This window comes from Adiantum capillus-veneris, chromosome 16, assembly GCF_014529385.1.
Source record: "Adiantum capillus-veneris isolate H3 chromosome 16, ASM1452938v2, whole genome shotgun sequence".
NCBI lineage: Eukaryota > Viridiplantae > Streptophyta > Polypodiopsida > Polypodiales > Pteridaceae > Adiantum > Adiantum capillus-veneris.
The window spans coordinates 69476117-69548205 of record NC_140946.1 but is presented as its reverse complement, the minus strand read 5'-3'; the positions used below and the strand labels follow the sequence as shown (position 1 = coordinate 69548205).

Sequence of the window (72089 nt, the reverse complement as noted above, 5' to 3'; positions counted from 1 at the left end):
ATGTTCATTTTTTTGGCATAATTTTATAGCTATTTATTTAAGAGTTCATATTAAAATTCTATGTTGTGTGCAAAGTTATGGATTCTCTAAACTAATATATAACACATAGAATAATTTAATATTATGTATACCCATTCTATCCCACTGTTCTCTATAGGACACAATAAGGAAAACCTTTCTAGCTCACAATTTCCAACTTTGACACATGAACCCACAAGGAAAAACCAAGCTCTATAAAAGAGCCAAAGTTATCAACCATGCAAGAGTAGTGTTGTCAATAGACATTAATAAGTTTCATCCATTAGGCATGAGTGACTACATACTCTATATTTGGGGAGATGCTTTTCTATACCTTCACCTACTAAAACAAGATTCAAAATCTTTCTTTTTAAGCCCTTTCCAACATATCCTTCATATTACAATCCTATACATTTCATTTAGAAAGAAACCCTTGCTTTGTTACAAATTTACATCAAAAATTTGAGTGGTGCTGCACCAACAAAAAACAATCGACATTTTTTTGCTTTCTCCCTTGTTGGGTATATTTTGCCCTTTCACACTCCCAAAGATGTAATCCAAATAGGGCATTAGTCAATAACTTTTTTCCATCTTAGAAGGATACTAGACTTGACATTAAGTATTTAATAGTTATGTGATCATGTGAGATTTCTTGTGATCACAATGTTGATTATCACATTCACATAATCACAATTAATCTCATCACAAAAAAACCAATAAGTGGTGATGTGGCAACCCATAAACCCCATCGTTGTATGTGTTTTACCGATGGGCCCATCGAGAAACTATAAGAATGCTAAATTGGGCCCATTCTTCTTCACCTCCTTGTGTGTGTGTGTGTGTGTGTGTGTGTGTGTGTGTGTGTGTGTGTGTACATGAGAGAGAGAGAGAGAGAGAGAGAGAGAGACTGCGATCGAGTATTGCGACGACGGCACGACGGCGGTGACGAAGCGGTTGAGCGCGGTGCAACGGTAGCTCCTTCTTCTTCGCGGTGAGGAATCCTCCACGATAACAAGCGTAGAGCGGTGAGTGACACACCATCGCCATCTTTGAGCTTACTAGTTTAAGCTAGTTACGTGCTTGGAGCCATTTGTAGCTTACACACAGTGTATTGGCAAGTTCCTTGCATTAACACGTGCGACAGACGCGCACATTTTTGGCACCGCTGTCGGGGAAATGCCATACACTAAGCTTGAATGGCACTTTGTGCTTCTTTGTGGTGCATTTTGAATTGTAGAAAAGGTAGAGAAGGAAGGTGTGTGTGTTGAGAAGAAGGAGTTTGTTTTGCTGCTGTGTATTTCTTTGTTAATGAGGTTTTGAAAGCTACTGTGTTTTGTTTTCTCTATGATACGGTGTTAGTATTAAGGTTGTAGATCCATAATGTTAGTTCTGTGTAAAGTACAGTAAGTAGGAAGTAGATCTGTTAGAGCTAATGAAGTGTGTTAGTGTGTAACAGTAAGTGTATTAGTTGTAAGTAGGTAGGTAGAGTGTGTGTGCACTCACACGCAGGCCGCGGCGACCTTATCCCAAAAAATAAAAATAAAAAAATTTAAAGGTAGGACCGGGATCGAAAATATCTCCTAGACCCAATCCCAAGCTCACGCTCAAGCTCAAACCTCAGTCGCCCTTTAAAATTACATATTTTAGCTTCACAAGTAGTTAAAAATCTACTTTTTTGAGGACCAACAGAGCTTCAGGTGACCGAATGTTGTGCTGTAAAGCACACCGCGACCCTCTGAGTGATACGCTCATTTCGAGCTATCACACACTTTAATAAAAAACCAAACATTAAAAAAAACATAAAAAATGAGTGAAAACGAACGCGTAAAAAGTAAGCAGTTAACCTTCGAGGTTATTCGCCGACGCTTGTGGGGTGCCAACGGCACATGCATCTGCACTCTCGTCGTGTGCTAGAGACGGAGTAACTAGAGAGAATTTTTGACTTACGTGAGTTCTCATTATCCACCTACCTTAGGTTCCGGGCCCTCGGCGGGGACCCAAGGTAGTACAAACCAAGAGCCAAACATAGCGGCTAGTGACTCTTCCTCTGACTACGACGTCATGGAGGGTTGACCAATGCTTAATCCCGATAGCTCAAGCCACGACATGCATGTCATGGGCCCACAGTCCGGGCCGAGCGTGCTTAGCCGCTTGAAGGAAACCTTTAGTAGAGCCACTCGCTCCGAATATGGAGCTAATGATGGTAAATGAGGGGGGTGGGGAAGTAAATTCTCCATTCATGACCAACGTAGACCCTATGTCCTTAGAGAATGTGCACGTGAATACTCCATTCACTGCACCCCCTGACTCTTCAGAACTATTCCCCTCTGAGGTTAGATTACCTGATGGTAGAAGCCTTGCCGAAGTGCAAGAGGTTGACCGATATATCCTTGCAACAAGGGAAAAGGAAATCGAGAGCTTACGCAAGGCGGAGCAACCAAGAGAGTTAAAAGCGAAAGCCCCTATGTCAATATCCTTGCTACGAGAGCAATCAAGTGCTCCTGACTTAACAACAGCTAAAGGCCAACCCCTAGAAAGCAACATTGCATCTAGTTCAAAGGACACCCCTAGCACCTCAATCCTAGATGGAGCGTTCTTAAATGAGAACTGGGAGTACGAACTACAAACGAAAACTCTAACCGACCTATACACAGGTCACACCTATCAGTGGGTTGGTTAGATGTCCTACAATCCACAATGGGTGCTACTAGTGTGTAGGATCAACAACAAAGAGTTTGTGAGGTCAACCATAGGGTCATTGAGTTAGAGAGGCAGAACAAGGGGATCAACATGCCTTCAACGGGTCTCATGAGATTCTTGGATACAAAAAAAGCTAAACAACAGACCTTATTGCAAATGGAGACTCCCTCGGTAAGTCCGATGGATCCTTCATATGTTGTTTTGCCAGGGGTCTCAGTGCAATCTGAGCCCACAAGTGATAGCTTTACCTTTCCAAGTCTAGCTCATCTTTCTCTTGATGACACCACGGCTACCATGCCTACTCCAATGATGGGCATGCCAAGAAACACGCCATGGACCTCATTTGTTAGTAAAGCACCACTATATGGTAGCTCAATGCCGACAACAGTACCTACAAGTGTGTACCAATCGTATACACCCATGGGTCCTCTTACTCATGTAGCCCCTACCCCTCCCATTGTTTCAACTACCTATGCTCCACAACCACAACACCCAAGTTCTTATTTCCCTGTGACCATACCGACTAGCATTAGCATGTCACATTTGACGTTTGCTTATGCCTAGGGCCACACATATGAACTTTGGGCCGCCACATGCCACAACACTATACCAAACGTGGAACCCAAGGGCTTCCTATACGCCAAGCCCAATGCCAATACCTACTCCACATGTAGTCTCTGGAGCACCTTCACCCATGGTGCCTGCTCACTTAGGTGACTTGGCAATATTTGCTCAAGCTATCGGTCGATCTATTGCTGAGAATATGCGTAACACGCCTGATAGAGAGCCTAGAAGTAAGGCAGTACAAATAGCCAAGCTCACACAAAAATTTAGTGGAGACGGGGATGTGAGAAAGCATATTTAAGTGTTTGAACAAATATGCGATTCTCTAGGAGAACACAATGACCTGCCTAAGAGTAATGCTTTAAGCCTAACCTTAAGTGGGAAGGCAGGGGATTGGTATAGAACCCTAAGGGTGGAAGAAAAAAAGATTTACCATACTCTTAGGAGATTGTTCTTGAAAGAATACATACGAGAGGGAGTGCTTTGGGGTGTAGCCTCTCAGCTCCAGAAAGCCCAACGAGAGGAAGGAGAGTCGGTGAGAGACTTTATTAGTCGCTTGAAGGATTTGAATTCTCATTGTAATCCAAATGAGCGCTTCAATAATAATCAATTGCTTGATAGATTCATTAGGGGATTACGACATGAGGATATCTACAATGGCCTAGTCATTAGAGGTATCACCACTTGGGAAGCACTCACCACCAATGCGATCCAATTGGAGGATAATTTAATGATTCAAGGAGAAGAGTGTATGTTGAGACTAAATCTATTAGCTCGCAAGCATCATGGCATCAGCCGATGACCCTGAAGCCTATTGCTAAGGAGCCAAAGATATCTGAGATGACTTCAACAGATCTCACCAAGGCTATTCAAGAGAGTCTTAGAGACAATAGTGCTCCGCAAAACAATCATATGTATCCAAGAAGGGAGCAACAATGGTGCTCAGTATGCGATGGACCGCATAGTACCAATGAATGCCCTACTTTTAGAGTAAAATTCAATGGGAACTGCAATGCCTGTGGAAGGTATGGTCATCAAGCTAAGGATTGCATAGTATTTAAGCGCGCGATGGCCAATAGACCAACCTTAGCATGGACAGACACACCTCGAGTGCCTGCATTGATGCCGGCCCCACCTCTTGAACAAACGTCACAACACATGGTCCCTAGGGCCCAAAATGTTGTTCAAACAACACCCTTACCACCTCCAGTGCTAGGACCACAACCACCACATCCGAGAATCACTTATGTGAATCAAGTGGGTTGTGAGTCATCTATTGCTTGTTTGGAAGGCTGTGAGCAAGATATAGATCCTAATATTGCCTATGGGATGGATGTGCTTAAAGAAAGTCCACAATACTACATGGAGGACTATTGGGGACAAGTCAAACCTGTCTATCAAGTAGCTGCTCTTGCTGTAAGAGGCCAAAATATCAATTACACTGCTAAGAGACCACCTCTTCAATGCTATGAGTGTGGAGGTCCACATCGTGTAGCCAAGTGTCCTATTAGGCTACAAAAGAACGCCACACTAATGCAAACCAATCAAGCGAGCACGTCTACAATGCCAATACTCATATGTAATCGATGTGCCATAGATCATTTGATTGCCCAATGTCCAAATAATCCAAATGCACCGAAGATCACGCCATTAAACTTGATTGAGATTACAGAGGAGCCATCACAAAGTACACCTGTGGTACCAGTAAACGTACTCACACGATCGATGCTCCAAAAACAAAATTATATTCTTGAGGAAAGAGACACGACATCAATTGCCCAATCTCTGAAAAGAAGAAAACATGAAGGAAGAGATCACAAAAAGCAGCGAAGTCAGACCCCAGTTCAAAGACTAACATAGGGAATGGTGACGACCCCGTATATATGAACGACACTGAAGAGGATTCTGATTCAGGTGAAACCATGGAGACCAAAATGACCACTAAGATAGTCCAACAAGGAAGATCTTCATGAGCCACAATGGCCACGATCCAAGAAGAAGATAGGAACTTATCCAAACCCTACAGACGACATTGAGCGAGTCAAGCAATTAAGGAGTTTGGTAGAAGATACCCAAAGGGATCTAGAACCAGCACCTAGGCAGATCCAGATTACAGACACCGTGTTCCCTACGCAACAACAACCTCACCAAGTCCATAGACCCTTAGCCATACCTAGTGTCATCCAAGCAGAAAGTGACTTAAAGTCATGGGAAAGTGGGCGTACTCACTTCTTGATGGAAAGAATGTTTACAGAGGGACTACCTGATCCTATCGAAGAAATGGAGATCCCATCTTCCCCACGTCAAGGGACTGAAGTCCAAAAGGCGTTAATGTGCGCTCCTTGCCGCACTGTCGAAGCAAGGGACTTGCCGATACACCGTGTGCGAGCCACAAATGGCTCCAAGCACACAACAAGACTAATCTAGCAAGCTCAAAAGAGGGCAATGGTGTGTCACTCACCGCTCTATGCTCCTGCCGTGGACGATTCCTCGTCGCGATGAAGAAGAAGCTGCAGTCGTGCCACGCTGAACCGCACGCTGAACCGCTTCTCCGCCGTCGTGCCTTCGTAATGCTCGATCGCACACACACTCTCCCTCTCTCTCTCTCTCACATACACACGCACACGAGGAGGTGAAGAAGAAGAAGATGGAGATGGAGATGGAGATGGAGCAAGAGCACTCTTCTATTGCACAAATGAGAGAATGAGTGAATTTTAGGTTTAGTTGGCTTTTATATGAGCTCACCCCATTCACACTTGGGCGCCCATGCTTAGCCAACTAATCCCTTCAATGTCCCAGTTAGAGTGCGCCTCTCATCGGCGATCACTCTTACCCTTTTCCTATTGGTCCGACAAGCCCGGTACCTGACTCTACCAAATACATAATACACGTCTGTCGTAGGTGATGGGGTGTCCGTGAGCCGTGAGGGTTAACATGCCCCCCTTCCTGATGTAGATTCCGTCCTCGGAAGCTATTGAGTTGAAGCTCGTTCGTCGAGGTGGAAGAGCATTTGAGATGAATGTACTTGGACTTCTTCAGTCACTGCAAAATCAAACAACATTGGCACAGTAATTGCATTCTCATAAGTGATTAAAAAGCATATGCAATTTTAGGTAGACAAATTGATTGGTAAAAGACTTTCAAACAATTTGTCAGCAATGAACATTAAATTGCAATGTAATCAAATGCATAAACAGATGTAAAGGTAAAAAATTAAACAAGTCTGGGGTCGTTAATTTGACGGTCGAAAGGCACTAGAGATCGAATATTAATACCATGGGTAAGCTTCTTAATTATCTGTGGTCAATTAAGTTGTTTAATCGCGAGAGCCAAGTATTCATGTTCGAGGGCTGACTAGAGGCTATATCTAGAAGACCTTGTAGTTAAGCTACCATAAAAGTAATTTCTCATGAAATCATCGCCTGACTGATTACTTTTCCTTTGACCCCCCAAAGTCTTTTCACAGTGATTCAATTTTGATGTGTGTGCTTATTTTGTATGCCTTGGGTTTTTTGCTTTTCAAGTAAAAGCGCCCATACTGGGAACCTCTAGGGCTCTAGTACCATAGGCAATACATGTGAGTGAAGTACCAAATCAAGCTGAGATTTCTCTTCCAGCTTAAGATTTTACAGTGTGGCACTTTGATTTTTTGTTTGTTCATTTTCAGCATTTTAATTTTGTAACTTTGGGGGGTCATATAACACTGATACACCTCCCCAGGCTCATCACACAAGTAAACTCCCTTTATAATACTTAAGCTAAAGGTCAATAGGGTCAAGCCCACTAGAAAGCCCTAGTACATTTCACACAATGCTGCCTAAATCGGATTAAGAACCTAAGTAACCATTAATTATTAGGAAGGCATTCCCCATGGTATTAAGAGAAGATTTCTAACACCTAACTTGGTTAAACTAGTTTGTCGGACTGCTTGATTTTTAAACCTAGACAAGTGATTATGACAAAAAATTACATTGAATTAAATGTTTGATACTAAGCAAATGCGGTGAATATTAGGCTACCAATCACAATTAAAGCTGACAATCATAGATGCAGAAAAGATAAGGGGCAATGCTCATGGACAAGAAACACTTGTTTGTGTCGATGGTCGCGCTTGATTTGAAGAGTGAGTCGAGATAAAGATTCCACGAAGGTCCAAATCCTACCAATAGCAACACGCTCCTGTACACACTAGGAAACAAAAGGAATACCTCCAAGAGGCACATTAGTGGAAAAAGGTACCAACACTTATTGAACACAACAAAAAACATAAGGAACCCTAACCTAATTATTTTCACTCCCCCTAGAGAGTCAAGGGAATAGGATATTGTAGAGGTTGGGGGGAAACCCTAAGGCTAAACCCCTATCCTCGTCGTCAAGATAAACAAAGTCATCATCCATGAGACCATATGTGCCATCCGTGTAGTCGTGTAAATTTTCTTCTTCATCATAGGTGCCCATGTTTACTAAGAAGGTCACTAGACGCCTATAGTCATCTTGGTCAAAAGGGTAGGCTTGTGCAATGGGAGAAACGCTCTCTACTAAGTATGGATCAGACGTGGTCAAGAGACGTATCAGCCATTCTAACTCCTCAAAATTCCTCTCACATGCTAGCGTACCTATCAAATCCCATTCACATGCAAGCACTTGAAAGACCATGTGAAATATTTGTGAAAAGTAACGAGGGTACCTCTCACCCAAGGCAGGAGTGGATGACTCTAGCGTACTAGCCATATCTGTACACGCAAATAGATGATGGTTAGAGTGCAAATATTACAAGGGTCGTGTTCTTGTGCATAATTTGTTTTATGATTTGTGTCATGGCTCTTGCTCTTTTACTTTTTTATCTTGTTTTTGTAAGTATAAGGCTTTATATATACATTCCCTAAGATTGGAGATTAAGAGGTCAGGGAGAAAGGTTGAGAGGGAAGCAAGTGAATAATGGATGTCCACAAACACTCCCCCCTTCCTTGGGTAGATCATACCGTTTGAAATGATGTCGTCACCCTTTGAAACCAATTGTTCCAGTTGGTAATAGGTGAGGATTTTTGCCAGTAGTTTTCTATTACCCTAGGTGCCTCGTCAAGTTGCAAGGGTGGTAAGGTACTCTCCCAGGATCGAACTTGAAGTGGTTCATCAGGTGATTCTTGAACACTGGGAGGTGTGGATTCTTTTGTAACTTCATGGAGGTCCACTACTATAGATGGAGGCTATGTAGAAGCTTTTACCTCTATGGATGTATTACATGAGGAGCTAGAAGCTTCATGGAACTCCCCCCTTCCTGAGCTAGGTGGAATAAATTGGTTTTGCCTTGGAGCCCAAACTAGCTTGGACTAGGTGTGTAGCATTCTGTGATCTTTCCCTTCCCACGGTCTGCCATTGGCTTTAGCGTTACACTGTTTGACTCATATGGGTTTGTTGTCGATAGGGAAGGACACATTTTACGTTTAGGTACCCAAATTTGATCATTTCCATCATAGTAGCCTTGGGCTACTAATAGTTGTTTTGGAATCCATCGTGATTTGGTCTTGACTCTCCTAGGGCGTGCTCTTGGTTTTCTGGGGAAATTTTTTCTTGGAATGGATGGGAGGGTTGAGGTAGTTGGAAGTAAGGCCTTGGAGACCCATTGATATGTACTCTTAGGTCGTGCAGGTTGAGTACTTGCAATATTACTGCTTGCTGCAACTACAAGTGTTGAAGTGCTAGGTTCATGGGTAGCCGGCAAAGACGAGTTAACCACCTTGGCTTGTGAATGTTGGCTATCCTTCAACTTTGCTAGAGTTTGCAACGTAGGTGACTTTGCTTGAATGATAGGGGTAAGAGTCGGTGGTCGCGTCGTGACACTACCAATATCCCAATCAATAGTGCATTTGGTTGCCAACATCCACGTGCGTCCCAGGTTTACGTTGCCTTCCATAGCTCCCGCGGGCATGACTAGAAACCTCTGCACTATGCTTCCCTTGTCATAGACAACAGGGGTCTGAAGGACTCCAAGAATAGCAGTTTTCTTTTTATTAATGCCCTTGACTTGCATCGTACTCGGGGATAGGGTTGGTTTCCCTAATTGACACCAAACTCCATAGGATAACAAATTGTGTTTAGCTCCCGTATCTAATAAGGCATTGTATAGTACTTTCCCATAGGGGCTATTTAGCTCAATTGGGTATCGTAGGGGTGGCTCAGATTCTAATGAGTCGTCATCTGTGTCCTCGAAAAATGCTTGAGTGATTCCCAGATTAGCCTCTCGTTGGCGTCTAAGACGTTGTTGTCGTTCTCGAGCCTCAACTCTTGCTTGGATTTTTCTAAGCTCTGCTTGTTCCTTGGCAGCCTTCTTTTGATGGATGGCTTGTAACTCTTCTTGGCTTAGAGGATCATAATATCTTTTGAATTTACTCCCATTAAGGAATCCATGGTTTCAACTCCATCTAGAGTCTCCACACGAATGGTACCTTGCGGGGTAATTTCACACACTCGATATGGTCCCTTACCAGCGTATTTCAATTTCTTCTTTTCATTACGTACCCCGTACATAAGAACTTTATCACCAACCTTGATGTCTTTATCCTTTAAATGGCTATCAAACCACTTCTTTCTCCTATCCTTCTCCACTAGAGCATTTCGCACAGCTAATTGCCTCTCTTCATCTAGCCTTTCTAGGATATATAATCGCTCAACTAAGGGGTTACCATCCCAACCTTCTTGAGAAGCTACTCGAAGACTAGGAATGACAAACTCCCATGGCATAACTGCTTCTTGGCCATACATCATCTTAAACGGTGTGCAATTAATAGCAACTTTATACGCAGTACGATAAGCCCATAAAGATGATGTAAGCTTTAGGTCCCAATCAGTGCGATGAGCCTCAACTGTCTTTGTCAAAATGGAGATGAGAGTTTTGTTGGTACTCTCAGCTTGGCCATTTTCTTGGGGATAATAGGGTGCAGACTTGTGGTGAGATATCATGAAGTTTAATGTGAGTTCTTTTATTACTTCATTTATAAAATGAGTTCCATTGTCACTCACAAGCTCAAAGGGGCATCCAAAACGTGTAATAATGTTCTCAAAGAGGAACTTAGCTGTTGTTTTTGCACCCGCCTTTCGTGTTGCTTTTGCTTCAGCCCATTTGGTTACATAGTCGGTAGCCACAATGATATATCGTGATTGCGTGTTACGTGCAGCTGGACTAATCGGTCCTACAAAGTCTAAGCCCCACTTTTCAAATGGTTGGGTTACCTTGATGGGATGTAGAGGCATCCTATCCCTTCTTTGTGGCTTCTTGAAGCGTTGGCATTCATCACATCCCTTTGCAAAAAGTGATGCATCCTTAAACATGGTGGGCCACCAATAGCCTGACTCTAAGATCTTTCGGACAGTCAAGTTTCCTGAAAAGTGACCACTAGCTACGCCCATGTGTGCCTCTTGTAGAATATATAAATACTCATCCTCGCGGCCACAGCGTCTAAGAACATCATCTTTTCCTCTCTTATAGAGAGTTCCAGCCAGTAAGCAATAGGGTTTGCATTCCTTGATTAATTTTCGAGCTATATCTTTTCGCAGCTCTTTGGGTGGAAAACCATTAACTAAGAAGTTAACAATCTTTTCACTCCATTCAGGCATTGTCTCAACAATGAACAAAGGAGTATCAGGCAATTCATCATCAACTCCCGTAGGAGCTTCGCCATTAGGGATACGAGATAAATGATCCGCTATGACATGTTTCCTCCCAGGCCTCACAACAACGGTGAAGTCAAACTCAAGAAGAATTAACAACCATCGTGTAATTCGACCTGTGGAACACGGCTTGTTTACCAAATATAGCAATGCTTGATGATCAACATAAAACACAAACTTGGTAGCAAGAAGGTAATAGCAAAATTTCTTTACTGCGTAAATCATAGCTAGACCTTCGCGCTCTGTAGTAGTGAAGTTCATCTCGGCATCATTTAATTGGCGACTTTGAAAGCTAATAGGGTAGTCCAATTTATGTTCTCCTCGTTGAGTTAGAGCACACCCAATAGCAAAATTTGATGCATCAATATGCACATGAAAAGGTACATTCCAATCAGGTGTTCGCAGGATTGGAGTACTTGTTAGGGCCTTCTTTAATAACTCATAAGATTGATGACATTCTTCCGTCCAGTGAAACTCGATAAGAAGCTTGTACAATGGACGCGCTATCTCGACAAAGTTTAAAATAAACCTTCGATAATAACCAACATGGCCCATAAATCTTTGAACTCCTTTATAGTTAGTAGGTGGTGGCAAATCGGCAATGGCTTTAATCTTACTCTCATCTGTGGATATCCCGTTCTTGGACACTATATGCCCTAGAATGACTCCATGCTTAACCCAAAATTGGCATTTGAAAGGGTTCAATGAGATGCGATAAAATCTGCACCTTTCAAATATTTTTCGTAGATATAACAAATGCTTCTCCCAAGAAGAATAAACACAAAGGTCGTCTAGGAAAGCTTCACAAAACTCCCTTAGAAATTCTTTAAACGCAGTGTTTATTAATCGTTGGAATATAGCAGGGGCATTTGTTAAGCCAAAGGCCATAACACGAAATGCAAACACTCCAAACTTTGTGATAAAAGCAGTTTTAGCTTGGTCCTCTAATGCAATTGTGATTTGATTGTAACCAGAGTACCCATCTAAAAAGCTATAAGCTTCCTTGCCCGCAACTCTTTCAAGCACATGTTCTGAATATGGCAAGGGATAATGATCTCGCCCAGTAGCTGCATTAACTTTCTTGAGGTCCACGCACACTCTTAGATTCCCATTCTTTTTTGGCACAATGACTATTGGAGAAACCCATTCTGAGTGCTCAATAGGGTATATGAATCCACATTGGATAAGTTTTTCAATCTCCTCTTGTGCAATTTTGGCGTACTTAGGATTCATTGGATAGGGTCATTGCTGGACGGGTTTAGCAGTGCTGATCATGGGAATTGTATGTTGCACCACAGAAGGTGGAACGCCCTTCATGTCATGATATGTCCAAGCAAAGATATCCTTGTATTCATTGAGGAGCTCCTTAAGTACAGCCTCTTCAGTTTCGGTAAGGTCTTGAGCAATAAAGACTGGTTTAGACTCCTCACCTGGTTCTGCTAATTCTATCTCTTTAACTACCACTGGACCATCATAGACTTCACTGCTTTCATTGGTAGGTATTCGTTGGGCCTTGGCATACACAACATTTCACTCCCCCGTGGTATAAGATTTAAAATGTTCAGGAGTCGTATGTAAGTCAACAGGCTCTTGTCCTGGCGGGGACCTTTCTTTTAGTTATGCCTCCTTTTGTTGTTGTGCTAACTCTCGGTTTTGACGTCTTCTTATAGTTCGATTCAATTTCGGCTCTGTAACCTCCAATTGAGCGAGGTCAATGGGTCGTGGGCTGCACCACATGACACTCTGGAGATGTTCACCCCAATTGTCTACTAGCTTTCGATGAGCATCACATGCCCCTAGATAGCTAAGCCATTCTGCAGTAGATCTTTCCTTGTTTATCCTAGCTCTCACATTTGCTCAATATCGTCATCTCTTATATGACCTTTGTTTCTTGTTAAGGTTTTGATTTTGGTAAATGTTTGAACTCGACTCGCTTGATAGGTCTTCGCTTGTATCTTCTTCACTCTCATATAAATTACCATAGATGGTCGTACTAGACCTTGAGTGTTTAGTTTCTATACTTGGCTCACTCGATGTTTCCTCAGGTTCTGAATCCATTTCTCCGTGAGATTCCGTTTCTGATGTGTATTGGCCTGAAGCCTTTGAGGAATCATCGGTTTCACTCTCAGGTAGGTGCGCCTCTTTCTTATCATCGGATATATGCGCTACACCTAACATGTTTACTGGTGCAATGTGTGGTATCTCCTCCCCATCTGGTGTTACCCAGGTTGTTCCTCTAGCTCCCCATGTATCTATAGTTGCCGCTAGGTGTACCCAATTGACATTGTCTGACTCAGCCATTCTGGGTAGGATATCCATATAAGGAGAGTTCTCCCCAATATCCGTGTCTTCGTTACACGTGTAACAATACTGTAATGGAGCTGAGTGAATTGTTGTGTCTGATCGATTATCAATGATGAATTTATTTCCTAGAGGATGCGTTCGACCACTTAAAAGATCAACTTGAATGACAGAGTCTTGGAACTGTAAGTAGACGCGGTTTTTGGACCAGTCATGCACCATTTTTGCTTCCCTCATGAATGGATGCCCTAAGATCATCTCAAATGACATAGGATGCTTGGAAAAATCCATAACAATGAAAGTCTGCCTTGCCTTGTGTCCCAAGACCTTGATCCTGAGATCCTTAAGCATTTCAATAGGCGTAACAATAGATCCATTAGCCATTTTTACCACTACGCTTGTGGCTTCAAGGTGAGGTCGCCCCATAGACTCCCAACAACTCTTTGTCACCATGCTGACTCCCGCACCACCGTCAAGGACTCCCTTTACAGTTAATCCTTTAGTAGTGATTGGCAGAGTAGCATTAGATTCATCACCTTCAAAGTATTGCCCCAACTTGTTAACGAGTACTTCAATTACAGATTCATGTCCCGCTAGGTCAGATGGTGGTGCTAAATGTTCCTCATCATTCATTACCGAGTCAGGTTTGTTCATATGTGCAAACTGTGGTAATCCGGCCTGTAATTCTCCATTGAGGAAGGCTCGAAGAGCTGAGACTAGCTGGTTCTAACTTCCGAAGACATGAAATCCATCAATTTGGCAACATTTAATGGAATCTTGTGGGATGTAGGTCCCTGACAAGAGAATGGTGAAGATGGAATCTCCACTTCCTCAAGGGGGTCGGGCATTCCCTCACCAAACATTCTCTCTAGTAGGAAAGGTGTGTGTCCACTTTCAGATGTCCTACCCTCACTCTCTTCCCAAATGATACTGGGTATAGCTAACGGCCTGTAGTTCTTGTGAGGTTGAACTTGTGTGGGAAACACTATGTCCGACATTTGGATGTGTTTGGGTTCAGGTTCTAATGTTCGTTGAGTTTCTTCCACCAAACCCCTCAGTTGTTGGACTCGTTCAATTTCCACTGTTGGGTTTCGATAGGTTCCAATCTTTCTCTTGCAATCCTCATTTTTTGTCTCTCGTGGCTTATCTTGGGGGTTTGCAACTGGGTAGTTTAACTTTGAATACTCTTTTGGTGTTCGTCGTAATTCCCTCTCGTGATCCTCCTCATTGGCTTTTTCCTTTGTAGTAACAGTTTTGGTCTCCGTGGTCTCTATCGAATCTGATTCATCCTCAGGGTCATTCATATACACGGGATCCTCTCCTGTCCCTATGTTAGTCTTTGAACTAGGTTTTGAGCTAGAAGTAGTAAGGGATTTCTTTCTTCGTGTTTTCTTGTTTCTCGCTAGGCCAATGGATGCAGCATCTCTCTCTTCGAGGATGTAATTTTTCTTTTGGAGCATCGACCGTGTGAGTGCATTCACTGGTGCTATGTTTATAGTTGGTGGTGTCCCATCAACAATCTCTATTATGTTCAATGGTGTGATTTTCGGTGCGTTTGGATTGTTAGGACACTGTGCGATCAAATGATCTATGCCACAACGATTACAAGTGAGTATTGGCATTGCCAATGCACTGCCTTGACTTGTTTGCATTAGTGCGGCATTCTTTTGTATTCTAATGGGGCACTCAGCTACTCGATGTGGTCCACCACATTCGTAGCACTAAAGAGGTGGTCTCCTGGCAAAACTATTAATGTTTTGGCCTCTTGCTGCTAGCGTAGTAGCTTGATATACCGGTTTGATTTGTCCCCAATGGTCTTCCATATAGTACATGGACACTCCTCAAGCATGTCGACTCCATAGGTGATACTAGAGTCTATGTCCTCTTCGCAATCTACATAAGTACTAGATGACTCGCAACCTATTTGGTTCATAGGTGTAACTCTTGGATGAGGGGGTTGCGGTCCTAGCACTGGAGGTGGCAACGGTGTGGTTTGGACCACATTTTGGGTTCTAGGGACCATGTGCTGTAATGGCAACTGTTGCTCCATGGGTGGGGTAGGCATCAATGCAGGAACTCGAGGTGAGTCTGCCCAAGCTATAGGCGGTCTATTTTCCATGATGCGTTTAAGCATTAGGCAATCCTTCGCTTGATGGCCATACCTACCACACGCGTTACAAGTCCCGTTAAACTTTACTCTGAAAGTAGGGCATTCACTCGTAGTATGTGGGCCCAAGCAAATTGATCACCATTGTTGCTCCCTTCTTGGATACATGTGAGTGTTTTGTGGAGCACGATTACCCCTAAGGCTTTCTTGGATGGCCTTGGTGAGATCTGCCAAAGTCATCTCAAATATCGTTTGCTCTTTCACGATTGGCTTTATCTTCATTGGCTCATGCCCTGATGCTTGCGAGCTACTTGACTTCGGCTCGGCAGACACTCTTTCTCCTGCAATCATTAAATTATCCTCCAATTGGATTGCATTCATGGTGACTGCTTCCCAAGTAGTGATACCTCTAATGACTAGGCCATTATAGATACTTTCATGTCGTAGTCCCCTAATGAATCTATCGAGCAATTGGTTGTTGTTGAATCGCTCGTTTGGATTGCATCGAGAGTTCAAATTCTTTAGGCGACTAATGAAGTCTCTCACGGATTCGCCTTCTTCTCGTTGGGCTTTCTGGAGCTGAGAGGCTACACCCCAAAGTACTCCCTCTCGTATGTATTCTTTAAGAACAATCTCCTAAGAGTAGAGTAGATCGTTTTTTCTTCTACTCTTAAGGTTCTATACCAATCTCCAGCCTTTCCGCTTAGGGTCAAACTCAAAGCCTTACACTTATGTAGCTCATTGTGCTCTTCCAAGGAATCGCACACATGTTCAAAGACTTCCATATGCTTTCTAGCATCTCCGTCTCCATTGAATTTCTTTGTGAGCTTAGCTACTTGAACTGCCTTGCTCCTAGGCTCTCTATCAGGTGCACTACGCATGTTTTCCGCAATAGAGCGATCGATAGTTTGAGCAAATGCTGCCAAATCTCCTATTTGAGCAGGTATAATGGGTGTATGTGCTCCTGGAACCACATGTGAGATGGGATTTGGCCTTGGCCTTGGCATACGCACGGCTCTTGGGTCCCATATTTCGTATGGTGGTGTACCAGACGGTGGTCCAAAGTTTACAGGCGTGGCCCTAGGCATAGGGGGTGCCTGATATGGCATGTTATTATTAAATGGCATGGCTCCACTTGTATAAGAGCTTGGATAATTCCATTGTGGATTGTAAGCTCTTGGAATAATCGAAGGTGTAGGAGCTACATGAGGATGAGGTACGACAAGTGCACATGATTGATACATACATGTAGGTATAGTTGGGGGCACTGTGCTACTAGGCATCGGCGCAATGTTAACAAATGAACTCCATGGTGTACTTCTTGTCATGCTCACCACTGGGATATGCATGGTAGCCGTAGTGTCATTAAGAGAAAGATGAGCTAGATCCAGGAAGGTAAAGCTGCCACTTGTGGGCTCAGATTTTACTGAGGCTCCTGGCGAAACAACATATGGAGGATCAATGGGGCTCACTGAGGGAGTCTCCATTTGTGATAGGGTTGGTTGGTTGGCCTTTCCCGTATCCAAGAATCTCATTAGGCCTGTTGAAGGCATGTTGATCCCTGTGTTCTGTCTTTCTAACTCGACAATCCTATGGAGGACATCACAGACTTTCTGTTGTTGCTCATCTATGCTAGTAGCACCCGATGTGGATTGTAGAACATCTAACCAACCCACATGATAGGTGTGTCATGTGTACCGATCAGTTAAAGCTTCTACTTGTAGGTCATACTCCCAATTTTCGTTTAGGAATATCCCATCTAGGCCTGGTGTGCTGGAGGTTTCCCTTGAAGTGGAAGCATTATTGCTCCCCATAGCTTGCCCCTCCGTGACTGCTACCTTGGGAGCACTCGGTTGCTCGGCTGGCATGATTGTTGTCATAGGAGCCTTTGCTTTCAGGGCTCGACTTTGTTCTAGCCCTCGTAGGTTCTCAATTTCCCTCTCCCTTGTTGCTTGCATATAGCGTTCGATCTCTTGCACTTCGGCAAGACTCCTACCATCGGGTAGTAAAACCTCAGAGGGAGATAGTCCCAAAGGATCAGGAGGTGCAGTGGATGGAACATTCACATGCACACTCTCAAGAAGCATAGGGTCCATTTTAGGCATGAATGACGAATTTACTTCCCCACTCCCTTCATTTATTTCATTAACCGCATGTTCGGAGCGAGTAGCTCTACTAAAGGTCTCTTTTAAGCGGCTAAACACGCTGGACCCGGGCCGTGGGCCCATGGCATGCATGTCTTGACTTGAACTATCAGGGTTTGGTGTAGGATACCCCTCCATGACTTCGTAGTCAGAGGAAGAATCACTAGACGCGATATGAGGATCTTGGGTCGCGCTACCTTGAGTCCCGGCCGAAGGTCCAGAACCTAGGGTGGAGGAATAATGGGTGCCCGCGTAAATGGAGGCACTACCAATATGCTCGTGCTCTAACACTCGTCCAGAGCGTAGGTTCATATGACTTGGATCCCCTAGAAGTGTCAGTGAGGGCCCGTGAAGGCTGCTCGCCTAGTAATTTTGGGTGTTTTGCAACCCAAGTCTTTTCTTATTTTTTGATTTTTTGGTCCTTTTTTTCTGACCCAGCTATAGAATAGAACGTATGATAGCTCAAAACGAGCGTTTCGGTCAGAGGGACATGCCGTGCTTTACAGCCCTCCGTTTGGTCACTTTATGCCCTCAGAATCCCTAAAACCGTCAATTTCTAGTAGGGAACTAGGCCCGAATTAGAAAGTCTAAGGGTGCAAGTGGGAAGAGAAGGGAGGAGAGTGGAGGACTTGCCCCACATGCTCTCATTCCCTCTTGAGGGAGTAGGGTATATATATAAGAGTGAGTCTAGTATATATCATAAGACTGAGGACTGAGGCGTGGGCCTGGGCGTGGGCTTGGGCTTGGGGAAACGATCCCGATCAAAATTTTAGTGTAGCCCCTTAGTCACTCACGCTTAAATATTTTCGGTTTTTTTTTATAATTTTTTTTTTGGGCGACGACCGCGCGTGGATTTGGTGACCCTTTCTTGGCCACACACACTCTCACCTACCTCACCTCCCAGTCAACAGCTCACAGACAGCTCACTACCTTATCTACTTACTAACTGTGCTGCTAACCACTAACTAATTTGTTAACTACTTGCTGACAGTGAGCTAACTGTCCACCTACTTCCTCTCTCACTACCTGCTGTGCAAACACTGTGTGCAGCCAAACCTTGACAGAAAACTGTGTGCAGAACTGTGTGCAAACAGAAATTGCTAACTGCCTTCCTACTTATTCATTCACTGCAAACAAGCTAACGACTACTAATTGTGCAAAGACTGTGTGCAAACAGAAAACACAACATTATGCAGAAATCACAGAACTTCCGGACAACACAGAAATTAACAACTTGCAGAAAAACAACTCATTCCTCTTCCTTTTCCTCTTCTTTCCTACTACAAACAACTCATAGGAGAAGCACAAAGTGCCTCTTGGGCTTAGTGCAGGGCGATTCCCCGGCAGCGGCGCCAAAAATGTGCGCTCCTTGCCGCACTGTCGAAGCAAGGGACTTGCCGACACACCGTGTGCGAGCCACAAATGGCTCCAAGCACACAACAAGAATAATCTAGCAAGCTCAAAAGAGGGCAATGGTGTGTCACTCACCGCTCTATGCTCCTGCCGTGGAGGATTCCTCGCCACGATGAAGAAGAAGCTGCAGTCGTGCCGCGCTGAACCGCTTCTCCGCCGTCGTGCCTTCGTAATGCTCGATCGCACACACACTCTCCCTCTCTCTCTCTCTCACATACACACGCACACGAGGAGGTGAAGAAGAAGAAGATGGAGATGGAGATGGAGCAAGAGCACTCTTCTATTGCACAAATGAGAGAATGAGTGAATTTTAGGTTTAGTTGGCTTTTATATGAGCTCACCCCATTCACACTTGGGCGCCCATGCTTAGCCAACTAATCCCTTGAATGTCCCAGTTAGAGTGCGCCTCTCATCGGCGATCACTCTTACCCTTTTCCTATTGGTCCGACAAGCCCGGTACCTGACTCTACCAAATACATAATACACGTCCGTCGTAGGTGATGGGGTGTCCGTGAGCCGTGAGGGTTAACAGTTAAACATTGCCAAATTGATGGATTTCATGTCTTCGGAAGTTAGAACCACCATCATGTCCAAAATATATAAAGACCTTGAGCTAGTCTCAGCTCTTCGAGCCTTCCTCAATGGAGAACTAAAGTTTGGGCTACCACAATTTGCACAGATGCATGGAGTTGAGGAGATGCCAATAGAGGAGGAACACTCAGATCCACAACCCAACCTAGATGAGAACCTTGTTATAGAAATACTTGTTGACAAGTTGGGACAATACTTTGAGGGTGATGAATCCAATGCGACCATACCAATCACTACTAAGGGATTAATTGTGAAGGGAATCCTTGATGGTGGCGTTGCGGTTAGCATTGTGACTAAAAATTGCTGGGAAACTATGGGAAGACCTCACCTTGCGACCACAACCATAGTATTGAAGATGGCTAATGGGTCTATTGTTAAACCTATTGGGATGCTAGAAGATCTCAAGATCAAGGTCTTTGGACATAAAATAAGGATTACCTTCATTGTTATGGATTTCTCCAAACACACTATGGCATCGGAAATGATCTTAGGATGTCCTTTCATGAGGGAAGCAAAAATGGTGCATGACTGGTATAAAAACCATGTCTACTTGCAGTTCCAAGATTCTGTCGTTCGAGTGGATCTTGCGACTGGTCGAGCACATCCTCTAGGAAACAGGTTTATAATTGATCACAGCTCTGACACCACAGTTCACTCGGCCCCATTGCAGTATTGTTACACGTGTAAAGCGGACACTGATGTTGGGGAAGATTTTTCTTATATGGATGTACTACCTGGGATGATTGAGTCGGACAATGTGAGTTGGGTCCACCTAGCAACAACCATAGATACTTAGGGAAATAGGGGGACGACCTGGGTAACACCTGAGGGGGATGAAATTGTTAGGAAATAAGAGGTAGCTAAATAGATAATTGAGTAGATTACTTAATGGAGAGAGACAAATTTACATACACGAGATTATAGAGTAGAGAGAGAGAGAGAGAGTACACAAGATATACGTGGTTCACCCAATGTGGGCTACGTCCACGGGAAAGCAGCCACTCAATGGCTTTAGTACTTCAAAACAAGAAGTAGTTGGATTATACCCTTAATGGAGCTCCCGCCTTGCTTCACTCTCACCACCTCACACTCACCTTGTTGCATCAACTTCACACTATGAAATGTGCGTAGAAATGGCCTCCTTTTATAGGCCAAAAGGGCTGCCCTCTCTTATGAGAGGCAGCCATGTGTAGCCGCCCTTGTGTGAATAAGTCCAAATCGGACCCTTCAATCCGCCCATGTGTGGCCACCCTTGAGAAGACAAGTCCGCTTTTGAATTCAGCCACCGGCAATTGACTTCCAACCACTGGCCACCGACCATTGACTACCGGCCATCGGCCAACCGATTGGTTGTTTTCCGACCACTTTTCAGCCGCCGTCCGGCCGTAATATTCCGGCGAAAAGGAATATTCCAGCGAGGGAAAAAAAAGTATCGGGGGCTTCCGCCCCCGAGGCCCCTAAAGTTGCCCCTGATTTTTGGCCTTGAAAATTTCGGTTTCCGGCGAGTGATTTTCCTTCACGCACGATGGCTTTTCCTCATAATGGGGGCCTTACAAATGTGCGCTTTTACCACAGAAAATTACAAGGGGTAAATCAAGCTCCATACTTAACAGAAATGCCACCACTCGTACCCTTAAATATGCTAGAAGCAATGCATATAGCTTCTGATGACCTACAAGAATATTGGAACCAATAGCACCTCACAAGACTATAGCCCACACGATTTGGGCTCAGAATCATCAACTGAAATTGACTATGAGGACAAAGAATCTGAGTTAAATCTTAGTGCAAATGTGGGGACAAACCATTCAGGGCCCAATGGTACCCCAGATGACAATCTATCCAAGGGAGGAGAAGACACAAGAAGCGATTCATCTAGTGACTCTTCACTAGAGATCTACTGTAGTCGAAAATTAGACAAGAAGAGTAAGAGATATAAGAGGCGACGATATCGAGTAAATATGCATGCTAGAATAAATGAAAATAAATCTACCGTAGAATGGCTTAATTATATAGGGGCATGTGATGCTCATCAAAAGTTGGTAGATAACTGGGGTGAATACCTTCAAAGCGTTATGTGGTGTAGCCCACAACCCATTGACATCGCTAACTAGAGGCTACAGAGAAGCCAAAGTTGGGCCATACCGTAAGAGACGACAAAATCAAGAGTTAGCTCAACAACAAAAGGAATCAGAAGTGAAATCACAGTCCACAGAACAACAGGACCCCACAAACTTACACCCTGCACCTGAACATTCAAATCCTATACCACAGAGGAACGTAAGGTTGTGTATACAAAGGCTCAAAGAAAACCTATCGATGGGAGCAATGGAGTCTATGACGGTCCAGCGATAGTTAAGGAAATAGAGTTAGCAGACCCAGGAGGAGAGTCTAAACCTGTTTGCATTGCCCAAGATCTAATAGAGACTGAGGAGTGTGTACTTAAAGAACTTCTCAAGGAATTCAGGGATATATTTGCCTGGACATATCATGATATGAAAGGTGTTCCACCTTCCGTGGTGCAACATACAATCCCCATGAATAGCATGGCTAAACCTGTTCTTCAACGACCCTACCCAATGAATCCTAAATATGCAAAAATCGTTCAAGAAGATATTGAAAAGCTTGTGGAATGCATATTCATATACCCTATTGAGCACTCAGAATGGGTGTATCCAATAGTGATTGTGCCAAAAAAGAATGGGAAACTCAGAGTCTGCGTGGATCTCAAGAAGGTCAATGCCACCACTAGGAGGGACCATTACCCCTTGCCATATTCAGAACATGTGCTTGAAAGAGTTGCAGGGAAGGAAGCTTGTATCTTTTTAGGTGGGTACTCTTGCTACAATCAAATCACAGTTGCGCTGCAGGACCAAGCTAAAACAACCTTTATAACTGAATTTGGAGTGTTCGCATTTCGTATTATGGCTTTTGGCTTAACCAATGCCCTTGCTACCTTTCAAAGATTAATAAACACTGCTTTTAGAGAATATTTGAGGGAGTTTTGCGAAGATTTCTTAGATGACCTTTGTGTTTATTCCTCTTGGAAAGAACATCTATCATACTTACGAAAAGTGTTTGAGAAGTGCAGATTGTATCGCATCTCCTTAAACCCTTTCAAATGCCAATTTTGGGTTAAACATGGAGTCGTTTTAGGGTATATAGTGTCCAAAAATGGGATTTCCATAGATGAGAGCAAAATTAAAGCCATTGCTGAATTGCCACCACCTACAAACTATAAAGGAGTTCAAAGGTTCATGGGCCATGTTGGTTATTACCGACGGTTTATTTTAAACTTTGCCGAGATAGCTCGTCCTTTGTACAAGCTTCTTATTAAGTTCCAATGGACCGCGGAGTGTGACCATGCTTATGAGTCATTGAAAAAGACCTTGACTAGTGCTCCTATTCTACAAAAATATAGTGTCCAAAAATGGGATTTCCACAGATGAGAGCAAAATTAAAGCCATTGCTGAATTGCCACCACCTACAAACTATAAAGGAGTTCAAAGGTTCATGGGCCATGTTGGTTATTACCGACGGTTTATTTTAAACTTTGCTGAGATAGCTCGTCCTTTGTACAAGCTTCTTATTGAGTTCCAATGGACCGCGGAGTGTGACCATGCTTATGAGTCATTGAAAAAGACCTTGACTAGTGCTCCTATTCTACAAGTGCCCAATTGGAATGTAATTTTCCATGTGCATATTGATGCATCGAACTTTGTTATTGGGTGTGTTCTAGCTCAACCAGGATAACATAAACTAGACTACCCCATTAGCTTTGCAAGTCGTCAATTGAATGATGCCGAGAGAAACTACACCACTACAAAGCGAGAAGGTTTAGGTATGATTTATGCAGTGAAGAAATTTTGCTACTACCTTCTGGCGAACAAGTTTGTGTTCTATGTTGATCATCAAGCCTGGTTGTATCTAGTAAATAAACCTTGTTCCACGGGAAGAATTACACGATGGTTGTTAATTCTCCTTGAGTTTGATTTTATCGTTGTGGTCAGATCTGGTAAAAGACATGTCATGGCGGATCATTTGTCTCGCATACTCAATGGTGAAGCCCCTACTGGAGTCGATGATGAGTTGCCCGATACTTCTCTATTCCTAGTCGAAACCATACCTGAATGGAGTGAGAAGATTGTGAACTTTCTAGTTAATGGTTTTCCACTCAAAGAGCTTCGTAAGGACATAGCTCAAAAACTGTTAAAAGAATGTGAATCTTACTCTCTCATTGCAGGAACTCTCTACAGGCTAGGGAAGGATGATGTATGGTCTCACGGATGATGACTTTGTTTTTCTTGACGATGAGGATAGGGGTTTAGCCTTAGGGTTTCCCCCCAATCTCTACAATATCCTATTCTCTTGACTCTCTAGGGGGAGTGCAAATAATTAGGTTAGGGTTCCTAATTGTGTTCAATAAGTGTTGGTACCTTTTCCCACTGATGTGCCTCCTAGAGGTATTCTTTGCGTTTCCTAGTGTGTACAGAAACGTGTTGCTGTTGTTAGGATTTGGACCTTCATGGAATCTTTCTCTCGTTCACACTTCAAACCAAGCGTGACCATCAACACAAACAAGTGTTTCTTGTCCATTAGCATTGCCCCTTATCTTTTTGTATCCATGTTTGTCTGCTTTAATTGTGATTGGTAGCATAATATCCAGCACATTTGCTTAGTATCAAACATTAAATTTAATGTAAATTTTTGTCATAATCACTTGTCTAGGTTTAAAAATCAAGCTGTCTGACTAAGCTAGTTTGACCAAGCTAGGTGTTAGAGATCTTCTCTTAATACCATGGGGAATGCCTTCCTAATTATCAATGGTTACTTAGGTACTTAATCCGATTTAGGTAGCATTGTGTGAAATGTACTAGGGCTTTCTAGTGGGCTTAGTCCGTATTGACCTTTAGCTTAAGTGTTATAAAGGGAGTTTACTAGTGTGATGAGCCTGGGGAGGGTAACAATGTTATATGACCCCCCAAAGTTACAAAATTAAAATGTTGAAAACGAACAAACAAAAAATCAAAGTGCCTCAATGTAAAATCTTAATCTGGAAGAGAAACCTCAGCTTGATTTGGTACTCCACTCACATGTATCGCCTATGGTACTAGAGCCCTAGAGGTTCCCAGTGTGGGCGCTTTTCCTTGAAAAGCAAAAAACCCAAGGCATACAAAATAAGCACACACATCAAGATAGAATCACTGTGAAAAGAGTTTGGGGGGTCAAAGATAAGGAAATAAGTCAGGCGATGATTTCATGAACAATTCCTTTTATCGTAGCTTAACTACAAGGTCTTCTAGGTATAGCCTCTAGTCAACCCTCGGACATGAAATACTCGGCTCTTGCGATTAAACAACTTAATTGACCAGAGAAAATTGAGAAGCTTGTCCATGGTATGAATAGTCGATCTTTAGTGCCTTTCGATCGTTAAATTAGCGACCCCATACTTGTTTGGTTTTTTACCTTTACAACTATTTATGCGTTTGATTATATTGCAATTTAATGTTTATTGCTGACAAATTGTTTAAAATTCTGTTACCAATCAAATTGTCTGCCTACAACCGCATATTCTTTTTAATTGCTTATGAGAATTCAATTACTGTGCCAATGCTGTTTGATTTTGCAGTGACTGAAGGAGGCTAAGGACATTCATCTCAAATGCTCTTCCACCTCGACGAACGAGCGTCAACTCAACAGGATTCGAGGACGAAATCTACATCAGGAAGTGGGGCATGTTACCCCTCACGCACATTCCTATCACCTACGATGGATGCCGTATTATTTATTTGGTAGAGTCAGGTACCAGGCTTGTCGATCCAATTGGAAAAAGGTAAGAGTGATCGCCGATGAGAGGCACACTCTAACTGGAACATTCAAGGGATTAGTTGGCTAAGCATGGGTGTCCAAGTGTGAATGGGGCGAGCTCATATAAGTGTCAACTAAACCTAAAATTCACTCATTCTCTCGTTTGTGCAATTGAAGAGTGCTCTTGCTCCATCTCCATCTTCTTATTCTTCTACATCTCCTTGTGTGTGTGTGTGTGTACGAGAGAGAGAGAGAGAGAGAGAGAGAGAGAGAGAGAGAGAGAGTGATCGAGCATTGCGACGACGGCACGGCTGTGATGAAGAGGTTGAGCGCGGCGCAGCGACGGCTCCTTCTTCTTCGCGACGAGGAATCCTCCACGATAGCAAGCGTAGAGCGATGAGTGACACACCATCGCCATCTTTGAGCTTACTAGTTTAGGCTAGTTGCGTGCTTTTGTGGCTCACACATAGTGTATTGGCAAGTTCCTTGCATTGACACGTACGACAGACGCGCACACCCACCAAGAAATGAAACACTCCTAGTGGGTTAATTACCGAATTCAACAATTTCTATAGGTTAAGGGGGAGTCACACAAATATTTAGCGTGATCATGTAATTCAAAATGTGATCACTCAATGTTCTTAACGTGTTCACGCATTTGTGATCACCTTAATGAAATCCATGCTTGACAGCCATGGTAACCACAACACTACCAAGGACAATACTTATTTCAATAGCTCCAAGTCTCTCATGAATTTGTTTGCAATGTGGATAGCTTACACAATGCCATGCCTTCATATGGAAGTACGGATGGACATGTTGGGAGAGGAGAACTTATTCCAATTTTTAGAACAATGGCATGGCTCCATATGCAAGCATGGATGGGTGTATTGGGAGAGAAGAACTTGTTCCAATTTGTAGAACAAAACTAGAGCTTATAAAAGTGTACTAGCCCCTGCCACGTTTAGAATTCCTTGCATGATCATTTATTATTAATAATCACATGATATACAACTTGAGATTACCTTTTCATCTGTCTATACTCATATAATGGAGAAATGCCATTGTAGAAGGATTGAGAAACGTGAAAGACATTGCAATTTTTGAATGGTAGAAAATATGATTTAGAATTGTGCGATGCTGCAATTTTCTCTTGCACACATGCTCCCTTTTGCTCTCTCTCTCTCTCTCTCTCAGCAAGTGTAGGAGCATGCCAACTAGAGTACTGAAGGGGGGGGGGGGGGACACCAATCATCCCCCCCTCCCCTTTGTTGCAGGTAAAGTACAATGGACTTAGGATCTCTCTCTCTCTCTCTCTCTCTCTCTCTCTCTCTCTCTAACGCACACAAACACAGAAAGAACTACCTAACACTTTAGATATGTTGTTCATGAAATAGATAAGGAGTGTGTGTGTGTGTGTGTGTGTGTGTGTGTGTGAGAGAGAGAGAGAGAGAGAGAGAGTAGTGGTGAAGAAGGAGATTAGGATAAACTATCTACCACACTGGGCAAATATAGAAACATTATTGCATTTTTTGTGTCTTTATTAACACCGACACAACTTTGTAATGCCATATCAAAACAATCCAAAATAGGCCTCGATGAGTCTTAAACTAGATATAAATTATCAAAGAGATAGTACCTCTCTCTATGAATAGGCTAACTGGAGGTAGCCTTCATAGCGCCCTTAACATAGAGAGGTGGAGCACAGGGATAGAAGGATTGTAGGTAACGTCCAGGAAGAGTTAGGTTCTCGGAAGCGCCTAGATAGAAAGTCGGTGCGCTACAGTCTGGTTTGGGCAAGGGTAAAAAGAAAGCCGTTGTTGACATGCTAACTAATGGGAAACTAGCTAGAAAAAGCAACTACATAATGATTTTGGGGGTCCCCTCCACCACTTCTAGCCATGGTTGCATGGTGCTCTACATTAGTGCTTTATTGATATTCGATCAAATCAATGCCTTTGCTAGCAAAACAAACCTCGCTGGCATATTGGTACTAATATCACATGGCTACTTCCACGAGTATGGTGTAACAGCTGGATTTCATGCAAAAAATCCAGCATTAGTATAGAAGATTCCCTCTTCATTTGGTATTTCCTAACCACATACTAGCATCAATGGAGAGTAGCTGGAAGCAAAAATTAAACTATAATAAGCAATGGCGGGTGCTCAATGCACATCCAAAACAAATTATATTGCGACTCACCTCTAATTAAATTAATTACCGAGGCTTGTATGAAACGGCTAGTTAAGTGTACTAGGTTGTGGTTCTTTTCAAATGGATGTTTTGTATTGTATATTTTTTTCATGTGGGCAACCAATCAACCAAAAGTGTGAACAAATGAGGAGCTGGTGCAACAAGCCTGAGTAGTAGAGGCTGTGGAAGGACGACGTGCGAGGATGGCAGGCCAAATTGCAGCCGACATTGGTGCTTTTGATAGCAATGAAAGGTGGCTTAAATACAACAAAGAGGCTACAAGATGGGCATCATCGGGAATGGCGGTGAAGGCGATGGAAAACAGTTGTATCGACAGTGATAATGGGGTGGCAGAGGGCGCAACAAAATCCTGAACATGTATAACCTACGTAAAAAAATATGGGGTACCCAGGATGAGGCCAGCGTAAGCGTGATTATCGGCAGGCCCAGGACAGCATGGCTGGGTGTTGCATGTTCCATCACTGCTAGTGGTGGCAGAAGTGGTCACCCTAGGCACTTAAACGAATATGGGAGTGCCAACGGGTTGCGAAGGCTAATGGAGGGTAAGTGGGCACAACGTGCATGATAGAGCAACGTGGCATCATGTAGTGGCATATCAGAGTGAGGGGTTGCAGACCAAGCAGCGATGAAAAGATGGGAGGGATTCCTTGCACGCAGGCAACGGATGAGGTACACAAGGGCAAGCAAGGCAGCTGTGTGCAAGTGGGCATGAGAGAAGTGATACCACTGTGGTTGGTGATGAACTGCAATCACAAGAAGGCTTGCTAGGCTGCGAGAGCTATAGGAGATGGTGCAGTGTCGTTTGCACTAGCTGGATGCTCCCTTGTGAGGCAGAAAGCCATGGCAAAGCGATCGCTGCAGGAAAAAGAGGAAAAAAGAGTACACTTTTCCATATAACTCTCTCTCTCTCTCTCTCTCTCTCTCTCTCTCTCTCTCTCTCTCTCTCTCTCTCTCTCTCTCTCTCTCTCTCTCTCTCTCTCTCTCTCTCTCTCTCTCTCTCCCCCCCCCCCCCCCCCCCCCCCCCCCCCCTCTCTTCAAGCCTGTAGATATTTGGTCTCTTTTGCTATGTCGGTGCTACTCTCTCTCTCTCTCTCTCTCTCTCCCCCCCCCCCCCCCCCCCCCCCCCCCCCCCCCCCCCCCCCTATAGAGGCTTCTTGCAGCCTCCCAGAGTGAAGAGGGAGCGTCGTAGGGACATTGAGGCGAAGCCTAGCTACAGGAGAGGGTCACGGAGCAGCTTGTGGGTGCTGATAATGAGGAGTGGCCCCCTCTTGGGCAGCTGCATGCAGACTCAAACTGTAATGATCTTCTCAATCCTCTTGTGCAAGTGTTGAGGAAGTTTGTCCGCGTGCGCGCGGACGGACTGCGTGCTCACGTGCAGGGGTTGTGGAAGTGAGGAAGAGGAAATGGAGAAAATGGAGGGTGAAATGGTAACCGATCTCTGGGCGGCAGAGAGCTTTGTAGGCAGAGATGAGAAAATGGAGTAGGAGAAAAAGGGGCTTTGACGTCAACTTGGTATTGCTCTGCAAACACAACCAGAATGCAACTTGCAATGCACATTTTAAAGTTGCCTTTAATTTTCAAGTGACTCTCATTTAGTGGTCGTTGGAGGCCACTCACTTCTCTATGTAAATAACACTTTCAAAATATTAGAAAATTGATTTATCAAAAGGAGTTTTTAAACATTAAAAATTTCACATTAAACATCACCATCTATATTATCATAACTAGTGTGGTCGGCGGCTTTGCCGCCTCTTTCTCTCTCTCTCTCTCTCTCTCTCTCTCTCTCTCTCTCTCTCTCTCTCTCTCTCTCTCTCTCTCTCTCTCTCTCTCTCTCTCTCTCCCCCCCCCCCCGCCTGCGCGCTCTGCTGTCCCGACTCCCGCTGTCTCCGTTTTGCTCAGACGTCACTGCCGCGAGGGCGCCGGATTAAGCACGCTCTGACGCGTGGAGGGGGGGGAGCCGGAATCTCCTCCCCCTTTATCTATTAGTATAGATTAGATCTAACTAGTTTATAGTAACCAAACCCTTTTAACAGATAGGAGTGGAGAAGAAACCACATCTATAGGGACAAATGAGCAAAAACCTAGAAAAAATGGGATTGAAAATCCATTCACAAGATAAATTTATAGATGAAATCATGGAAATAAACCAACCAGAGAAACCCTAGGCAAAGCCGATACCAGTGAATAAGGTGGGTGACTAAGGAGAAGAAGGAAACGCCACCTTACCACTCAAGTACAAAGGAGTAAAAACATTAGCGATACTTGATAGTGGGGCTGGAATAGCCATTGCTACAAAGGGAATTTGGGAGAAATGGGAAAAACCAACTCTCAAAAAATCACGCATGAAACTGCAATTAATCGACGAGTATGTGGAAAGACCCTTGGGAATGTTGGAACAAGTAATATTATCCTCTTGTAGAATAGAGTACGCACACACTTTTGTTGTGGTTGACTTTGGAAAAGGCAACAACTTTGAGGTTATTTTGGGACAACCATTTATGCGTCAACTCAAAATGGTTCAAGATTGGAGCTATGACCACCTCTACTTGCAGCATAAGGAAGTCATAACCAAGGTAAACACCAAGGACCATAGTTACAAGGACATAAACCAAACTTCGATAGAAGACTTTGTTGTCACTATAAATGTTGGAACACAGTTACCTGCTTGGCTAATGAAGGATACTCATGTTTGGATGTACATAGCATAAGGATACGGCAGTATTAGAAAGGAGGATTGCAGTCTTGAGCATACAATAGAAGACGACTACTACATGAAGGAACCATTCCCAGAGGAGTTATTTGAACCCTTTGGATGGGATCAAATACCGGTGACTCTCGACGGCTGCATAAATGAGGTAATCAATACTACGTTTTGTGACAAAGATGGTTACGACATAAGACCCTTTCTAATGGTATGTGATCTCCATGAAACAAACAACTTTTTTGAAACAACTGAGATTGAGTAAACAAGTGATGCAAACGAATAGTGGACAAAACTTTTGTACGGGATCTTTCACACGATCATGAGATGATGAGGAAGAATACCATGATTCAAGGAGCGATGATTTAGGGAACGATATTGAAGACGAATTTTCAAGTGGCTATGACATAACTCCCTTATTTATGATAGAGGTGCTGAAGGAAGCTAAGGAGGTTTGTGTGTATGAAAGCAGGAAAGGAGAGACATATAACTATTTTAGGGAGCATGATGCCAAAGTGCAAACGAGAAAGCAAAGCAACCACAAGAATATGTTATCATTGACATACCTAAAGAATCAACAAAAGTTGTTTCAAAGAAGTTGACTCCATAAAAAATGCAAATGAAAGCAGATGAAGGATAAAAGTTTCCAAGTTTGACATCAAATGTTCAACAAACTCAAGGTCAAGAGAAGGACAAGGATACGACAAAAGATTGAGTGTCTCCAATAGTGATCAAATTTAGCATATGGGGAGAAACAAGACTTAAAGTCACATGTTCAGCTGTGATAAATTCAAAAGCGACAAAGAATCTAATGTCTTATGGAACATGGATAATGATGGGAAATCCGACAATCACTGAGCTAGAGGAGATAGTGTACATAGGTTCCAAAATGTCAATTCCTAGCTTTGGCATGACAGAAGTCATACTCAAGTTGAGTACTAGGGAGTTTAAGGATACAATCTACATAATTGACTCTCATTTACACACACACACACACACACTTACAAAGAAAACTACTACAATTTCACCACGATTAGACCTCGTATTGATGTGATTCAAATATCCATGTCTTCAAGTTTCTTTTGAGTGGTCCTCCAATTGCTTCGAAAGACGCGTGCTTGAAGCCTCCTTTCTCTATTAATGCCTGATAAAATAGATAGAATTATAAACAGACACAACTCTCCACATATATGCACGCATTATGATAACTCAATGCATGAAAATTCAGAGCGGTACCTTTGAAACCGTGCTAAAAACCTAGACCAGTCTCTGCATGAAGATCCCGTGATGGCTAGTATCTATAAACACCCATGGATAAGAGTTAGAGAAACAATGTGAGAAAGATATAGTTCAAGCGAATTAAGTTCCAAGATAGATTAGGTTGGAATCACAAACATGATCATGAGACTAGAGCCATATTTCCACTAAACCTACTTGCTCGTATGTTTTTAAGTGGGACCGCACTCCCATCTCCATCCCCTTTGCATTATTTCCTAGGGTATCAATCTAGAGAAAGGATAGATTGGCTAACTTATACATAGAGAATGTTTTACTACACCTTGAAGTACAAGAGGATGAATTAGTCTTCCTAGCACATGGAAAAAAACCTTTTTCTTGGCCATTATTTGTTAAGGAAACTCAATTGTGCAAACAAGATTGTAAAAAAATGTAAGCTAGATGTCAGGATTTTATAACTGCAACCAAATTTGACATGGAAATTAAGGTCTAATGAGATTATAACTAGAATGTTTCATTTTCAAAAGTAAAATTTACATAAATAAACCATGTTATATGAGCAATGTTTCCTAGGTCTCATGAGCTAGCATTCAATATATCAATTTAGAGTGAAGCCAACATATGTTAAATAGAAGAAGGAGAGTTTTGTACTACACCTTTAAGTGTATGAAGCAGGAAACCATTTCTTTCAATAATTTTGGCTGTTATCGTGTACAAAATGAGGAATGGAAGTCGTATTAATTGGCATTATCTTTGTGATACATTGTTCATGAAGCACGATCGTATAAATGCAACACTAACATTAAATAAGGCCTATTATAAGGCTCCACCATGGATATACTAAGTGTCATTTGTGCTAGGAACAAGTGAGGAACATTCAATGGACCACCTATAGAATATAATTTCTCATTAAGTGCAAAAACATCTAATGTACAAGTTAACAAACGAATGAATTTTGCCTTACATGTAGAAGTTAATGCATGTGCAATTAGAATGTTGTTCTGACATCCTCTCTCTCTCTATATATAAATGTTGTAGCATGGTTACACTTATTTTTTAGTAGCTCAAAAATTGAGTTCCTCCTTATGGGTTCTAGTTGAACCAATATAATTTTGTTGGATAGGTTCTGAGGTGTCTCTGCTCATAAAGGATGGGGAGCATTTCATGACAAAAGCATCTTGAGGTGTTTGGTTAATTGGAGGACTAATTGAAAGTTAGGCTATCAAAGGACCTAGCAATTATAGCTAGACTCCATGAGGTTGAACACAACTACATAATTCATAGTCAAGTATACGTATACTTTATAACTTCATTTGTGAAGCTCTCCCTCTACACTAAAATACACCAAGGAGCTATGAAATCTAAAGTGAGTTGAATGTAAGAACCTTTTTTAATCATGGACCTAGACATATGAGCATTTATTGGTTGGTGCTTAGCTTGTAGCTTGTCCATTCATCAATTCACCAGTGTGCTTTGCTTGAGCACAAATCCCCCTCACATAGTGGTGGAATATCTTCAATTTTGATGTGGAAGGGCCACCCAACCATTTTGAGGGTCAAAAAACTTTGTAAAATATTGTCCATTAACCAATGTAAGCGACCAAAATTAGATGTTTTTGGTGTGCACATGAGACTTTGGCTACAAATAGGTTTGCATAGCTTGGAGTTTAGGAGAGTACCACCAGGGCCTCTTCACACACATGATTGCCTCATCTCCATCAAAATCGCTCTTTGCCTCTTTTGCTTTGCAGCTAAAATATCGGGCCAGAATGGAAACTTCATGTAAACTTGAAGGGTTTGATGCAATGGCATAAAGATTCTTGCCATCTTTGTTTTTCTTTGCTGCTATTGTTAGTTTTCCATTACATGTGCTCACTCTTGCATCTTGTGCTATGTGCAATTTGAACCAAGCCTAAGTTTGGGGTTTTCTTGTGTGTGCATATCTAAGGCCCCTGTCACATTGGCGCAAGCAAGAAGAGCCCATGTCGTCTTCGCAGGACAAAGGAAATGTTAGCCACGAGACCATGTAAGAGGGGTGGCCTTGCATGCCCACCCAGCTTTCCAAAGCAGCAACCGTAAAAAAAGGGGAAGTGCTAAAAACACTTGGCAGCAACTGGATGGCCTCTCAATAGCTCAAGGCATTCACAACACCCTTGGCCACTTAGTTTGCTGCTTATAAACACCATGCACCCCTTGGCAACTACTAACAACCCTTGCTTATAAACACCATGCACCCCTTGGCAACTACTAACAGCCCTTGCCAACTACTAACAACCCTTGGCAACAACTAGATGGCCTCTCAATTGCTCATGGAATTCACAACAACCCTAGCTACTTAGTTTTTTGCTTACAAACACCCTGCACCTTAAATCCCAATTTGAATTGTGCATACAAACAGTTCTGGCTTCGATGACACACTAAATTCTGATGTTCTTGCTCTCTCTCACTCTCTTAGCACACACACATAAAAAGACTCGAGGAGCGCAGACCCACTCATGACTGATAGACACAATGCAAAGAAAGCAATAGCGGACAACAAGACAAGCACACATGTTAAGCTTGGGTTCGAGTCAGACACTTGGGTCCTAGATGATTAGACAATAGATCTCTCTCTGCTCTTATTTCTCCTTTTTCTTTTCTTTTTTCTTCTTTTTTCTCTTCCAAAAACAACCCCCTTTATAGGATCCTTTTTCCTTTTAAAATACATTTTTTTTGAATAAAAATTGGTGGGTTGGGAGTCCTGAACTCCTCATGTGCATCCATGGCCTTTTATGCCAATTTTAGACTTCTCTTCCCTTTTTGAAATTTTGAGATCCACACGTGGTGTGAAATTCCCCCCTTCTTCTTGGTCAACACCTGGGGGAGCGCAAGGACAGTGGCATCATTGCCCCTCTTGTGTCCCTTTGCTGCCAATAAAAGAGGTTTGTCCCCGAGTCCAAACAACACCACAAGAACACACCCCCACGAGCACCCGTAAGAGCCAACGAACTCTACTACAACTCGGCGTAGCTACTTGTCGGCTGCACATGAGGAGGGGCCGCCCATGCAACGCCCACTTATTGCTTATGAGAGGGTGCACTTTGGAGTTGCATACGGGATTTTTCTTGTCCATGTAGTAGCGGGAGGTGAGCTCCCTCTTTAGACTTCAAGCTTATTCCCAAAAAATTCCACAAAATCTCGTCTTTTTATACAACCTTCGTTGAATGTAAAGGTGTGTTACAGATCGCTACCGGATGGTGCACATTCGATGATGGCTCAAATGGTAAGAGAAGTTACACTGTCAAAGTGCTCAGCTTGCTTTCCATGTTGGTCTTCTCTGATCCCAAATTGGAGTTTGAACGACTACATTGATATTCCAAGCTTTGGGAATGCATGCACATGATGTATTTTTCATCTTGCTAGGGTTTTTGGAAACGGTGTGCAACGTATGAAGCAAGAAGGAACATAGTTACGAGCATGGAGTAAGAAGTCAGTTGATGAATGCATAGGAAAAAATTATTAATTGGTCCATTTTTGGATGTGTTGTTTGAGGCCCAAAAATTTATGGAACAAGGCTCAGAGCATTGAAGTTGAAACCTAAATAGGGGTTTTTTGATAGTCCAAATGGCTTGTGAATCAAATCCTTGAGCTCCGAATGGAAGAGCACTTGTAATATCCTATACATCAAGGCTCCAATTGATGAGCCGTTTGGACAAGCTCAGAAAGCCCTTCAAAGAGCACAATATCCACCTTCAAATATGTACTTGCTTCAATTTTAAGCATCCTCCCCAATTAGCATCAAAACTACACCTTTTGGCCTGCATAACCGCATAAAAAATACATAATTAGATCTCCTTGCTTGCACTTTCACACTCACTCAAACACTCTAGCACAAGCCTATGAGCATCCATAGCTTTGTTTTCCACCATTTCTGGTATCAACACATGTTAGCTACACCATCATTGCCCAACCCTTGTTGAACATTTATGTTCAACCAAAAGCATGTTTATTGAACATGGAAACTGCAACAATAAGCAAACCTTATATTAGGAAACAATTGTACTCTACCATATGTATATAATCTTATTCATAACAAGCATTACTTCTAGGTGCCCACACCCTTTGTCCCCCCTGATTCCTCGGTTAACATCCACCTATATCAAATGGCCAACCCTGACCTGTTGCATTTGGAAAGCAATCCTCCCCACCTACGATATCAAACAAGTACTACAGGCATCACCATCCATATGTACCTAGCACTTTATCCAAGCATCAAACCAATAATGCAAAGAAAGTGCAAAAAACATTTCTTCGCCGACCCAAGGTTCCTCTTGCATTCAACTTACTCCTAACACAACATGAATATGCACATCACCACCTTCAACACCGATGTCTAACCCTCTTGCCCAAACATAAAGAAGAGAGGTCTTTATGCTATAAAATTATTCAAAAAAATATTGTAAACGGCATATGGCCCATGCTCTCACAAGCATATCCATCAACCATAAAGCATATACCTCCTTTGAAAGCATAGTCAAAACCACAACTTGGTCTTCTTCTTCCTATAAACTTCAATCCCATGTCCCTCAATTGACCTTGACTCTGCATTTGGCTCAGTAACCTTGGCACCTTCCATGGCTACATCTTCAAGGTTTTCCACAAAAACTGAACGATGCTACCCAACCGCCACTTTCTACATGTAGTCATCATGAAATTGCTCTTCAAGCTTCTCTTCTTCATTTACTTGTAATAATAAGGTGCTAGTTGTTGAAAAATTGCAGTACTTATGCTTGCCCAACCCCCTCAATTTGCACTTCATTTGTTTCCTCTCGTACATGACTCGTGTCGGTTGGGTCGTCCATGGATGGGGACTCATCCTTTCTTGGAAAGCCTTGAACCAACTACACAATCACAACCCATTCTATTGCTGCCTTCATAAGCATAGCTAACAACATGGCACCACAAACCTCCTTTGCATGCATATCCATATTCGTAGCCATGGATTCTTTCACTTGCTCTTCATACACATTGCCAACCATTGCATCTTTAGACATCTCCAAAGAGGGTTCCAACCTTACCATCACAGAGTCGTCGGGATCTATTTGCTCACCAAAGAAAGTGAACTTGTCATCTAGGCTATCGTCTTTATCTGACTCCCAAAAGTTTGATCTTGTATCAATTTTGTCATCACCATAAGCTGACTCCATATCTGCATCTTCATCTTCTTGTAGCTCCAAAAAGGCTTGCCTACCGCCCTGTCCTTGTAGATCATCTTCTTTTGCTTTCAAGCCCTTAACATTTACAACCTATTTATATTCTGCTCCCTTTACATGCATAAAATTCATGAGAGTGGTCTCTTTTAACTTTTCACGTAGCTCTTCAAACTTCACATCTACTTCCACTATAATCTCTAGCACATGCATTCTGAACTTGGCTCCTTCTTCCACAGGTTGACCTTCATAGTTTGTTAGCACTCCGGAATTCACCACATTCACTACCTTCTTTATGCACATGTCCTCTTTGACAAGACTATCACCTTTGTTGATGAGGTTATCTGTTTTGGATATAAATGCATATTAGATAGTGGGCACCAATGGCACATAATGTGAGATAGATGTTGGCAACTTGGAACCACCTTTGATTGCACCACATGTTGCACTATTGTCAAACCAGGCACATAATTTGCAATCAACAAGCCCATCTCCAACTTTCACTTTACTTTCTAGCTCTTCACCTTGACCAAATCGACCGCATCCACATAGCTATCCACACCAAATTCTACCTTCTCTCCAGTCCTTGGATGTAGAAAATCCAAAAACGTCAACAATTTGAAATATTGGTTGCCTCAAAATCGAGAAGCAATTTCTAATTGTCTTCAATGAGTTTCAATCTACTCAAGGAAAACTACAAGATTTTTCAATGCCTTCAGGTTCACACATGCTTCCTCAAGAGAAACAAGCCATGTACTTTGATCATCACCTTCCAGACCATTAAGCTAGACCTTTGCTCGTCCGTGAATCATCATCAGAATCGTCTACAAACTTCACCTTGTCCATAGTCATGCACATTGAAAACATCCATAGCTCAAAATCTCCCAATTTTCAAGATCTTCAACCTTAGTGAAATTGGACCGATGCTTTGCACCATCACGATCAGCAACAATTCGACCACCGAACATCTGAGCAATCAAGAAACTATCCTCCATCTTCAGAACTTGCTTTTTTCTTAAAGCAAGGAGCAATCAGATGATACTGCTCCATGGGGGCACCAGAAGATGGAAAGGGGGAATTGCTAACAACACCCAACAACAAATGGATGGCCTCTTGATAGCTTAGGACATCCACAATATAAATGGCCACTTAGTTCTCCGCTTACAAACACCCTGCACCTTAAATCCCAAATTGCACACACAAACATTTTTGACTCTGATCACACATCAAAATATGTCGTTCTCACTCTCTTGGCACACACAAAAAGGACTTGGGGAGCATACACCCACTCATGACCCATAGACACAATGCAAAGAAAGCAACACACGATGATGAGACAAGCACACAGGAGAAATCTCAGCTTGATTTGGACACTTGGAGCCTCGGTAGCACCTCGACAAATATTACACAGTAGAGCTCTCTCCGCTCTCTTCCTCGCCTCTTTCCTTTTTTGTTACTTCTCTTCCAAAAATTGCCCCTTGATAGGCTCCTTTTTTGGGTGGGTTGAGAGTCCTGGACTTTGCATGTGCATGCATGGCCTTTTATGCCAATTTTAAACTTCACCTTCCCTTTTTGGAAGCTTGAGATCCACACTATGGTGGGAAATTCCTTCCTTCTTCTCGGTCAACACATGGGGGAGCCCAAGGACGGCAGAGTCGTTGCTCCCCTTATGTCCCTTTGCCTCCAATCAAAAAGGTTTTTGCCCCCATCCGGACAACATCGTGGGAACGCATCCACACGAGCGCCACCCCCAAGAGCTGCCAAAGCCGCACATTGACCGCACATGAAGAGGGACCGCCCATGCAGTGCTCACACAAGGGAGGAGGAGAAGGGAACCATAGCCAAGGAGCTTCGTGTCTCTGTTGTTGCTTATGAGAGGGAACCTCTTATATATATAGCATGCGTGGGTCACACTTTGGAACTGCATATGGGATTTTTTCCATCCACGTGGCAGCTTGAGGTGAGCTCCGCCTTCATACTCCAAGCTTATTCGCAAAAAATTCCACAAAAACCTCAATTTTTTGAATCAAGAGCTCAAATATCCGATTTCTTTTCTTTTTTGTGCAGTACTCACATTTTATGAGTGTATAATATAATAAATAAAATAAAATAAAAACCTAGCCATGGCTTCCAACCAATCACATAACCTTCACTAGTCCATAGTCGAGCTTTTTACAGGGAAGCTCGAAACCCATACAACCATTGACAACCTTTAAAGTCGAAAAGACCAAAATAAGATCCTGCTAAGACACAACGGGGAGCCACCTCAATATCTCTTCTCTCACAAGGCATGCCATGCTCAAACCATGCAGTAACAAGAGCTTGAGAAGATATACATCGCACAGGAAGGGCCTGGCCATCCGAAGGTGCACTGCACCACAACCCAACATCCATAAGAAAAATGCTACATCCGCGCGGGGGGAGCCATGACTCCATCACCTTGCAAGTAGGACTAGATCTGCATCGTACGGGTTGAGGAAGCCACAGAGTCTTCACCGCTGCCACCATTAAAAACCCGTCCCCAAAACCACTACAACAGCCCGAACATTACAAAAAGCAAGATCTCAAATGACAGATCCGTCCACAAAAAAAGACCAGTCACCTTTTGAACATCCGAGAAGCAGGCTATTGAGGTAAGCCTTGCACCATCACAACACGGAGCAGAGTGCTCAAGGATGCCACGAACCAAGCCGGTGCTGTCACCACCATCTCGATCCTCTTGCACACACACTGATTCAACCGCATCAGCAACCTTTGACAAGAACCCAAGATCTGTAGCCGTTCATTGTCCTCTCATAACAGAGGCGGGAGAAACGGCCCTCTCTCAAGGATCCGATTCCTAAGTCGCTTGAACCGGCAAAAAAATCCCCGTATCAAGAATCAACTTCAATGCTTTGGGCCTCGTTCCAAAAAATCTTGGGCCTCATATTGCATGTCCCAAAATGGACAAGAAGTAAAAATTTCCATTGCAATCGATCAACGGTGGACTTCAACCGGCCATAACTTTTGTGCTTGTAATTGCGAGCATCCCAAAGCTTGTAAAATCAATGTAGACATGGCCCCCAGGAAAACTTCAAGTGCATGTAGCTTGGCCTTTTGAACTCCGATTTGGAATTCGAGAAGACTAGCACGAAAAGCAAATTGAGCACTTTGACACTATAACTTCTCACGTCATCCGAGCCATTACAACAAGTGCACCATTCACTACCGATTTGCAACGCTTTGACATAGAACTTGCAATATCTTGCACACCAAAGCTCCGATTAGCGAGCCGTTTGAACAGGTTCGGAAAGCACTTTGAAGAGCACAATATCCACCTTCAAACCTGCACTTTCTTGAGTTTCAAGCATCCTCTTCAACTAGCACCAAAATAGCACGTTTTGGCGTGCATGAATGCATAAAACATGCATAATTATCCCTTTTCTTACATTGCTAGGTCTTCACACTTGCTCAAAAATTGTGGCACACATATGTAAAAATCCATAACCCTATTTTCCACTATTTCTGACATCAACACACTTTGGCTGCACCACTATCTGCGCAAGCAAACATAGAAAGGAGATTGACAAGATTAAAACTTTGCCATCCACCATGATGACCGGACGCCCTACTGCTAGGCAAAAGCCCATTTGCTCAAGAGAAAGGCCAACTTTATACTCAAACCGGTTGCAAAAGGGACTTGGGCCCAAGTGTGACAAGGGCCTAAAATGTTGTTGTGGGAAATGTTCGAATACATTGCAACGTCAAGTTTCAAGTGGCCCGCCAAAGGTGAGTTTCCCGCTTAAAGCTGAAGCCGAAGCCGAAGCAGAAGCAGAAGCAGAAGCAGAAGCAGAATCAGGAAGAAGAGGCAGAGACAAACAAAAATGTCGAACTTCTCCTTCCCTATCCTAACAAAGGAGCAAATCTGCTCACATTTGGCAGAGCTGGGCGCTCCTAAGCTCTCTATCGAGAATCTTATTTCTCCCAACCCCGAAGCTCTCCTCCCCGTCTATGATTTCCTTGCGTCCTTCTGTCTTTCCCCCGAAATCAGGTATTCCCTCTCTTTCTCTGACCGCTCGCTTCTCTACATTTTGCAATGATCGCGGGAAGCTCATTATAGTGTTAGGGAACATTTAGGGCTTTTAATTATTCAACGTCTGTGTTCTTATGCGTGTATTTTATGTGTGTACGTGGTACACAGCCCCTTGTTTACGATTGGCTGGCTTGCTGTCTGCAAGACGCCGACAGTCCACCTCACCATTGCAGAATAGTCTGCAAGAAAACTGTGGAAGCGCTATCCTCATGAAACAATCCACAAGATAACAAGGGTAGTGCTTCCGCTTAGAAACATGCATGTTTGGCTTCGTTTTCTGGAGAGGTACACTAACCTTCTTTTCAGCATTTTAAATTGTTGTTTCAAACTCTCACATTTCTCACTTCCATTGTATGCTTGAATGAAGTGTCATGCTAAGTCGTGTCAATAGCAAGTGGACAATATGTATTCGCATCTGTCTATTCAATTGCCTTCATTAGCTTGGCTTTTTCACACATATGGGAATGGTATAGCGTATCTTGACCTGCCTTGATGCATTAATTGGGTGCTTCTTACTGAGATACTTTGTCCTTTTTCAGGGAAGAATCCATGCAGCTTGGCTTTCCCTCTGTTCAGATGCTGGGTGATCATCCTGAATTGTATTCAGAGGCGCATGCGAACCTGAAGTTATATGATTGTCTAAGTCAATTTATGAAAAATGCGGGGGTTCAGGATTTTTCGGTACTCAAGGATCTATACCGCCCCGAATCATTGCGAACTATTCGATTTCTATCGGCGGCCATCAACTTCATCATGTTCTGGTAGGTTCCTTCTCGTTCTTTGACCTGGGAAAATGCACTGGGCAATTTCTTAATAGAAGTGCATGACTAAGTCATGTGCATTTCAGGGTTCAAAAGCAAAATCTGATAACACAGCTAAAGTCTGCAAGAGATGAAGAGCTGGCTAAATTGGAAGATCTTCATTCAGAAGAATCAAAGGTCAGTTGGATGTGTTCTGGTTAGATACAATTTAGCAGGAATGTCATTTAATTATTGTGGATTTCTGTAATAGATTGACCAAACTGTCAACATGTGCAGAGAATCTGTCCTTGAATTTTTTGCAAATTTTCCTCTTGTTGGCCTGTAAGTTTGATAGTTTGTCCTTGTTTGCAATTTGAAACCTGAAACTTGGGAATGAAAAATAGTTAAATGTTAGGTACTCTCAAATGCATTGTATATATTGCTCATTCTCTATTTAAACAAGATTCATCTTGACTCAGTTCTGTGTTGTGTATGAGCTACTTGTCAACAAATGCTTTTATTATGAGTCTATAGCATGCCCATGGATAAAAAAACACAGCTTTTCTAAGTTTTTCAAACACAAATAAAGCAGTGCACTGTTGTGGGTAATCCTTTATCAGATACAATTTGAAATAGCTCAGATAGAACAAGAGCGGGTGGCCAAGCATCCGCAGGTGGAAGCCCTGGAGGGGGAGATAAAAGAGTTGAACATGCAACTTAAGAGCTTGAACAAGCAGCAGCAGGGTTTGAAGGCGGATTTAACCAATCTAAAGCAGGAGGATGGTAGCAAGCTAGATAAGGTTTTCTGCAACATCGTTCTTTATGACTTTTCTTTTCCCGTCTCCAGAGTGTGCCAGTTCTCACTTGGCACTGTCTCATTCAGATTTCAAACTTGGAGTTTGAGATCATGCAAAAAAAGCAACAGGGTGATCATCTCAGATCTCAGATTTTAGAGAATCCACAGGAATTGCAGGTAAGAGCTGATTTGACACAAGGTTTCTCTATCAGCATTTGCAGCATGAATTATTGATGTGCGTGTGCACTTGCTTCCCAGAAAATTGTCCATGAGAAGGAAACTGCCTTAGCTGAAGAAGAAGCATTACGAAGAAATGTTCTCGAGATTGCTGATGTTTGGAAAGCAAAAGTGGCTGTCCTTGAAAAGGTATTTAAGTTATTATGACCTTGCAATGCATAAAGAAATGCTATGCTAACTGTAGAGCTTTTCATATGATTGCATTGCTTAATTTGAAACTGTCCGGCTATGTTGATCTGAGTGAATCTGTCTTGCATTTCAGGCTGAAAAGAAAGTCTCAAAGCTTCTAGCCTTGACATTAACTGTTGAGGAACAGGTTTGATATTTATAGCTTTTTTGTCTACTTGTATGATTACAATCAGCCTATGCTGAGTGGGGTATAATGTCAAGGTTTTTAAATAGGCAAAGAAGAGTGATATGGAGAGAAAGGTTTTGAAAGAAAGGAAAGCAAGACAAAAGGCTATTGAAAAAGAATCATGGGCGTGTGACGCCAAGCGGGATGAGCTTATCTGGGGAGGTTTGTGGCCCTTTGAATAATGATTGTTCCTTGAGAGCTTTTTTTCTTTGTACATGTTTTGACATCCCATATTGCATCAGTACGCAGATTAGAAGAGCTTGCTCATAAAACAGACAATGATTGCTCCTCTGGTTCAAAAGAGTTGGAAGATGTGAAAAGAAAGCAAGCAGAATGTAGAATCGAGCATGATGCTCGGTATCTTGCTGTTAAAGAACTAGATATGCAGGTAAGGAATCCTTTTGTTTGCTTCTTGTAAGTACTAAATGACTGCAAATGAGGATGGAGTTTTAATGTTGACAACCTGGTCTGTGCAGACTGAAACTAGACTAAAAATTTCTGCTGACTTAATCAACAAGAAAGAAGTTATGATTGCCAAGCTCCAAGATGTCAGTGATAGAGCGTTCAAAGCTGTGAGTGTTCTATCTGGCTTCTCCCTACTTCATGTTTTCTTTCCAACAGTTCACAATGACTTCAGAAAGTCTACTTTTAATCTGTTTGGGTAATTCAAGGGCTAGGCTTGCATCCTCACAGATGAATGTGTGCTTGTGCGTGCGGATGGGAGCATGTAATTCTATACCCATTTTTTTCCAGAATGTAGATTAGTAGGCTATTTGCTCCAAGGTTGAATCATCTCTCTTTCATCAATATATGCCTGTTGCTTGATTGTCTGTTTTATGCAAGTGTTTTAGTCCTCATTGCTCATAAGCTCAGACTTTTTCAAGCTTATTATGATGGTATACATATCAGAGAGAGCAGTGGGGATGTAGTATTGTTTGGTTAACATTGTGCATGTTGGAATGATTCATACATTGTGCTGTGGGTGCATCTTGAACTAAATTTTGAACTTGGTGAATTGATTGGCAGACATCCTTAGGAAAGGGCTTTGCTTAACAAAAATAATTCTTTTGGTACTGGTGACCTTTTTATGGTTTAGTGCTGCAGATTCTGATGTTATGATCATAATTATGGTTAATTCTACACCCACTTCAGCCAAAATGTAAATTCGTAGTTTATACAATCCAAGGTTGAATCATCTTTCCTTTATCAGTATATGTTGGTTGCTTGATTGTCTGTTTTGTGCAAGTGTTTTAGTCCTTGTTGCTCATAAGCTCATGAAGGTATATATATCTGAGACAGTAACTGAGATGTGGATATTTGGTTAACATTGTGCATGCTGAAAAGATTCTTACATTGCTCTGTGAGTGCATCTATTAGCTACATTTTGGTCTTCTTGGTGGATTGATCTGTAGACATTCTTAGGAAAGGGCTTTGCTTAACAAAAACAGTTCTTTTGGTGTTGGTTATCTTTACTATGGTTTAGTGCTGCAGATTCAGAAATATGCAGAAGCAACAACCCCAAGTGCTGAAATGCAAGTTGACATGGAGATACAAAGGCCCTCAACTAGATGAGTGCCAGAAATGCTTGACATTTTCGATAGCGGCCTTTGGAATCCTGAGACAACAAGGTTATGGTATCCCCATTGTACATATAGATGAGCTGCCTCTGCCAGACCCAAGACAGAATAGCTACCTTTGGAGATCGGAGGCTACAATGTTTTGGTTAGCTTTGATGCTACTACTTGTTATGTATCCCCATTGTACATAGATGAGCTGTCTGTAGACCCAAGAAAACAATATTTTGGATAGCTGCCTCTGAAGATTGGAGGCTACAATGTTTTGGTTAGCTTTGATGCTACTACAATCTTAAGGTATCCCCATTGTACATAGATGAGCTTGTGCATTGGTCTTTATCTTAAGCCCATGTAGCTTTTCGTTTTACTTGTATCAATTGATATGCCAGGCCAAAGGTTAGTCTTTGGCTCATATGTGATAACTGTAATATCTATTCTTGTATTCTTTGGTGTGCCTCTTGTTTTTGCTGTGTTTTCTGGTCAATGACCATTAGTTGGTGCCCTTGATTCACTTTTATTCAAAAATTCTTCCAAAACCAGTTGAGGTGAATGATGGTCCGAACCTTAAAAAAAACATGGAAACTTAAGAGTATGTAGTTGAATTGTGAAAGGATTTGATTTTGGACAGTCAATAGCATTGTTATGAAAAAGTGTGCCTCAGCTTAGCAGAATAATCAAAACAACCATTTGAAAGGAGGGGGAGAAGGAGAAAATTTACTTTGAAAATTTAAGAAAATAGAGTTAAATTGCAAAAAATGTTGGTTGTTTTGAAAACTTTCCTCTTTAATCTACTTTAAAGGGAATTTTGTACGTTTGTGAAATTGATTTTTCCCAAACATTGCTTAGCTTATTCCAACCACACGACTAGTCAACTTCCTAGCTTTTGCTCCCTATTTAGATGACTAGTTGAGTAATGGAATTACACCATTTAGGATATTGGCAAGGACATTGTCAAGGGATGGAGCCAATTTACACAATAAATAATCCAGCATGTGTGGGTGGGTGGGAAATCCCGTAGGTCAACAAGGTGGCACTAGCAAATGCATGTGATCAATAATAACTAGGAGCATGACTTGCTTAAAGGCAAGCATGTGTAGGTGTATGCGGGTATACATGATTTTCATTAAAAGAGTGTTTAGAGCTACATTGGCAAGACAGAAAGAAATTCAATTAAAATATGTGAGTTCAATCTACTATTCCAAGAGCTAGGGATTATCACATCTAAAGAATAGCAAAGTTCGATGTGAGAGGGGATATCCATAGGGGCTATGGGTAGGTGCCATTACCGCTTAATTGTTCAATCAGTGAGCCAGAGTCTCTGGTTGTGCGAGGGTAGGATATGGAGTAGTAGCCAACTTAGAGGGTGAGAATAGATTGTGTCTTGTACACCTAAGAGTGTGTGTGTGTGTGTGTGTGTGTGTGTAGCATTCCCCCTTCTTGAGGAGAGGCCCATTCTCTAAAGATAGAGACAATCAGAGAGTGCAAGAGACTATGCACATATTTAAGAGTGTGTGTGTGTGTGTGTTGTTTTTAGAATTTTACTTATAACAAAAGAACATAACAATTCAAAAAAAAAAAACTTTAGAAAAAGAATAATGATTAGCACAAAAACAACTCAATCTTCAATTTATTTCGTACATCATAATGAGAGTGAGGTATCATTATAGTGTTTTGTACATAAGATAGTCAAGAAAAACTTATTATGAAGTGAAAGAGGCCAAGTTTGACAGGGATGGATAGCAGCTTAGCCAAAAAGATCCTAAGTAACGATAGAGTTATCACTTGCATCCATATAAACAAAACAACATATTTGTTAGCTTTGAATACATATTACAGGTGTCAACAAACCTATCAGTTGTTATCCATGTCCTACTTAAAACCTTTTAAACTCATACCTACCATCCATGTAGTGTTAAATATCAGCAAGTATCCATTCTTAGAACAGTAAGCCACAGATGAAAGTGTGATGTGTATGTGTGTGTGTGTGTGTGTGTGTGTGTGTGTCTCCGTCCTAACCCAAGCACCATAATCAGTGAGTTGACAATAGGTCCATTGAGTATAGGCCTATTGACTCATCAAGTTGATGAGAATAGAACAGTCAAGGCTAAAGACAAAGAGCTGTACATCATATCAAAAAATCCATGAGTCTCATCGGAGCTATAAGTGACAATGTTATCAAAGAGGATTATACTCCAGTAAGAATTTCAAGGCTTTGTTAGCCAATAGAGAATAGTATGGATGCCTTTCATAGTCAGTCGTAGAAGTTTTCCATGCTTTTACAAGTTTCTTTGGATAGTCCTCCAACGAACTGTCCATCCAAGAGTAGTTCCTTTATAGGTAAAATGTTCCTGAAATCATAAGAATCAAAATTATTACACAAGGGTAAGTAATTTTGGATTAACATGTAACCTAAACCAACATAATCAAAGGCTACAATAGCTATGAGCAGGAATCCGATCAATAGACAAGGAAAGACCACCTAACACCTATCAACCTAATAAGGAATTACAGACAGTGGGTCCATCAAATCCTATAGACAAAAATCTCCAAAGCCAACGTCCTGGTTTCTCAGCTTTCTGGGAGAACCTTGTGTTTAGGATGTGTGTGTTATTGTTTTTAGAATTATACTTATATACAAAAGAATATAACAGTTCAAAAGACAGCTGGCTTTAGACAAAGGACAATGATTAGCACAAAAACAACTCAGTCCTTGATTCATTTTCGTACATCATAGGGAGAATGAGGTATCATTCTAGTGTTTTGTACATAAGATAGTCAAGAACAACTTATTTTGAAGTGAAAGAGTCCACATTCGGCAATGATGCATAGCAGCTTAGCCAAAAAGATCCTAAGTAAAGATAGAGTCCTCACATGCATCCATATAAACAAGACAATAGATTTTTTATACTTGAATAGTAATACTGGTGTCAACAAAACTATCAGTTGTTAGCCATGTCCTACTTAAAACCTTTTTAACTTATAGCTACCATCCATGTAGTGTTAAATAATCAACAAGTATCCATTCTCAGAACAGTAAGCCACAGATGAAAGGGACATGTGTGTTGTTGTTTTAAATTAATACAGATACACAAAAGAACTTAATAGTTCAAGAGACAAATGGTTTTAGACAAGTGACAAGGGGTAGCACAAAAACAACTCAGTTTTTGAATTATTTCTTTACATAGATATAAGAATGAGGTCTCATTCTTATATCTCATTCTAGTGTTTTTATACATAAGGTAATCGGTATTAATTAATTGTTCTATAATGTGACAAAGGTCTTGGTACATCAGTGTCGGACAACAGCTAAGCCAAAAAATTTCCAAGAAAGGATAGAGTCCTCATATGCATGCATGCATGCAAACAAAACAATACATATGTTAGCTTAGAATGAGTTTTACAGGTATCAACGGACTATATTAGTTGTTATCCATGTCCATCTTACAACCTCTTTAACTTAAAACTATCGTCCAAAGTAATCATGAATTTCTATTTTGCCAAGTATAAGGTGTTTTTTTTTCTTTTTGAGTTCATTTTGAACTTGTAATCAAAAAGGTCATCACTCCTTTAAGATACAAGTGAATTTTTGTAGGTTTATAGATAAGGTTATTATATACCCCAATTTTTTAAGACCTTAAATAGCTATTTATATACATATAACTTTGATGAGAAGACCACTACCCTTTTGATCCAAGTGTTTTACGCCCAATTTTGTCCCAAATCCTTTTGTATCTTCATACCAATCCTTCCACTAGGTATATTGCACTTTGAATGTCTTGGTTTTAAATGAGTCAAATGTTGCCATGAACTTCCAAAACCAAGTTTAATCAATCTAAGAAATCATTAAGACCAAACAAGTGAACGAGATATATTCCCTCCCCTCTTTTAAAAAAAAAAAACCACAGCCAACACAATAGTGAATCCTTCTATGCCAAAAATCCCAAAAACTAAGGTGTTATGCATCATCTGTGAAAAAAAAAGTCCTTTTACAGCTTGTTTGACATACGCATAAACTAAAATATACACAGTTAAGTACAGACCCGACAACCGTATAAAAAAAAACCCTCTCAGATGTCGTGCTACATGCCTTATAATACATCAAGCAAGAGTTTGTAAAAGAATCACCCCAACAAGTGCAATGCTCCCCAAATGGCACCAGGGAAGCAAAACCCAATAATAGAATGCGGCAAGTTTATTAATCGTCAGATAGAAAGTTCAATCAGTAGGCAGAAACATGAAACCAGTGTTTTTTCAACCACAAAAGATCATTTTTAAGATTATGTACAACATGCGCTTTGAGCAGGCAACCCTACTACGTACCAAGTGTCTGAGTTATGTACAGTACTGCTAGAATACAAAGTTGGATAGAAACAATCTCTTTTACAGAGTATGTGCAGACCATGGCAAAACATACCAATCATCAGTAGTGAAACAATCCCCCGCCATGTACAATTACAACAGTATGGCACGAAGGGTGTCAATTTTTACGTGCAATGGGTTTATTATGCAGAGTGACATACCAAGCTTCGGTGCAATAAAATTGTTATATATAAATTAAAAAAATCGAGCATGCACCAAAATCAATTTTAACCGTATGTAGACAGTAAGAAAACATTACAAAGTGCAGTAGTATGTCAACAAGCCCAAGTACATGCTATCAACAAGAACGAGATTGGTAATCACCAACCTGAGAAGGTTGTTCAATTAGCTCCATAACTGCATAGTAAGCGGCAATACACTCTCTCCTTTCTTTCACATACACACACCAAATGCAACCAAGGCTAAGTGGGGCCAAAGCACCCTCACCTCTTTTTATAGCAGTACTGCAAGGTTGAGGCCTCATGATTTGCATTGGGTGGTGAATCCCCCACGATCAGTATCTCCTATGAGTGCGAATTTTCGGACAAAAAACCAATGCAACCAACACGGGTTATGAGTGGGGGCTGAGAGGGAGAGAAATAGGATAGGAGTTTTGCTCAGGTGAGTCGGATGCCAGAGTGAGGGTTATGTGGCACAGGAAGAGAGGGAGAGAAGGGCTGCAAGAGCTTGAAAGGTCCTTGTAAGGACGAGAAGAAATCAAGGAGCATTTAAATGCCTCATTCAGTGATCATGACCAAAAGTAAGTTTTTACCACGCGCCCTTTTAAGGGTAAGCTCCCACGAGGGTCAAAGGGGATGGGCAATTTACGAGTGGCAGCCAGGTACAAAGTCCCAAAAAATTATACTAGCCAACCTGAGTGAGGTTGTTTGTTGGGAGTGTGGTGATGTTTAACCCTTTAAAATTCTTCCATTTTGAAGTGGTCAAGGGGGTAAGGAACATTTACACTATTGATAATATGCTCAAAGTACAAGGTATCAACTATGTAAGGCTCAAAATAAAAATTGTTGTGCGTGTGAGTAGGTAAGCAATAGAAGTTATAGCATGATCTTGGTAAAGGGGAGCCACAAGCTTATCAGAGATAGTTTTTCTTTTGTGGGGGAAGGGAGAGGGGGGGGGGGGGGGGGGGTTGTTGTTGTTTTACTTTTAGCCAAGAAAAAGAGAAGTCATCTCTATGACCTTTAGGCTTTGGAGGTCAAAAATAATCCATTGTTAAGAAGATGGAAAAATTTGTGTGGCCCCTAAGATAATGAGAGAGTTTGTGTGGCCCCCTAGTTAATGCCTATGTTGAACATTATAGAAATTTAAGAAAGACCGTTGACTTTTCTATATGACCAAGCTTAATCTAATAATTACTCATAGCAAGCTTAATTTAATTGGTTAAAAGTGCGTCAATGCAATAAGGTTTTGCTTATCCATTGGTTCACCTACTTGCAAGGAAATGATGCGAAAATATGAAAATAGAATGGAGGAATGGATAGTGCTATATATATATATATATATATACACGTCAAATAGTGTTTTGAACAAAGGGAGACTCTTGTATTTAATATTCCCTAACCAACAATAAAAAAACATCAATAGTCAATTACTATGTGCTCTTTCACTTCTCATGATTTCCAAGTCCATGGCCAGGTTTACACGAACATACGATAGTATGTGTGTCCGTGCTAGCTAGTTATGATTGAAGGGAATTGGCTCCCTCTCCAAGCCCACCAATTTTTGGGTGACACCTTGCTCCCCCTCCCTTTGAACATGCACCTCTATGACTTCCCTTTTCAACATGAAATGTGGGACATTACAATTCATTAGCTTTCAACTAGGATTGATTAAGTCTCCTCAATCTCAAAAAATTAAAAATTCTTTTAAAACATATTAAGTGCATAAGTGAAGGGTGAGTTTATGAATTGAAAAAACTTATGAAGGTGAAAAGTCAAAAGACCTTTTGTGTTCATATAAAAAGATGTTTCACTTCTCTTTTATTTTCCGTTTAGTGTTTTCTTCTCTTTAAAGCTCTCTCTCTCTCTCTCTCTCTCTCTCTCTCTCGCAATGTTATATCCGTCCTTCCTAACTAATTCTATTGCAAATCTATGTGTTTCATCATTGCCCATTGCTAAGTGCTATAGACAAACGCTCGTTCTTGTTGAGAAAATCTTTGAATTAATTTTTTAAAAAAGCAATACCTTTTTTTTTTGAAGCCATTAGTAATATCTTTGATTAGCTAAGGAGGTGGCCTTTTTGAATGAGTCCTCTCGGCCGTTACCCACATTTAGAAGTTGATTACTCTCTCCTACCAACGAGGTCACATGCATTTTGGTTACTATTTTTGCTCACCCTTGATCGGGATTCTAATCGACCCGTGTGCCCACCGTCTTGTCTCACTACATACATAGTCCCTCCTCCCAGGTTATGCCCTCACAACCTTCGACCTACCTCACTACATATCGATTAACAATTGTCACCCATATATGCTCAAACCCACCTATGGGTTTCTTGAGCAAGGCTTTCTTGCTCTCTTTCTCCTCAGTCCCCGTCTCACAGACACATTCGATTCATTATTTGTATTATCTGTAATTCTCGCTCCTGGCTCCCCTTGTATACTCTACCTTCACAGGTTTGGACCTGCATCACTGCCCTTTGCATCTTCCCTCGCGTGCGCGTGGCTCTCACAGGTTGCTTCATACACCCACACACCCACCCACACACACACACACACACACACACACACACACACACTCGTATATTGGTCATAAGTTATATTGTTTAAGAAAAACTTCCCAAAAGGAACCCCCCCCCGCCCCAGCCCCCTTTGTTGCTCTTTTGCATGGACCAGACTAGGTCAACTTAAGAGATTGCATTTAAAAATGGACCACTAAGTTTACTACTACCGAGGGGCTTAGCCCTTGAATGTATTATGATGCTCTGTACTTCTGGAGAGTCGAGCGTGTTCAATGGTGCATGCTCTCATGGCGCAGTGAAGGCGGCCTTTCTCCCCCCCTGACTATCGATCTCCATTGATGGCCATAGACGTGAAGCTCTATGCTATCACACACTCATAAGGGAGTGCAGCCTGACTCTCTCGCTACCTTGGCACAGCATACGGACAGACCGGCCTCCTCCTACTATAAAAACAGGTGAGGGCACATCTTTGCCCCTCACTTAGCCATTGTGGTTGTGTTGAGTTATTTTGAGATCACCTACTGTCTGCTTTACTGCCAAGGAGAATGGAGCTCACCACGCAGGTGACTCAGGTTTTTTTCTTACCCTTGCTGGGATAGTTGGTTTACTGCACTATTTATGCATGTCTGACATGATTGAACACTAAAAGGCTTTAATTTAGGAAAGGTGGTCCTACCTTATGCTTGTTTCAAGCACGCATACTGTGCAATTAAACCAACGGCTATGTTGTTCTTGTAAACTGTTTGCAAAAAGATTTTTTTTGTTGTTGTTATATCAAGGAGCTTGATATGGTAACCTTGGGAATGATACACCCCCGCCTGTTATAAGCTGACAAAGTATGGTATAAACATCATATAAGAGTTGCTCCTAACCTTGGACTGGTTAGGTCACCTCTGTGGTTTACTGTCGGGGGCTCTCTGGCTCTACATATTGGGATTGGTTGGCACCTCTTGCGCTGGTCAATGGTAAGAGTTGGATGTAATACTGTGGCATATATTGGTGGTTAGTGGTTGTTCTGCTGCTTTGTTTGGAAAGAAACTATGAGTAGTTGAGCTCGTTACTGCATATGATCTTATGAATGGGTTTCTTATAAATCCGTTGCAGGAAAATACCATATGCAGGCTCTACCTAATCTCTACGTACCTGGTTTTTGAAAAAAAGGGGTTTTTCTTGTTATTTCAATAAAAGCGATGCTGATTACTTTTTTGCATTAACTGTGCGTTCGCGCTTTTTCTAATCTCGGCATAACTGATTCTTCTCAAATAAATGGGGTTACTCCTAGCCTTTGTGGCAACTAAGGCTTTAGGTATTCTATTTCACTGTAGGTGCTCACATTATGAGGAAAGAATCATCATCTTGAGATTAAAGCTTAATGTAACACAACGTTTTGGGTTTTGCTTATGATTTATTGAAATGGTTCTCTGCGCAGACTATGTATGAAGGTAAGTATATTGCAATTTTTGCTTCAACAGAAGCTTGGAATGGGTTATACCTCGGGTAAAGATGGAATACTGCTTCTAATGCAGTGGCTGATTGTAATGGATGGCTTATTGACTACTCATTGTGAATTGGAGGAACCTTCCATGTGAAGGAGGTGATACGGCGGTTATATTACAGTTTTTCGGACCCATGTTCTAGTTTATGATTATGTTTATGGGATGGATTTTTGATCTGTTGCACTCTTTGAAGGACTAGTCCATTTTTTGGATTGACATTCACAGTTAGTGGTTTTTTTCGGGCTATGCTTCTACTACTTGGCTAGCTATAAGGTTGTAACTTATAGATTACATTGGATCCCATTTATATGATAAGTACACCATCGATTCAATGACTAAGAGGTTATATCTATACTTACTGACTGATAGAACCTCACTAAAATGACTGTAGGATAACGCATATTCTCTTTGGGGAATATGCCACTCTGATTAAAAGGACTACTCTGTCACTTAGGTAAAAAGTAATAATTTGACTTATATAAGAAAAGGATTTACTGCGAACCTAGCTTGTTTAAAGTTAAAAAAGTTTTATAAGATGGACATGGATAACAAATGGTATGGTCCATTGATACCTGTAAAACACATCCAAGGCTAACTGAATTGTTGTCTTGTTTGGATGGATGCAGGTAAGGACTCTATCTTATCTTGGATGGCTTTCTTTCTTTGGCAAGCAACCTTTCTGTAATGAAATACTCAGTGAGGAACGGGGAAGTTCTTTTACTACTAGTCTTACTAAAAGAGGATCTCTTTCCTACAATCATTGTACCTAAATAATTCTAATACTGAGTTATTTTTGTACATATCAGTTCATTATTCCTTGGCTAGCTGTCTTTTGAATGTAAAAATTCAATTATGTCTTATTAGTTAAGATTTAAACAGCTACACACACATCCTATACATAAGGTTCTTCTTTTCGGGGAAAACTGGGATGCTGGCCTAGGAAATTATCTTAGGAATGGAGCTCTAAATTGGACCCACAGTCTGTAAATCCTTCATTGGTAGACTGGTGTTAGGTGGCCCCTTTTAGACTCTTTTTCTGGTTCCCTGCTCACGGCTACCATAGTCTCTGACTTTGCCGGTTGAAGGTTTGCAGGACCAAGTATACTTTACAATATAGACACTTTGCTAATCTTTATGTCACCTCTGTTTCATGACTGCTCACGTTATAGAATGACAGCTCGCATGAGTACTAATCACAACCCTGAGAATCATGCAAAGATTCTTGATCAGATTAAGCTTTACCTTAAAGACCGTACACCAAAGAATGCCTTGGCTACTAGAACTAGACCTTTCCTTGCTAGGAAAGCCAAATTATGTATTACATACTATGACAAGAAAAAGTAAACCTAACCTAACTGTTTTTGCAGACTCTTGCTTTATCTCAAGGATTGGAACTTACCTCGGATCCCCTCTCTGTGGCCTCCTCTATTGTCCTCAGATGTATTAGCAGTTTGGATGCTTCACAGCTTATTTATGATTCACGTCTTGTCTCGGATAAAAAACGTTTTGTCTTGCATATGTTGTCATTTAATGACTCGGTAAAAATTCTGGCTACATTGGACAAAAACCCCCTAGAAGGTGTCAATTTGTTGTCCCAATATATTGCCCAACTTCCTGTCCTTGCTTCACAATATCAGCAGGAGCTTGCCCAGTTCTCCTCATCTGGAGCTGAGCTATCAAACTTCCTTAGGAAACTCTGTGGGCTTAACCCCTCGTTTTTCTGCACCCCAAATACCCCCTCCATCCCTCCAACCGGTGGCATTTTTTGTCGAGATAGTGCAGCACTAGAAGCAGTAAAAGAATTTCAAAATAATCTTTGCTCCCTCAATGATGTTAACCTCCTTGAGATAGTACCAAAAATCTCTAAAGTATTTCCTGTCTTACCAATAAGACAAATAGAAATTGAATCTCTCGGAGTTGACCATCAACTGTGGGTTCTGCCTAACAAAGCCTTCTTGGCTCCTATTCTTAGTGAAACTTGGGTGTACTTGGCCAACCTTCCTGCCTCAACCGTGGAAGACTGTAAACTCAAGATTCTTAAAGGTGGGCAGTTATTGGACAAGGGAGAACTGATTAAAGCACCCTTTAACCTTCATCTCATCGACCACTCCAAATGCCCCTCAAATGCTGGATTGTACATACGTACTAAAGGTAGCATGGAATTTGCAAAAAGTAACCCAAATTTCTACACAGAGTCCATCTGGAATATCTTCCGTCCCTATGTAAAATGTGCTTGCAGGTTTCTTGACCGCAAAGCTACCTGTGAATCAAGCATCATGTGGTTTGATCATGCAATATGGTTTATCCTCAACCATTTGGATATGTTATTCCTAGAGAAACCAGTCGACTTCATCTATCCCTCATATGCTCATGGCTTGGTGGACAGGCTAAGCAGATTGTGATTGCACAAATTGCCTTTAATATCTTCCGTGGTCTTATGCATGATATTATGAAAGAGCTTAAAGCAGATGAGCCCGGTCTATACCTCACCACTTATGCTAACTTTAAAGGGGTCAAGTTCATCACTAATCTGCTTAAACCTTGTATTGAAGATGATGATTCTCCTGCTCTGAAAAGAGCTAACTCTTTGGCTACTCCCAACTCCTTCACCTCATTTTTTACACCTAGCTCCTCGTCTAACCGAGGAAAATCTCATAGCTTTACAAGAGGGAGAGGCAGATTCCATGTGGAAGAAGAGTTCTCAGCAAATAAGATTCGAATTATGGTGCTATCTACATACACTATCTGTTTCACAATATCCTTCTCGATTGGATCTTACCAAAAAATCTTTTTTGTGAGTGCTTTGACTTATTTTTTGGTAATCAGAAACTGCTTGACAATATTCTCATAGGGTGGAAATACCATCATCCTATAAAAGGATTAGTTTTAAATAATGACTTTCTTAGACAAGAAACAATCCCTTACTGTACATGCATTCAATTTACCTCATTCTGCAGGAATTTTGAAGGATTTGGTAACCATGTCTGTACTCAAGACCTTAGCATTATCGATAATGTCACAATACGTAAGTTACTGGCCAAAGGGATCAATCACATACCTAACTATCCAAAAAACCCTTACCTTGCCCTATCAGCTTTACTTGTCTGCCTCACTGACCTTTGTCATGAACCTCCACCCCTCTCCACTTTCCACCATTCGAGCCAAGTTTAGCTGATTCTATCATATCTCTGACCATGACAGCCCAAACTTGCTCCTGTTTAGCCAAGGAAACAACAAACTTAGCGCAACAAGCTTCTGCATGGGCCATAGGGTTGAGAATTTCGAGGCCTCCTTGATTCACCGGCCGAGCAACTGATTCCCAACGGGCCCATTGCCATGGCTTGGAGGATTTCGTGTTGTTTTTTCATAAGAACCTTTTTACTCGTTTTACAAACTCTTTCTAGTGACACTTAGCCATCTTGAGAAGCGGGCTAGTGAAGGCAATATAAGGAATCATAAAAGCGTTCATCACTTTTATCCGACTTGGGAATGGGAGAACAACATACTCCCACCTACTCATTTTTGTTTTGATTTTTTCAAGCACCCATTCAAATATTTGTTTGTGAGTTACGTCCACCCCCAAGGGGGCTCCTAGATGTCTAAAGATATTCCCTTTTGTGACAATCTCCCCCGACGAGACAGAGGGGTCAAATGAGTCATTTTTTGATAGGGAGATCAGCCTTGACTTCTCTATATTACATTGGGACCCCGAAGCTACTGAGAATATTTGTACAATCTCCAAAGCTTTTCTGATGACCTGGGGACACGCCTTCAAGAAGAGGAGATAATCGTTTGCAAAAAGTTTTGCTAGGAGCTGGCTATTTCCTGGCAAAGCAAGGCCTTGCAACTCCCCTCGCTCTGCACTAGCTTCAAGTGTCATGATTAAAGGATGTGATCCTATGGCAAAAAGTAGGGGGGCCAGAGGGCATCCCTGCTTAATAGATCTTTTGACCTCGAAAGAGCCCACAATTCTATTGTTGAATAGGAGCTCAGACTGGCTTCCAGCCCCCAGTACACGTACCAACCAACATAGGCGAGGCCCAAAGCCTAGAGCTTCCATGATGGCTTCTATATATGTCCATGTTATTCTGTCATAAGCCTTGTTCAGGTCCAATTGCAACAGAATGCACTCCTGCTTTGTGACAGTTGCGTATTCGATGCCCACCATTGTTGCCAAGATGTTATCGTATATGGACCTTCCTGTGATAAACCCATGTTGATGGGGAGAGATGATCTTGGTTAGTAAGGGGGCTAGTCTGAGGGCTACTGCTTTAGCTATAATTTTGTAGGCCACCAACATGATTGTTATAGGGTGCCAATGTTTCGGTTGAGAACAACAGATCTATTTTGGGATGGGTTTGATAAGTCCTCTCTTTACACTTACCTCCAACGACCCTTTGACCATGGATTTATTGGCCAATCTTGTGATTGGGGCCTTGAGATCATCCCAAAATTCTCTACAGAATTCCACTGTCATCCCATCCCAACCAGGGGACTTTTCCTTGCCAAGGGCTTGCAATGCTAGTGAACATTCATCTTCGGAGAATGCTCGTTCCAAGCAATTAGCTTCTGAGTGGCGAATTTCCTTCTTGACACTCTGCAGTAAGGTCCCTCTGGCTTCTTCCATTTCTTGGGATTGGATCTGTGGCCATCCAATGATTAGACTAAGATAACTCAACATCAGACTAGCCATCTCATCCTGGTTATGAACTGCTGTCCCTTTCTCATCATAGAGCGAGCGGACGTGGCCTCGACTCTTCTTGATTTTTAAAGCCCTAAAAAATTGAGCTTGATTGGAGGCTTCAAGTTGAAGAAAAGTCTCCCTGGAGAGAAGTCTCACAGCTCATTAGCAAGGTTAGATTTGGCTTCGAGCCATCGTTTGTGCTCCTCCTCAGTAGCATGCCCATTGGCTTTTATGGAGGTAAGCAATTGTACCTCCACTGTAAGATGCAGAAGGTGTACCTCCCTAGCTTTCTTCATTCGGGGCCCTGAGGTTTTGATTGCTTTTTGGATGCTTCGAGCAAAGAGGTCCCACGCATTGTGTTTGTTGAGGTCGACATTATTTTTGAGCTTACCCAGTGATTTCTTGGTTAAATTCCTGAAAAGAGGGTCTTTGAATATGTGTGCCCCTATTACTAACAGTTTTTTCTCACCTCTTGGGGTCTGCTCCTCCCATTTATTCTTCTTAAAATGTATGTGCAGAGGAATATGATCCAAAAGGTTTTTTGTTGGGACTACCTTCATCTCCATTAACGATGGTATCCAGTCAGCTTGGTATGAGAAATAGCATCTGTCCAGCGCTGCCTGGAGGCAGTGCGGGCATATTGGAGGCTTGTGTAGGTTAAACCAGGCGTGCCGTTCCATGGGCCGACTTCCCATAAGTCGATCATCGCCCACTTTTCGCGCAAACTTTGCCATTTAGACCTTTTCGAGCTAGCCAACATACTGGAGGATCCTGTTCTATCCCTGCTCTTTTCTACCATATTGAAGTCGCCAACCAACAACCACTCCCCTTCAATAGGAGTATCTCTAAGATGCATCCACAGTTTAGCTCTTTCTTTTGCATTGCAAGGACCGTACACATTCACAATGGTTGGTAAGAAGTTGGCAGGATATCCACATGGACACTCTTTGGGGGTGTGGGGTCCACGTGCGATGTGAAAGGAGAGTCCACTTCCCCACCCCCTTCCTGTGCTTCATTTGCATCAGGTTCCGAGCGAGTAGCTCTACCTAATGTTTCCATGAAACGACTAAACATACTAGTACTAGGCTGTGGAGCTTCGGGAGGTGCATGGCCTTCTCTCTCAGGGTTTTGGGTAGGGTATGCTTCCATGATCTCTGAGTCGGAGGAGGAATCACTAGCGGCTATTTTAGGGTCTTGGGTGGTGCTACCTTGTGTCCCCGCTGAGGGTCTAGAGCCTATCGTGGATGGGTAATGGGTGTCCGTATGAATAGAGGCACCCTCAATATGCTCGTGTTCTAGCACCCGCCCAGAGCGTAAGTGCATGTGCTTTTGATACCCTCAGGTGTCAAAAAGCTGCTCTAGGAGGCCTTGTGACTAGTTTTTTGCGTGTTTTTTGTTTGTTTTTTTGCTAGATTTTTTAGAGCATGTCATGGAATGGGCCGTGTGATAGCTCGAAACGAGCGTATCACTAGGAGGGACGCGCTGTGCTTTATAGCCCCCCGTTTGGTTCTATTTTTCTCCAGAAAAGCCCGAAACAGTCTTTTCCTAGCTGGGAAACTAGGCTCCAAATAGCAAGTCTAAGGGTGCAAGTGGGAAGAGAAGGGAGGAGAGTAGAGGACTTGCCTCACATGCTCTCATTCCCTCTTGAGGAGGTAGGGTATATATATAAGAGTGAGTCTACTATATATCAAAGGACTGAGGCCTGGGCCTGGGCCTGGGCTTGGGCTTGGGCTTGGGGAAATGATCCCGATCCCGATGAAAATTTTAGTGATCCCCCCAGTCACTCACGCTTAAATATTTTCGATTTTTTTATAACCTCCCCTCACTCACGTTTTAATTTTTCGGTTTTTTTTCCCGAATTTTTTTTAAAAATAAAAATAAATTATATATATATATATATATATATATATATATATATATATATATATATTTATAAATAATTTTTTTTTGATATTATTTGGTACGCGTTTTGGTGGGCGTTGACCTCACCATACTATTTACTGTCCCACCTACCTACTGACCTGCTAATCAGTGGTTCACCTAATTACTAACCTACTTAATTAACTAAATGTGCGCCTAACTGTGCACAAACCAGAAAACACAGAAAATGCAGAAAATCGAAACTTGACAGAACTGTGCAGTGCAAACCAGAAAATGCAAAAAACGCAGAAACGCAAGAAATGCTAACTGTGTAAGCTGAAATCTGAGCTTAATAGAACTAACAAAACAGAGCTTAACAGAACACAGAAAACTTGAATGCAGTCAACAACATTGTGTCTTTCTCTACTGTTTTTGCATAACAACAATGATCAAACTTAAGCCGCACCTTTCCTACATAAAAAATAGCTTCAATACAATTTACAGGTCGCCATTGGAGCTTCCCGCGCAGCAGCTCCCCGGCAGCGGCGCCAAAAATGTCAAGGCTAGGGATTTGCTACGTGCCGTATGCGAGCCACAAAGGCTCCTAGCACACAGTCATACAACAGACAAGCTCACAAGGAAGAATGGTGTGTCACTCACCTTCCTGCGTAGTTGCGAATGAAGGATTCCCGCGCCGCGAAGAAGAGGGAGACGCCGCTACGCCGTGCTCAACCGCCTCGCCGCCGTCGTGCCGTCGCAACGCTTGATCACACACACACACACACACACACTCTCTCACTCTCTCTCTCTCTCTCACACACACACACACGTACACACACACACACAAGGAGATGGTGAAGGAGAAGATGGAGATGGAGCAAGAGCAACTTCTATTGCACAATGAGAGAATGAGTAAAAATTAGGTTTAGTGGCTTTTATATGAGCTCACCCCATTCACACTTGGGCGCCCATACTTAGCCAACTAACTCCTTGAATATTCCAGTTAGAGTGCGCCTGTCATCGGCGATCACCCTTACCCTGTTCCTATTGGTCCGACAAGCCCGGTACTTGACTCTAAATAATACAACGTTTATAGATCATAGGGTGTCCGTGTGCCGTGAGGGTTAACATTGCACCATGGTATGCTCCCATGATGTCATTCCTTGCACAGAAGGCTAAATTTATGCTGGAGACATCCTATGCGTAGGATGTCTTTTTCATCAAAATGACATGAAACTTGTTCTGTGGGTTGTCCTTGGCCTATGGAACATGGCCATGTTCTTGGATTTGAATTTGGACAGGATTTGATGCTTGTAAGGCTTACCTGACCACACAGATTGTTTGCTGATGTGTTGGTGAATGTGTTGTGCAAGTTTCATGGGATTTGGACAAGATTTGGTAGGTCTTTGGCCCATTATTGCCTCTATGCCGTAACTTTGCGTTTTTTCATGCATATGAGGTCAAACTTGGTCCAAATGTGATGAAACTTGGTGTATGACTTGTAAATGTCATTCAGAACATGTGCATGATAAAAAATGTTGGAGTTTGTGCCAAAAAGTTCCCTTGAGACATCCTACGCGTAGGATGTCTCCTGGTGATTTTTTCAGTGCTGGTGCTCCCAGTGCTTGCCCTTTGCTCCCCTAAGTCCCTTTTGAGCCTAATCTCAACAAGAAAAGTCAAATGGATAGAGTATAACTCCCTGTGTGGACTTTAGAGCCTCCGAGCCGTTTTCTGACTTTTGGAGTGCTTTTTGGCGATGAAATTTCTTGATGTTGGTCTCCATAGCTTCCCGATCCCTTGGGGATCCTTGCCGTATGGTTTTTGTCGACTTTGGCTTCATCGGAGCTCTATTTGGCAATTTGTCGCTCTAGAAGCACCCGTGGTTGCGTTTATATACCTTTGATGATTTGTGGTGGTCTACCACCATAGGATTTGGTTGTTGATGGTCTAGGAAAGCCGCTCGTGAAGTTTGGTGGTAAACGGACTTGCGGTTTGGCCGCAAGTGCAATTTGACGCTTTGTGTGTCTGATGCCGTTTTTGAATTTTAGTGCCGCTTCGGGTCACTTTTTGGTCATGCGGGTCATATAGACTTGTCCAGCATGTCGAGATGCTCCTACCCATGAATTTTGGTAGCCTTTGGTCGTCGTTTCACCGATTTCCCATTTGGTGGCCTCTTGCGGGTTTCTGGGAATTAGGGTTTTTCCCGATCGTTTCCTACTGCCTTTGGACATCCAGGACTGGTCTCCTAGACTAGGGTAAGCTTCCGATGAAATCTTGTTGCTTTCGGGTTAGCCATTAGGCCGCCGTTTCTACTTGTAGGTCTCTTCTGCCCGCTTTGTGTGTGACCCCTACGCTAGTTTTCGCGACGTAATGACAAACATGCGCGAAAAGCTCAAGGTGGTGAGCCTACCTCTCATGTCTGGAGCTCGTAGGGTAGTCGTGCGCGTCGTAGAAGCTGCTGGAAGGTCGATCCGCTCTAGGTGGCAGAAGCTCTCTTCACAAAGTCCATAGTGAGAATGAGCTAAAAATGGGGTGAAAATTTCTTATAATGGAGGTCCCCGAACCAGTTTTCATGAAATTTGACATGTGCTCCTATCTTCTTGCGAGATGCGGTTTAGGCTCAAAAATTTCTTGATTTGGACTCCATTTGCTCTGTTTACCAGAAATTTGGCATTTCGGTCAAAACCTGGCCAAAACACGCTTTCCGCTCCAGTCTCATAATTGCACCCCCAATGTACCATAGGTTATCCTATAGTCACTTATCATCACTATATTTTTTTGTTTTTCATTACGACTGTTTTTCACCTGCTTTTTATATTTTTGAAGTTTTTCTGCCGAAAATTAGCAAAATTAAAAGGAAAATAGCAAATCAAACCCAAAAAATCTCCAAAAATCATAATAAATCACAAACATCACTGCAACACATTATATACACTCATATGCAATTTTTAAGGCCGGAGTTCTCCGTTTTACCAATATTTTGTCTGAAAAATGGCTATTTCTACTTATATACACACACCTAGGGGCTTGATTTGGCGTTTGGCCCCATATACCTGTAGCTTCATGCTGTATAAGGGCATATGTACATGGGTTACTCCAGAAAATTTCGCAATCAAACAACAACCCTTAAAATAGTCGAAAATCATGCCCTTTTTTGCTGTTTCTGTCATTGGTTCCGAATTTGAGAGTGCCTCTAGAATGCCTCCCCCCCTCCTAGCCGGAGTCCTCCCGGACGACAAGGTATCGCCTCAGAGTATGTGCCGTGCATAGGTTGAAACCGTTGTGCTAATGCCTGGCCGATTAATGTGGCCCTACTTTATGCATACTCGGTCAATGCATGGAAAAATTTATGCTGTGCAAGAGAAGGGAATAAGCAAGTTGCTTATTGGCATTCATCGTCGAGGTTTCCTGCTTTCTTTGCAAGTAACAGTTGTAACTCTACTGCTCTCTGTTTAATTGTCTTTTTTGCAAAAGGTAATTGCTTTGCCGACACTGGTGATGGAGTAGTAGCTGTTTCTAAGGATAGAATTGCAGGCCCTCTTGAGCTTCCTCCTTCAGAAGTTCCCTCTAGAGTACCGTTGGTGACAAGTAAAACCACGGGGAGCAACATTGCTTCTACCTCACAAGAAACCGTTAACACGTCGACTCTAGAAGGATTGTTCATTAACGATCATTGGACATACGACCTCCACACTGAGGTGTTGACGGATCTACACTCTGGCCACGCCTACCATGTAGGATGGATAGAGATTGTACGATCCACCTCTAGTGCCACGAGCCTCGAAGATCAACAGAAAATGATCTGTAATGTTATCCATGGCATTATTCAATCAGAAAGGCAAAACCGAGGGGTAAATATACTCTCAACTGGCCCCATGAGATTTCTGGATACGAGCAAGGCTCAACAGCCTACTCTATCACAAATGGAGACTCCTCTAATGATTCCCATGGACCCATCTTACGTAATTTCACCTGGGGTCTCTATGCAATCTGAGCCTCCGAGCGACAACTTTAGCTTCCCTAACTTGGCTCAACCCTCTATTAAGGAAAACACAGTGCTCACTCCAGGGATAGGCCTGACAAAGAATGTACCGATGACATCTACGGTTAGCGCAGTGCCACTACCTAATGTCGTAGTACCTAATATGGGGCCTCGACCGTATGTGCCTCTAGCCCCTTATGCACACATGGCCCCCACACCTCCAATTGTACCACTTGTTTATGCTCCTCGAGTGCCGCTCCCTAGCCCTTATCCGAGTGGATCTATGCCCGGTTATGTTCCATATCCTGCATCATCCACACATATGCCAAGACCGGTACCCGTCCCTCTCCCACATATGATTCCAAGAGTACCTTCACCGGCCCTGCCTCCTCACATAGGTGACTTGGCAGCGTTTGCTCAAACCATAGATCGATCTATCGCGGAAAATATGCGTCATGCATCTGATAGAGAGCCTAGAAGTAAGGCAGTACAAATTGCCAAACTCACGCAAAAATTCAATGGGGACGAAGATGCTAGAAAAAACATTGAAGTGTTTGAACAAGTATGTGATTCCTTAGGGGAACGCAACGAACTACATAAGTGCAATGCCTTAAGCTTAACATTAAGTGGGAAGGCTGGAGATTGGTATAGAACCCTAAGGGTGGAAGAGAAAACAATCTACCCTACCCTTCGAAGGTTGTTTCTAAAGGAGTACATACGAGAAGGTGTGCTTTGGGGTGTAGCATCTCAGCTACAGAAGGCCGAACGTAAGGAAGGAGAGTCAGTAAGGGACTTCATTAGTCGTTTAAAGCACTTAAACTCTCGTTGCCCCGTAAATGTGCGCTTCAACAATAACCAACTGCTTGATCGATTCATCCGAGGGTTGAGGAATGAAGGAATCTATAATGGACTAGTGATTAGAGGTATCACAACCTGGGAAGATGTCACTGCCAATGCAATCCAATTAGAGGACAACTTGATGATAGCAGGCATGAGGGTGTCTACTGACACGAGATCCACTAGCTCACAAGCCATTGAGTATGAACCCATGACTGCAAAGCCCATTGCCAATGAGCCAAAGGTATTTGAGACATTCTTGACAGACCTCACCAAGGCAATCCAAGAGTCTCTTAAGGATAATCGACCCCCTCAAAATAGTCACATGTATCCAAGAAGGGAGCAACAATGGTGTTCCATTTGCTTAGGTCCACATAGCACTAGTGAGTGCCCTACGTTTAGAGTAAAATTTAATGGAACTTGCAACGCATGTGGTAAGTATGGTCACCAAGCTAAGGATTGTTTAATGATCAAACGTATGATGGCAAATAGACCACTTGTAGCCTGGACGGATGCACCTCGAGCTCCTGTATTGATGCCTGCTCCACCTGTTGAGCAACTACCGCAACGCATGGTCCCTACATCTCAAAATGTTGTACAAGCTACACCGTTACGACCTCCTATGCTAGGACCGCAGCCCCCGCATCCAAGAGTCGCCCCTATGATCCAAGTGAGTTGTGAGCCATCTAATGCTGATGCAGATGGCTGTGAGGAGGAAATAGACACTAGTATTGCCTACGGACTTGATACATTGGAAGAGTGTCCTATATACTACATGGAAGATTGCTGGGGGCAAGTCAAGCCGGTTTATCAAGCTGCTGCTCTCGCATCCAGAGGTCAAAATATCAACACCCAGGCTAGGAGGCCACCTCTTCAATGCTACGAGTGTGGTGGACCACATCGGGCAGCGCAGTGCCCTATTAGGCTGCAAAAGAATGCTGCACAGATGCAAATGAATCAAGGGAGCACGTCTGCAATGCCAATACTCACATGTAATCGTTGTGGCATAGATCACTTGATTGCCCAATGCCCCTATAACCCAAATGCCCCTATAACCCAAATGCGCCTAAAAGCACACCCCTAAATTTGGTCGAAATTGCTAGTGTGACATCGCCAATACCACCCGACGCACCCGCTTATGCGATTACACGGTCCATGCTTCAAGGGCCAGGCCATATCCTCGAAGAGAGAGATACCGCGTCAGTTATCCAAGCAAAGAAAAAGAAGACACGAAGGAAGAGGTCGCAGAATACGGGAAATTCAAAGCCAAGTTCCAAAACAAACATAGGAACAGAAGATGACCCCGTGTATATGAATGACCTCGAGGATGATTCAGATTCAATCGAGACAATGGAGACTAGAACCAATACCACAAAGGGAAAGACCGACCAAGAAAACCGTAACATGGAACCAAATGAAAACCGAATAAGAGAAAACCATAAAGAGCCTCTGAAAACACCACAAGTGTTTCCAAATCCAATCCAAGACCCCCAAGATAAACCGCAGGGGCAAAAAGGGAAGAATCGTAAAAAGAAGATTGGGACGTACCCAAACCCAGTAGACGAGATTGAGCAGGTGAAACATCTAAGAGGTTTAGTGGAGGAGACTCAAAGGAAACTAGAACCAGAACCCATGCATGTCAAAATTCATGACACAGTGTTTCCCACGCAAGTTCATCCACCCCACATGAACCATAGACCGTTAGCCATATCTAGTATCATCCAAGAAGGGAGTGAGGACGGGACATCAGAAAGTGAGCATACACCCTTCTTGTTGGAAAGGATGTTTAACGAAGGAATACATGATCCCATTGAGGAATATGAGATTCCATCCTCACCAGTTCCTAGTCAAGGACCTACACCCTGCAAAATGCCAATGAATGTTGCCAAACTAGTGGACTTCATGTCTTCTGAGGTCCGAACCACGATCATAGCAAAGCTGTATGGAGATCCTGAGTTATTCCTTGCACTTCGAGCATTCCTTAACGGAGAGCTACGAACGGGATTACCGCAGTTTGCGCAACCAAATAGGCCTGACTCGATTATGATTGATGAGGAAAATCATGTGCAATCACTTGACTTAGATGGACACGAGTCTGTGATCGAGGTACCCATTAATGAATTAGGGCAGTATTTTGAAGGCGACGAGTCTAATGCGACCCTACCCATCACTACCAAGGGATTAACTATAAAGGGAATTCTTGATGGTGGTGCGGGAGTTAGCATCGTTACAAAAGATTGTTGGGAATCCATGGGAAAACCCCGCCTCAGTGTTACTAACATTGTGGTAAAGATGGCAAATGGTACCATAGCCAAACCTATGGGGATGCTCAAGGATCTTAAGATCAAAGTTCTAGGACACAAGGTACGACATACGTTCATTGTAATGGATTTCTCTAAACACCTTATGTCATATGAAATGATTTTAGGACGACCATTCATGAGGGAAGCACAAATGGTTCATGATTGGTCTAAAAATCATGTCTATTTGCAATTCCAAGACTTTGTCCTTAGAGTGGATTTGGTGACTGGTAAGGTACACCCCTTAGGGAGTAAAACTATTATTGATCATCGCTCTAACACCACAGTTCACTCGGCCCCACTACAATATTGTTACACTTGTAAGAAGGATACAGACATTGGCCAAGATTCTCCTTACATGGATGTGTTACCGGGTATGACGGAATCAGACAACGTAGACTGGGTACACCTAGCTGCAACCATAGATACCTGGGGAAATAGAGGAACCACTTGGGTCACACCAGAGGGGGAAGAGGTACCACAAATTGCACCTCTGAACATGATAAGTGCCATACATGCATCTTCTAAGGGCAAGGCAATTGTAGACCAATCTGACAGTGACACCGATAGCTCAATAGAAGACTTTGACCAACACGACTCAGACACTGACTCCCAGAGTGAAACGGATTCTAAATCTCATGAATTAGAGAGTGGAGCAATTTCAGAGTCAAAACATTCGGAAGGACCGAGCACATCAACCGATGATAGCTCCTCCGAGAATGAAGAGGACACCAACGGGGACTCCTTTAGTGAGCCAGATCTAAATGCAAATCAAAATCAGGTCTCAAATAAGAAAAAGAAAAACTTTAAGAGGCGTCGATATTGAGCCAATGTACGTGCTAGGATAAAAAAGAAGAGATCCTCAGCAGAATGGCTCAGTTATATAGGAGCATGTGATGCTCATCGAAAATTGGTAGACGATTGGGGTGAATATCTCCAAAATGTTATGTGGTGTAGACCACGACCCCATGACATAGCCCAATTAGAGATCATAGACAAGCCAAAGTTGAGCCGCACTGCAAGGAGGCGTCAAAACCAAGAGTTAGCTCGACAACACAAGAAAGCAGAAATGGAAGCACAGACCAAAGCGCAACCAGAATCCACAGACTTGCATCCTGCACCAGAACATTTCAAATCTTACACCACGGGAGAAGCAAAGGTTGTGTACACAAAAGCCCAAAGAATACCTATTGATGGGAATGATGGAATCTATGATGGGGCGGAAATAGTTAAAGAAATAGAATTAGCCGACCCCGGTGAAGAATCAAAACCTGTTTTTATTTCCCAAGACCTCACAGAAGTTGAAGAGGCGGTCCTCAAAGAGCTTCTCAAGGAATTCAAGGACATATTCGCTTGGACATACCATGATATGAAAGGTGTTCCACTTTCTGTGGTCCAACATACAATCCCTATGATTAGCACTGCGAAGCCCGTACAACAAAGACCCTACCCGATGAATCCTAAGTACGCAAGGATCATTCAAGAAGAACTAGAAAAGCTTATCAAATGTGGGTTCATATATCCTATTGAACACTCTGAATGGGTGTCTCCAATAGTTATCGTGCCAAAAAAGAATGGGAAACTCAGGGTGTGCGTGGACCTCAAAAAAGTTAATGCAGCTACTAGAAGAGACCATTACCCCCTACCATATTCCGAACATGTACTCGAAAGAGTTGCAGGCAAGGAAGCTAATAGCTTTCTAGATGGGTACTCAGGCTACAACCAAATCACGATAGAACTAGAGGACCAAGCTAAAACTGCCTTCATCACAGAATTTGGCGTGTTTGCATTTCGTGTGATGGCTTTTGGCTTAACAAATGCCCCTGCTACATTCCAACGATTAATAAACACTGCTTTTAAAGAATATTTGAGAGAGTTTTGTGAAGATTTCTTAGACGACCTTTGTGTTTACTCTTCTTGGAAAGAACATCTATCATGTTTGCGGAAGGTGTTTGAAAAGTGTAGGTTATATCGTATCTCATTGAACCCGTTCAAATGCCAATTTTGGGTCAAGCATGGAGTTATTTTAGGGCATATAGTATCTAAGAATGGTATCTCAACCGATGAGAGCAAAATTAAAGTGATTCTAGAGTTACCACCACCAACCAATTACAAGGGAGTTCAAAGGTTCATGGGACACGTGGGTTATTATCGACGGTTTATTTTATTTTTCGCTAAGATAGCACGTCCTTTGTACAAGCTTCTCATTGAATTTAAATGGACTGAAGAGTGTGACCAAGCCTATGAACAATTGAAGAAAACACTAGCAAGTGCTCCGATTTTAAGGACACCTAACTGGGATGTCATTTTTCATGTGCATATTGATGCATCAAACTTTGCTATTGGGTGTGTTCTCACTCAACCAGGAGAACATAAATTGGACTATCCCATTAGCTTTGCAAGCCGTCAATTGAACGATGCTGAAAGGAACTACACCACTACAGAGCGAGAAGGTTTAGCAATGGTTTATGCAGTAAAGAAATTTCGCTACTACCTTCTGGCAAACAAGTTTGTATTTTATGTGGATCATCAAGCGTTGCTGTATCTGGTAAACAAGCCATGCTCCACAGGAAGAATCACACAATGGTTGTTAATTCTTCTGGAGTTTGATTTCACGATTGTAGTGAGACCCGGTAAAAGGCACGTCATGGCTGATCATTTGTCTCGCATACCCAATGGTGAAGCCCCTACAGGAGTTGATGATAAATTACCCGATACTTCCCTATTCATAGTTGAGACTATGCCTGAATGGAGTGAGAACATTGTTAACTTTTTAGTTAATGGTTTTCCACCCAAGGAACTTCGTAAGGATATCGCTCGAAGGCTAGTAAAAGAATGTGAACCCTATTGTTTGATTGCCGGAACTCTGTATAGACTAGGCAAGGACGATATTCTTAGGCGTTGTGCCCACGAGGATGAATATTTGTATATCTTGCAAGAAGCACATATGGGCATAGCAGGAGGACATTTTTCAGGAGACCTGACTGCTAGAAAGGTGCTGCAATTAGGCTATTGGTGGCCAACTTTATTTAAGGATGCATCACTTTTTACAAAAGGGTGTGATGAGTGCCAATGTTACAAGACCACACAGCGCAAAGACAGAATGCCCTTACATCCTGTTAAAGTAACCCAACCATTTGAAAAATGGGGCTTAGACTTTGTAGGTCCAATTAGTCCCGCAGCTCGTAACACTCAATCTCGATATATTCTAGTTGCTACGGACTATGTAACAAAGTGGGCTGAAGCTAAGGCTTCACAAAAAGCTGACGCGAGGACAACAGCTAAGTTTCTTTTTGAGAACATTATCACAAGATTTGGTTGCCCTTTTGAAATTGTTAGTGATAATGGTACCCATTTTATAAATGAGGTAATAAGAGAGCTTACCACGACCTTTATGATATCCCACCATAAGTCTACACCTTATTACCCGCAAGCTAATGGACAAGCCAATAGCACCAACAAGACTCTAATCTCTATTTTAACCAAGACGGTAGAAGCTCATCGCACTGATTGGGATTTGAAGTTGACATCTGCTCTATGGGCTTATCGTACTGCTTATAAAGTGGCTATTAATTGTACGCCATTCAAAATGGTATACGGCCAAGAAGCGGTTATGCCTTGGGAGTTTGTCATTCCTAGTCTTAGGGTAGCTTCACAGGAAGGATGGAATGGTAACCCCTTAACCGAGCGTTTGTATATCTTAGAAAAACTAGACGGAGAGAGACAGTTGGCTGTGCAAAATGCTCTTGTGGAAAAGGATAGGAGAAAGAAGTGGTTTGATCGCCATGTGAAGGACAAGGACATCAAAGTTGGTGAGAAAGTCCTTATGTATGGAGTACGTAAAGAGAAGAAAAAGTTCAAATATGCTGGTAAAGGACCATATAGAGTATGTGAAATTACCCCACAAGGTACCCTTCGTGTGGAAACTCTTGATGGAGTTGAAACCATTGGATTCCTCAATGGGAGTAAATTCAAAAGATATTATGATCCTTTAAGCCAAGAAGAACTACGGGCCATTCATCAAAAGAAGGCCGCCAAAGCACAAACCAAGTTAAACAAGATACAAGCTCAAGCTGAGGCTAAGGAGCGACAACAACGTATAAGACAAAAACGAGAGGCTAACCTTGGAGTCACAAATGCATTCCACGTGGAAATCGAAGAGGATGGGTTGGACTCTGACACACCTCTACGATACCCTATTGAGTTAAATAATGCCTATGGAAAAGTGCTATATAACGCCTTATTGGACACGGGTGCTAAATATAATCTGCTATCCTATGGGGTGTGGTGTCAGTTAGGGAAGCCACCTCTATCTGAGAGTATTATCCAAGTCAAGGGTGTCAACAAGAAAAAAACTACGGTTTTTGGAATCTGGCACACTTCTGTCAGTTATGACAATGGAATTGTAGCTCAAGACTTTTTGGTCATGCCTACTGGAACTATGGAGGGTAATATAAACCTAGGACGCACGTGGATGATAGCCACCAAATGCACTATTGATTGGGGGACTGGGGGTGTCACAACGCAAAAACCAACTCTTATCCCTACCACTCAAGCCATAGTCCCTGAGATATTGCCTAAGGAAATAAAACCCAAGACATTGCATGTCCAGGAGGTTGAACCATACGTCCCCATAGCCCAACTCTCTAGATCTTCAACTGATGTAGTTGAAAGAAAACTTGAGACACGCAAGAACCATCCTAATATAACAAAGAAAGCATACAAGTGGATCCCTAAATCTTCTTTAGTAACCATGGCTGATGCTAAAAAACGGAAGCCTCGTAAGAAACGTCCCACTCGCTCCAAGAAATGTAAGAAAACGTGGCGATGGATTCCTAAACGACTATTAAAAGCCCAAGGATACTATGATGGAAATGAGCAAATTTGGGTACCTAAACGTAAGATGTGTCCTTCCCTATCGACAATAAACCCATATGAGTCAAACAGTGTAACGCTAAAGCCAATGGCAGACCGTGGGAAGGGAAAGATCACAGAATGCTACACACCTAGTCCAGAGCTAGTTTGGGCTCCAAAGCAAACCCAATTTATTCCACCTAGCTCAGGAAGGGGGGAGTTCCATGAAGCTTCTATCTCCTCATGTAATACATCCATAGAGGTAAAAGCTTCTACATAGCCTCCATCTATAGTAATGGACCTCAATGAAGCTACAAAAGAATCCACACCTCCCAGTGTTCAAGAATCACCTGATGAACCACTTCAAGTTCGATCCTGGGAGAGTACCTTACCACCCTTGCAACTTGACGAGGCACCTAGGGTAATAGAAAACTACTGGCAAAAATCCTCACCTATTACCAACTGGAACAATTGGTTTCAAAGGGTGACAAGCTCATTTTCAAACGGTATGATCTACCCAAGGAAGGGGGGAGTGTTTGTGGACATCCATCGTTCACTTGCTTCCCTCTCAACCTTTCTCCTTGACCTCTTA

At 42.4% G+C, this 72089-nt stretch overlaps 1 protein-coding gene across 3 annotated transcripts; it reads left to right on the top strand.

Annotated features, from left to right (window-relative positions):
• The first annotated feature begins 40376 nt into the window (after positions 1-40376).
• On the top strand, positions 40377-44878 carry LOC147439239 (kinetochore protein NUF2 homolog). Of its 3 annotated transcripts, XR_015184561.1 has the most exons (12): positions 40378-40684; positions 41266-41487; positions 41574-41664; positions 42087-42266; positions 42350-42439; positions 42521-42628; positions 42762-42815; positions 42902-43016; positions 43097-43242; positions 43331-43426; positions 43959-44040; positions 44346-44479. XR_015184561.1 is itself a non-coding variant. In XM_086485104.1 (11 exons), exons 1-11 carry the CDS (start codon positions 40518-40520, stop codon positions 44620-44622), a joined length of 1554 nt encoding a protein of 517 aa, XP_086341230.1. In that variant the 5' UTR covers positions 40377-40517; the 3' UTR covers positions 44623-44878. The 3 variants fall into 3 exon arrangements, 2 of the variants coding, with proteins under 2 accessions (XP_086341230.1, XP_086341231.1); XM_086485104.1 differs by lacking the exon at positions 43959-44040 and having other exon boundaries at positions 40377-40684; positions 44338-44878; XM_086485105.1 differs by lacking the exon at positions 43959-44040 and having other exon boundaries at positions 40379-40684; positions 44346-44566.
• Positions 44879-72089: the final 27211 nt, after the last annotated feature.

What these genes read in the sequence shown, in the direction of transcription:
- LOC147439239 (XM_086485104.1), top strand. Translation starts at nt 40,518, where the DNA reads ATGTCGAACTTCTCCTTCCCTATCCTAACAAAGGAGCAAATCTGCTCA. An exon ending in ATGGTAGCAAGCTAGATAAG is followed by an intron (nt 42,267 to 42,349) that starts GTTTTCTGCAAC and finishes TGTCTCATTCAG; the next exon opens with ATTTCAAACTTGGAGTTTGA. An exon ending in AAGTGGCTGTCCTTGAAAAG is followed by an intron (nt 42,629 to 42,761) that starts GTATTTAAGTTA and finishes CTTGCATTTCAG; the next exon opens with GCTGAAAAGAAAGTCTCAAA.